The following is a 72,089-nucleotide window of genomic DNA, read 5'->3' as shown; positions in this document are numbered from 1 at the left end:
TTTGTTGAATTAATATTTTTTAATTATTATTTATTGTTTATAATTTTTATTTTATTGGACTTTTATTAGATACATTTAAAAATATAAATTTTATTTAAAAAATTAAAATTACACCAAATATAAAATATAAAAAAATCATTTATTTTTTATATTTTTTTTATTTATAGATTTTTTTATAAATATTTTACTTTTTAATTATATCTAGATTAATTGAATTTAAAAATTAAAATTTTTAATTAAAATATTAATAAAATTCACTTAAAACAAAAAAAAAATGTATTGAAAATTCAAAAATAACTTTTGCAATTCTAAGTCAAACATAGTGTTAGGCTCCGTTTGGTAAGAGTTTCGAATTATAGTTCTATGCATTGATTTGAGTATGTTGTTTGTTTTGAGCTTTCAAATGATAATTCTATACCCATTTCTCAAAACTCAATTCAATTCAAAACATAATCATTACTTTTCAAAACTCATAACCAAACACATAATTCAAAACTCTTTTCAAAACTCAATTCAAATCAATATTTTAATTTTTAAAATATTTAAATATTTTTAAAATATTTTAATTTTGTTAAGATTTTAAATATTTTAATATTTAAATATCTTATGATTTTTTTAATTTTTTTGAATATTTTTAAATATTTTAATTTCAAAATATTATGATTTTAATTTTTTTTAAATTTAAAATATTTTATAAAAATAAATTCAAACTCTATTTTATAAAAATATTTTTAAATATTTTAATTTTATTGTTATGTATTTAGTTACAATTTGAGTGCAAAGTTGTGAAAGTAGTATGGAGTTTCGAGTTATGTGTTTGGTTATGAGTTTTAAAAATAATTTGTTAATTGAGTTTTGTTTTATGTGTTTGGTTACGATTTGAGTGTAGAGTTGTTTTTAAATTTAAAATATTAACATTTTAAATTATTAAATTTTTTTGAATATTTAAATTATTTAAATTTTTACGATTTAAAATTTTTGAATATTTATTTTAATTTTTTACTTATTAAATTTTTTAGATTATTTAAATTATTTAAATATTTATGATTTAAATATTTTGAATATTTATTTTGAAAAAAAATTATTTCCTTTGTAGTATTTTCAATTAAAAAATTGATTAATGTTATTTTCTGTTAACAATAAATTTTTTTAATTGAATTTTAAAAAGAGTTTGGTTATGAGTGTTGATCAGAATTTTCAATAGTGTGAAAGTAGTGTGTTTTGTTATGAGTTATAACAATTTGAATTAAGTTTTGAAAATTCTCAAAACTCATAACCAAACAAATTTTCTTACTTCACATGTCAAATCAAACTTTCAAAACTCAATTCCATACTCAATTCAAAACTCAATTCAACAACTCATACTCTCAAATCATAACCAAACAAATTTTCTACTCTCAAATCATAATTCCACAACTCAAAATATAACTCATACTCTCAAATCATATTTACAAAACTCTACCAAACGCAACCTTAGTTTTTCAAATTAAAAAAAAAAAGATATATTATTTTTTATTGTCATAAATAAATAATTGAATATCCATAACGATTGTCCATCACCATACAAACTTTGTCTCATGACAATCCAGCACCATGCAAACTCTGTCTCATGATTGTCCATCACCATTGTTGAGGCAATAAGATTTTAGATCTACTGACACTCATTTAGATCCATCACAAGCCTTTTATAGCGACCCCGGTCTTTCTCCTTTTGGTTGTTGTATCCGGACTTAGGTTCCCTGGATTCTCTCAATGTATAATTGTGGTTGTCATCCTTTATTTTCTCTTTTTGAGTTATCGGAATGTGTTGGGCAGGTTTGTTTTAGATTGGTTGGGTTTGGAAACCAGGTGTTACTGTCCAGAATTTGGATTGGTCGCTCGAGCGAGAGTTTGGTCGCTCGAGCGAGGGTTGGGTTTTGTGTCTGGTGGCTCGAGCCAGGGTTTCTTCGCTCGAGCGAGAGTTTGCGTCTAGTTTAGACCTGAGAGCAGTGTTTCTTAGCTCGAGCGAGAGTTTCTTCGCTCGAGCGAGGCTTTCCTGTGTCTGGTCGCTCGAGCGACCAAGTCTTCGCTCGAGCGAGCCTGTCCAGTTTAAATAGGCAGCAGCGGGTTTTGATCAGTCTTTTCATCCTCTTCTAGTTTCCAAACCCTAGGTCCGACTTCTCTCTCTCTAAACTCATCTTCTTTCTAGGTTTTCATCTACTTCTAGTGTGAATCCATCTTAAGTTCTTTGTAAGAAAGATAGAGGGCGGCTTGGGCTGCATTCTAATATGAAAAATAGTGGATTTGGAGCACTTGGACTTTGGGTCATCTTCTCCATTTTTGTTCTTCGTTCAAGGTAGGGATTCTCCTTGTTTCTTTTCAATACTTCGTCTATAGATAGACATGTGGTAGTTTTTGTATTGCATAAAAATGGTATCATGTTGGATTTGTGAAAATCATTGGGACTGAACCTGGGGTTGGTTGTTGAATTTGGGTTTATTATCATTAGTTGTGGTTTGGGCTAATTGGAGTGTTAATTAGCATGTAGTTGTTGAAAGGAGAGGAAACCCTAATTTCTTTTATTTGATTTAATAAATTAATTGAGGGGTTTTGATCTTTGGGAAAATACTTAGGTATTTTGAGTCTTAATTGTGGTTATTGTTGTTTGTTGATGTTAATTGGGCCTTTTTGGTCAATATTGAGAAAGAGGAAGGAAAGACCCTAAATTATTGTTTATGACTTAATGTGCATAATTAGTTTGAAATGGCTTTGAAAAGAATGTAGCCAATTTAAATGAAGTATGGCTTTTGTCCATGGGAATGATTTTTGTGAAAACAAAGGAAGTAGAATTCATTTTGTGAAATGGGAAAGGTATTTTGAAACAAGTATAATAAAATTGGAATGTTGTATCTTGAGTATTGAACACACTTGTGTGGGGTATAGCTTTAACTACCATGTTCATGTTGTTGCTGAGTTTTGTAATCTCATGTTAGTTGGGTCTGTTAGTAGATGTATAATATGCGTGCATCTGGAGATTTTGGTCATCAGTGGAGGATGATAAGGTTGTGTTGAATTGTTGTGTATATATTACACCATTGTTGATTGAACATCATATGTAATGAAATGCTGAATTACATTATATTTGTATACCGGTTGGGGAGAAGAGAGGGGTTGTACTCCAGTGTGTGTGAGAAGATAGGGGATGGACTCCACACACTTATGTGTTCAGCGCTTATAATCAGAGGTATCATACCCTTCCAGCTAGCGCCTGGAGAACTGACGCGCTGATAATCTAAGGTACCATACCCTTCCAGCTAGCGCCTGGTAAACTGGTAGATTGTGGTGAGAAGTATATCTTTGGCTTACTACACATATAGCTAGTAGTGCAGTGTTGTTTTGTTATTGTTTCAGTGTATCTGGAAACATTGTGGATTGTATTTGTTACAGTGTTGGAGGGACGAGTTGACTCATTGATTGATTTTATGTTTGTAGTTGAGTTGTTCTCTTTTTATAGAGGTGTGCATGGATAATTGTGATATAATTGGAATTGTATTGAAATGCCAAATATGTTTTGAAAAGGCACATCTGTTGTATGTGTGGCAAATGAAAGAGTAACGGGCTTAATGAATCTATTTTTCTAAGTAGTTGTTAAGGTTATAAAGATTGGGAACGTGGGTTAAACAAAGGAAAAAGGAAGGAGAAATCGCTTATAGCGGTGAATTAAATGATTGTTTTCAAGAAAAGTTCATATATATATATTCATATATATATTTTGTATAAACTGTCACATTATTATTCTAGTATGAGAATGGGTGTTCATGATCATAGCTATCTGTAATGTTGTTATTGTTAAGGAGCATGTTGAGTTCTCTACTGGACTATATGTTCATCCCACGTTGTTGAATCTTTTTCAGGTGTTTAGCAGGGTGTGCTACAAGTTTGGATCTTCTTATTTGTTGGCCACGGGGCCTCAGTTATGTTGGCGGAATGCCATTGTTGTAAAGGGTTACACCCTTCTTCTTGTATTTTTAATGATGTAAGCCCAAGGGCAATTTATTAAGTTAGTTCATGTAATATTTACTTGCATACGAATGAGAGTATTGTTAATCACTTCTACGGATTGAATGTATGAGTTTATTTCCGCATGTTATCTTTGAAATTGAATTAAGATAAAGAATTTGGTAATGACTCCGAGTAATAAAAAGTGGGGCGTGACACCTTTTTTTTTTTTTCTACCTTTCTCTTTATGTCTCTTTGTCTCTATTTTGTTGGTAGAAAAATTAAAATTTGTAGAGGCAATTGTCAAAGGGTTCAAAGCATATTTTTTTGTCATTGAACTCGTGATTCTTCTACAATTCTACGTCATTCTAGGCCTCTCTTCCGCTATACGAAAATGTCCCACACCCCCTGCATTATTTGACCTTTCTAAAGCTATCATGAGGTATCAATTTACGTCTCTCCACCGAAACTAGCATAAAGTTTCACTTTACCTCTCCTTCTCTGAAACTATCACAAAGTACTTTACTACCTAAACTATAAAATGATACAATTAAACCCTTCAATAAATATACTAATTTACTAGTTATTCCATCTTTGGCATTTAATTTTATAAGTTCTACTCATTTACTACAAATTTCACTTTGCTAATAGTTAAATTACACCTAAACATTAATGCTAAATTTCACTATTTGAAGATAACGATATTTCACTAGTTGCAGATAATGAAATGATTATTACTATCAAGTTTTACTTAAACAATATTAAGATTTCTGTAAATACACCCAGTATATAATTAATTAGACAACAAATTAATTAAGAAAATTAAATTATTGTTAGCTAATTAAAAATATAGTCACAATCACTTGTTGCTCCATCGAAACCACTGGTGACATCTCTCTTTAACTCATCAATTTTCCATTAACTCGCTAGTTCGTCTTTGCCTTTAATTTTATATTTTTTACTTCTTTAGTAGAAATTTCACTTTTTTTAATAATTTCACCTAAATATTAAGGTTAAATTTCACTATTTCAAGAGAATGAAATTTCACTAGTTGAAATGATGGTATGTTTTATGATAACGATGACAATGATAATGAAGGTGGTGATAATAGCAATGGTGACTTCATAGCGGTGGTGGTGGTTACAGTGACAGTGATGGTGATGATAGTTGCAGCAATATTAGTAATGATTGTAGCGATTGTGAAGTTATAATGGTGTATGTTGATGCTTGTGTATAAATATTTATAAATTCAATTAGCATTAAATAATTATGTTGACTAGGAACATGCCAGGTGAGTGGATGTAATAACTCTGACCCATAATTAACGTTAATTCATGCTTAAGTGTGCCTAACAAGTAATTAAGAAGAAATCCTGAGTTAATTACATGTGCATTGCATTATTTTGTGTTTATATATGTTTAGCGTAGAAAGATATGTTCTTGTTTTCGTTTCGGTTTGCGAATTGAAGGCCTTATCGGCATCCGATTCAGAAATTGATTTGATTTATGTGTTAATTAGAATTTTTAGAAATTTATGGTAGGTTTAATTGAAATTCGATTTAGAACGATTAAATTAGAATAATTAATGTCAATTAATTAACCAACTCTTAATCAAGCCTATATAAGGCACCTATAGCCTCCACTCATCTTTTCTTTCCTTCATTCAACACACACTCTTGAGCCTACAAGCAAAAACGTGGGAGAGAGAGAGAGAGAGAGAGAGAGAGAGAGAGAGAGGAAAGGAAAATTGAGATCAAAATTGTGCTCAAAGAAGGGAAATTGCTAGGAAGAGGAAGAATTGAACTTAGAGATTCAAGAATCAAGTTTCTAGATCTCACCTTGACAAGCCTAGGTAAGAATTCAACACTTGGAATGTACAATCATGATGTGTAGGACATGAGTTCTAGAGGTTTAAGTTGATTAATGTAGGATTTGAGCTAGGAATGAAGGAAGTCAAATCATTCCATACATGCATGCATAAATTCTCATGTTTTGAGTATGATTTTCAAGAATCCCCTCATGCATGTCTTGAATTCACTTTAATTTTGGGAAGTCATCAAGCTTCAAGTTGTTTTGTAGCATTTGATCATGTTTTGAGAAGCTTAAGGCCAAAGAAATTCATGCATGTCATGTTCTTGGATCATTCATAAACTTTTAGTTGAGTTTTGCATAATTGGCAAGCCATTGGACCATGATTTCTTGAAACAATCTTTAATTCATGTTGTTTCAAGTGTTTTCATGCATTTCCTCAAGTTTTGGCCCAGAAAAATCGAGTTTGATGCTTTAAAGATTGTATAGCGACCCCGGTCTTTTCCCATTTGATTATTGTATCCGGTCTGTTCCGTAGATTCTGTCATTGTATAATTGTTGTTGTTGTTGTTCCTTATTTTCTCATTTGGAATTATAGGATGTGTTGGGCAGGTTTGTTCAGGTTGGTTGGGTTTAGAAACCTAGTGTTGTTGTCCAGAATTTTGGTTATTCGCTCGAGCGAGGAGTTTGTCGCTCGAGCGAGATGTTGTTTTGGTTCTTCGCTCGAGCCGGGGTTTGGTAGCTCGAGCGAGAGTTTGCGTCTGGGTTGGACCTGAAGCTTTTCATTCTTGGCTCGAGCGAGCTTTTCTTCGCTCGAGCGAGTTAGTTTGTTCTTCGCTCGAGCAATAGTTCCTTCGCTCGAGCGTGAGTCTGGTTTCAGACCTGAGGGTTTGAGTTCTTCGCTCGATCGAGCTTTCTTTCGCTCGAGCGAGCTTTTGGGTTGTTGGCTCGAGCAAGGCTTCCTTGGCTCGAGCGTAGATTCTCTGTGTCTGGTCGCTCGAGCGACAAAGTATTCACTCGAGCGAGCCTGTCCAGTTTAAATACACAGCAGCGGGATTTGATCAGTCTTTTTCATATTCTTTTGATTCCAAACCCTAGGTTCGACCTCTCTCTCTCCCTACTCACCTTCTCTCTTAGGTTTGATCTGTTTAGAGAGTGTTTCAACCCTAGTTGCTTTATTAAAAAGATAGAGGGAGTCAAGAGCTTTCATTTAATCTGAATATTTGGCAATTTGGAGCATTTTGGTCTTTGGGCACTCATCTCTGTCTTCACCATTTGGGTTGTTTTCTCTGAGGTAGGGATTTCCTACTCCAATTTATAGGTTATGTTCTAAGTTTTGGTATTTTAATATGTTGGGAATACTTTGGTAAATTTTGGGAAAAACCTTAGTTGAATTATTGAATTGTGGACATAGTTATTTTCAGTTTAGAAATAACTGTTTTGGGCTATCGGTGGAGGATAGTCGTGATTGTTGTAGACAATGCATGTGGATTTGGATTAACTGAAACTAATCACATTGGTTAAGTCATAAATTTTGACTATTGCATTGATAGAAATTACGTGTATTGATTGAGCATTGCATTTGCATACATTGTTTTGTGTGTGGGAGGAGATAGGGGATGTACTCCACGGTTTAGGGAAAGATAGGGGATGGACCTCTAAACCGGATTTTGTTTGGGAGGAGATAGGGGATGGACTCCATTAGCATCACTTTTATGTGTGCTTATTTATATAGAAGTGTTTTATTGATACAGCACTAAAATGTGTATCAATCTGGAAGTATGAAGTGTTTTGATTTATTTGAGCTTGAGTCTCATTTGTTTGTTGATATTGGAAGGATGTGAATACGATATATTTAATTCACTGTTGTAAGTTTGGCCAGGTTCTGAGCCATGTTAATAAAACTGGGAAGTAAAACGTATCTTAGACAATAGTGTCATGAGACTGTAAAATGAAGTAATTGATTATCCTGGTTAACCATCTGTTGAATGCTATTGCTTTATTCATTGCTTATATGTGGTTTAGTATATTTCTACTGGGCTGTGGCTCACCCTTTATGGGAACATCATTTTCAGGTTCAGGGGATAAGCTACCTCCAAGGACTTAGCTTGGAAGGACTTGGTTTCTGAAGACTATTTTTCTGTTGTTTGCTTTTATTTGTTAGTACATGTAAACACTCAAGCCTAGGGCTTTTCTTGTATTGAGTTAGAACTCGTATTTTTGTATCCAAGTGTTGGCTTGGAAAGATGTAAGCCTGTAGGGCATTTTATTCGATTATTTAGTAGTACTCTGATGAATGAATTAATAAAATGTCTTCTTTAAATGATGCATGTCAATAATATATAATGGGTTAATTTTGAGGGCGTTACAGATTGAGTTTGAGCTTGAAGATCAAATCTGGAAATTCCAGAATTTGCATCCACACTCGAGCGAGCACTCTGAGTGTGAGCACTTCCGCTTGAGCGACCTGATTCCCGCTCGAGCGTGCAATGCATGTACCTAGAAGTTCGCATGTTTTGCAGCACACCCGAGCGACAGAAGTCACGCTCGAGCGAGGGTTTGAGTCTCACGCTCGAGCGGAGATCGAGCGTCCATCGAGCGTGAAAAGCAAGCAACCAGTACTTTTTCAAAGTTTACAGTCCACTCGAGCGAGGGGAGTCACGCTCGAGCGAAGCCTCACTTTTTACATGTCCGCTCGAGTGAGGAAAACCACGCTCGAGCGTGGACTCTATTTTTAGCAAAATTCGAAAAATGTTTTCAAGTACATTCTAGCATCCTCATTCCATTCTAGGCACTCCTAGGCCATGTTTAAGACCCCATATGAGGTTAAAGGCTAGAAACACACTGAGAACAAATGAAATAAGTTATGTACAATCCGAGCGTGTGTATTCAATGTATGAATCTTCCATGTTATGTAGGTCACGCGTCTCAGGATAGATGAATTGCCCACTTCGCCGTCTATTCGGAGCTACCAGTTATTTATGAGTAATAACTTTGTAAAGTTATGTTCAATGGTAAATATTTTCTAAACGCTATGACATGTAAAAATTAGTTTATGAAATGCTATGTTTTGAATGAATGAATGATTGTCCAAAATTCTGAAAGTTATTCGTGGCATCCTTAGCATCATATGATATGCGTCCTTTTATGGGTCATGAGGTCCCTTCATGGGTCATCAGGTCCCTTTACGGGTCATCAGATCCTTTTATTGGTCATCGGAAACGTCTCTGTGCACATGAGTCATCAGAAAGCCTTCATGGCAGTCCCTTGTGGGTCATCGGATTTGTTAATACTAATGGATATGCCACGTACTATGATATGATATATGTTTAAGTTCTGAATACAAATGTAACCACACCAATGAATCTACTCTGTTATGACATCTGGTTATATACAAGACTTTGTTTCTGTATTGACATCATTCAGTAAAATCTTTACTCTGTTATTATTCACTGGACGATCGCTCACTGTTTATATTATGTATGTAGGTGAGCAGGAACGTGACCAGGCCCAGAGTTGACGACCTATGTTTCAGTTTTGTCAGCCAACCTTTGTGCCTCCCAAGGAGGTTTCGAATAAAGTCAAGTTTCGTGGTTGTTTTGTAATCATATTAGACTATGTTTATACCATGTTGTATTTGGACAAGATTTTTGATAACATGTACTTGGAGTGATGTGTAAATATTGTATTATGTCGCCACTCACAAGTCTATAAAAAGTTTTAAGTTATCTATTCCATGTATGTCTGCACAGCTCTATGGACTATATATGTTTAGTATATTTGCTTCCGCAGCCCCTACTATATGTTGTTATGTCAAGAGGCCTTTGGTAATCCAAGGATTACTGGCCGGTTACGATGCTAAACCCATAGGGGCGGGTTCAGGTCGTGACAGTGAAGGAAGAGTATTTTAGTGCCAATCTATAAGAATAAAGGAGATGTCCAGAATTGCAACAACTATAGAGGAATTAAGCAAATGTGTCATATAATGAAAGTGTGGCAGAGAGTGATGGAATGCTAATTGCGAGATATAACAGAGGTGTCAGAGAATCAATTTGGGTTTATGCCTAGCTGATCAACAATGGAAGCGATATATCTTTTGAGGAGAGTAATAAAAAAGTATAGAGAAAAGAAAAGAGACATTCATATGGTATTTATCGACCTTGAGAAAGCATATGATAGAGTGCCCCAGGATATAATATGGCAGGTGCTAGAGAAGAAAGGGGTGACAAAAGGTTACATTGATGTGATTAGGGACATGTATGAAGGAGTGGTGACCATTATTAAATAGTCTGCTGGAGAGACAAATGAATTTCCTATCACTGTAGGGACTAAGGATCTACCTTAAGTCTTTATCTTTTTGCTTTAGTTATGGATGAGTTGACAAGAAATATTCAAGATGATGTGCCATGGTGTATGCTTTTTGCAAACGATATCATGCTAGTGGATAAGACTAGAGAATAAGTTAACACGAAGTTGGAGATTTGGAGAAAAGCTCTTGAATCTAATGGATTCCGAATAAGCAGAACTAAGACAGAGTACATGGAGTGTAAATTTAGTAACAGTAACAATGAAAGCAGAGGAGAAGTGAAGATTGAAAACCAAGAACTGCCTAAGAGTGAACATTTTCGTTATTTAGGGTCGATTATCACAACAGAGGGGAGATTGATACAGATGTGGCCCATAGGATTAAGGCGGGATGGTGTAAGTGGAGAAGTGCATCTGGGGTACTGTGCGATAAACGAATACCCACTAGACTAAAAGGTAAGTTCTATAGAACGGCTATTAGACCATCGATGTTGTATGGGACGGAGTGTTGGGCAACCAAGAAAAAACATGTAGATAAGATGAGTTTGGTTGAGATAAGGATGTTAAGGTGGATATGTGGCAAGATTAGACAAGAAAGAATTAGGAATGAGTGTATTCGGGAATGGATAGGAGTAGCACCGATAGAAGATAAGTTGAGAGAGAATCGATTAAAATAGTTTGGTCATATTCAATGGAGACCAATTGAGGCAGTAGTGAAGAGATGCGATGCTGTAACGGTAGATAGAAGTGTTAGGGGGCAGGGTAGGCCTAGATTAACGTTGGCTAGCATTGTAAATAGAGATATGGATCTACTTAATTTGACTAACGAAATGGCCTTTGACAGGGCCTCATGGAGAAGAAGGATTCATGTAGCCGACCCTATTTGATGGGACTTAAGGCTTGGTTTGGTTCGGTTTGGTTATTAAATAATTATGTAATTTTATGTGAGAAATTCGTCATAATTTAAATGACTTTTATCCTACAAACTCAATTATAATTGGATTCAAATGAATTGCACAAAGGGTACTGCCTCTTACACCAACACCACCAAATTATGAAAATGACTTTTAAATAATATATAGTTTGCAAAAAATTATAAAAATTCTCATCTAGAATTATCTCGAGACATGAAGAATGAGTATGTCAACAAACATGTCATACCCGTACCAAGTAGTTACCGAATTATGAAAAAATTTTCCCACTCAATTTTAAAATTATTATTAGTTAATCAAGTCTATTGAAATTAATTAGGGTAATAAACTAGTTACAATGGCGCGCAAGTACCCAAGAAATTTTCGCCAAAAGTCACATTTTAGTTGCCCAAACCTTTTGCTGACTAAATGTTTTGGTTGCCAGCTTTGTCATTGAATGATTGTTGAGAAAGGTAATTGGCAACTAAAAAATAGTTAGTCGTTGAAAATATTTGGTGACTAAAATATTTAGCGACTGAAATTTTGTGTCCCCAAAAGATTCAATTGTTTAGCTACTAAAATTTTAGTCGCCTAAGGTATAATATTTTTAGTTTTGGCTACAAAATATTTAGTCACCAAAAGTGGTTTTTATTTTTTTATTTTTTTTGCTACTAAATCATTAGTTGCCTAAAGTCTTATTTTTTATGGCTACTAAATATTTAGTCGCTAAAAGATTTGTTTTCATTTAATTCCTTTTTTAGCTACTAACCATTTAGTCACCAAAAGATTTGTTTTCATTTAATTCTTTTTTTAGCTTCTAACTATTTAGTTGCTAAAAATATTTACTCAATTTTTGGCTACCAATTGTTTAGTCGCCAAAAACATCATTTCATGTTTCACATTTTTTTTAATTAATTTCTCCACACCCACAACCTGTATGTATTCTATGCAACCTGCACAAGGTATACAAACAAAACAATACATATATTATCACCCATTCCACAATCTGCATCCATTTCACTTCCAACCATCTAAAAATGAATAACTTTAAATATCAAATTCCATACAAATAAAGTATATTCCAATTTAAAATAATAATTCCGTACAAAACAAATAATCATATGAAAATCAAGTCCTCCGTACACAAAAATATATTTACTACTATGCCAAATTTGGCATCGTACAAATTACCATGGTAATCTGTACCACGACAAAAGGCAATCTATATATCACGGCAATAATTTTCTGTTCCGTGCCAAAAGTATTATGTACCCCGCCAAAAGTATTATGTACAAGTAATACAAATCCACACAAAAAGCAGAGGACAACAAAAAAGCGGGATTATACAAAAGTGGAAATTGTTCTCCATACACAAAAATGGAATATCCACAAGTCCATGCCAAAAGCCATCGACAAAAAAAAAAAAAAAAAAAATACACCCATTAGTTCCATATAACATTTGAGGATAATGTAACATTGTCTATGGAGAATCTGAGCTGCATTCATGGAAGAATAACACAACTCGTATATATGTTTATAGATATCCATATATGTAAGAATTCATTCGTTCACGGGCCTTTAGGTTGCAAGCAAGAAAAACTGAAAAATGTTGGCGAAATTTATATAATAACTGAATTTCACTTTCTTTATTTTTATCTCGATAACCAAATAGAGCACCTAGGGTTGCATCTTTTGAGCTTTTCCGTTTCATCATTTTTTCATCAATTTGCCAATCTTCCAGGTTCAATCAGTGTGGTAGATGTTTGCATATTGATTGATTGACTCCAACAACATAGCCCTAACACATAAGCTTAATTGTAACAATAGTGTTTAGGTTTTTCTTTCAAGAACTTCATAATTATTTCATTTCATTCACGGATATATATATATATATATATATATTTGTATATGTTTATAGAGACATACATGGTTGATTCATGGGTAGGCTTTCTTAGTTTGCAAGCAAGAAAAACTAAAATTGGTTAGATTTAGATAAAAAGATTATAGAACAACTTAATTTCACTTTCTTTCTAATCTCAAGAACCAAACATAGCACCTAGAGTTGCCATCATTGTGAATTTCTGTTTCATCATTTTTCTACCCATTTGGATAATACAACCTACCACATGGCACAATATATATATATATATATAATAAGGGAGAAGGGTTTTTGAATCCTGATGGGACTTTTATCTATGTGTCAAAATATGCACCATTCAATTAATGCAATCCAATGGTTGAAAATGTCTCACTCCTATTTGGACTTTTATCCCTTTGTCAAAATATAGACCATTAGATTGATTCAATCCAATGGCTGAAAATTCAATCCAAAATGTAATCACCCTCTCCTTCTCTCCCTCACCTACACCCCTCTCATCTCTTTCTGATTTCAAAATTTGAACACACGTCTCTCTCTCTCTCTCTCTCTCTCTCCATCGGAGCCCATTCTGGTGCTTCCTTATTGGAGCCCAACCCTTGTCGGCGACCGAACCCCAAACCCCCTATTACTCTCTTCATCTCCTCCCTTCCTCCCTTCGCCAGCCCCAAACCCGCTTCAATATTGACGAATGGAGCCACTGCGCAAGGGTGTTTTTTAATTGGGGATGAGACTGATATCTATAAAAGAATCTGGGCTTTGATTTTTCAGGTGAGCAAACCCATCTTTGGGGAAAATGGAACCTAGGCTTTGATTCAATAATGTTTATCTATACAATGTTATGCATTTATATATAGATATATGCATTTGTGTGGGCTTTCTATATATAGATATATAGCAGACAATGGGGTTCAAGAACAAAGAATTGGCTTTCTATTCTTTTCAAGTAAATTAATCTATATCATCTTATAGGTTCATTTCTTTCCCGAGTAGGCCAGTGGGGTTTGTGTTACTTTTGTTGCGTTATGTGGTGGTTCATTCCTCTGTTTAGTATCTCAGAAATTGTATGATGGAAAAAGGAATTTAAAAATTTTTGAATCTTGAAAGTTTGATGAAAAAATAAGGAAAAAGAAAAGAAGAAAACAAACGTTTATCTAATTGTTCGCTAAGAAAATGTGGAAGGAAAAAAAAAAAAAAAACCAAAGCAAATTGAAATTCTGAATATTGAAAATTTGACAATGACTTTGTTTAGGCATGCCTAATAGCCTTGATCAACCAATTTTTTTCTTAGTGCTCTAATTTATGTGTTAGGTTTTATTCTTGGCAACCCCGTTTGACAAAACTCCTTTTAGTTGTATTTATTTTCGCACTTTTATTTCAATGAGGCTATGAGTGTTTAGATGCGAATCCAATCCGAATTGTGTCTTTCAGAGAAGTTTGTGATGCTAATGCTTTCAAGATTGCCACTTCGCTGATTTTGACGGGGATCGAGCTGCCCGGTCAGCTCGCGGGGGTCCAGGGGGCAGCACCCCTTGGCGGGTCCGGGGCAGCGCCCCCGAAGCAAAATACAAAAATGCATTCCAAGTTGCCTGTCCGTTCGAGCGGACATTACCCCGCTCGAGCGGAGAATCCCTGGTTCCAGAAGTTTTGGTTGCCTGTAAAAGTACTGAGCTGTGTGATTTCACGCTCGAGCGGACCTCTGTTTTGTCACACGCATATTTTGCTGAAGACGCTCGAGCGGGATGTTGGGCGCTCGAGCGGACCGCGCGAACACAGTTTTCCGGATTTCAATAAGGATTGGGTTTTCTTCCAAATCTAGGATTACTTTTTGGTTTTCTATAAGTAGTTGGTTTTCTTCCAAAAACTAGACTACTCCTGAAATCCTCCAGATCTTCTTGATACATTCTTAAGGTTTATATCTGGGGATATTTTTAGTTTTTCTTTGATGTTTTGATTGAGTATTCAACTCATGGTTTAAAGAGAGTACATCAAAGGTTTTGTTTGTTCTACAAAAGAAAGAGTTGTTCTTCGGTGGATTCTGAAGAATTCGAGCCTGAAGCTTTGGTGGATTCTGGGTGGCTCATCGTAAAGACAATTCCAAGGTGAAGACGAGTTGGAAGAGGCACATAGAGGTTGGTTCAATTAGGCGTGGATTCGCTAGGTAATTGAGAGTATACCTGTGTAATTCTTTTAAATCTTCTTAGTGGATTGTTTTGTGGCTGTTGCCCGTGGTTTTTTTATCACAGTTGGAGGTGCCCAATTGTGGTTTTTTTCCACGTAAAATCGTTGTGTCTCTTTGTCTTGATTGTTTGATTGGGATTGTTATATTCTGCTTAAAATTGATACATAATCACAAATCAACATTTAGGGGATTTCTAGATTTTTCATTATGAAAACAAGTTCTAATTATGTTTACAAATTATGTTTGCATTCAAACAGGAAAAAATATATATATCTATATAATATGGGAAGATGGTTTTTGAAATTTTTGTCCTACGTGGCAAGAAATTGTGTTAGAGATATATTTATAACTGACGGCTCAGATCAATCCTAATAAAAATCTAAGGGCCAAATATATAACATTGTCTGCCTCCCTATATCTCCCTATATCTCCCTATATCTCTCTGCCTCAATTAAAATAGTTTATATAATCCTAAACTTATGAACACCATGCTAGCTGCTTATATAATTCTACTTGAGAACATATAATCTTATGAAAATCCATCAAAACAGAGTATTTCATTCAAAATAGTGTGCAGTAACAACACGGTTCCTTTCAAACATTCTAAACCTTTGTCCTACAATCTGTTTATAACCTGTGGAGAACCTTAGACAAGATATGGTTTCCACATTCCGTTAAACCTATTATCTATTTGCATGCCTATGTGGTTTAATATTTAGTCTATCGTGTGATTACTTAGTTTTTTTTTTTTGGCAGATCCATATTCATGTAAAAATTGATTCTGAATCTTCTTTGTCTTTTCTGTTTTTTAATCTTGCAGTTTATTTTTGACACTGCTGCAAAGTTCTGTGTTGATATTGCAACTCATCAAGAAAAGTTAGTTGCAAAAATTGTTGCTCATGGGCTTATTCTTGCTTAAGATGCTTTTGGGTAATTAGTTCAAGAGCTTAGCCCATATATTTGATTGAATAATTGTTATGCAATATGTATGCATGTGTGTGGGTGTAATCTGATACAAAAATCTTAACTACGTGTTTGGATCATGGATTTGGGAAGGAAAAGGGAAATGGAGAAAAAGAATAATTATATTTCATTCATATTTCCCTCAACTTTTCCGTTTCCCTTTCTAAATTCCTAACCAAATCTAAGATCCAAACACAACCTAAAAGTGATAGGATAATCCGTATAGCAATATCTTTAAGGTACAAGTATTTTTGTTGTCCATTGATCCAATCAAGATGTACATCTTTACTGAGGTCAAGGAGATGAATATGTTAGTTGATTTTATAGTAAAATTTCCCACCACCCTATCAAATCAGGGCAAGTAAATGTAGTGTATGATGGTAAGGTTTAGCAAAAATAGAGGTATATTCAAATTGATGACACAAACAGTGGGAGTTGGATGTTATTTTTAATAATAAACAGTAGGCAAATTTTGGATTGGAGCTTGCTTACTTATATTTTCTAATCTTTGGAATGACATAGGCCTGAGATTGAAACTTTCTAATCTTATATTTACCTGATATTAAGATCATTTGAAGCTTTCATTTGCCTGATATTAAAAATTTAAAACTTCCACGGCCTCTTTCTCTCTCTCTGATGCTTTTAATTTTATTTTTCAAGTTGTGGGCCCCCAAAGTCCATCAAGGACCAAGGTTGGGAGCTGCAAGTTTTCTCTATTCTAACTACTCTTTTCCATTAAGTCTTTCCTTTATTCCCATTCTTGGTACTGTTAAATTAAGTTCCATTTGGGTACTCTCTCTCTCTCTCATGCTTTTGTGTTTTTGTGGGTATGCTATGCTTTCTTTCATGTCTTGGGTTCTGTCAATTGATTTGGTAACAATTTCATCAATATTTTAGCAATGCCTTCATCAATTGATGAGCGGTTCTCTTTTTCCCTTAAAATGAGCTGTTTCGTCACTACATAGCCGTGCTGTGTCAACCTCTTAAGAAATTTCGGTGTTCAAGCAGTTCGCAATATCAATATCAATATTGTGGCCTAATTTTTCTTTTTTTTTTTTGAATTCAAATTTTGTTTTTTGTTGTGACAGTGCGTTGGCTGCTTCCCATGAGCAAACCAAATGGATCCAAAAGGGTTGGTTCATATTTTGCTTATGGGAGGATTTGAATAGTTGGAGCTATTTGAATAATTTTTTGTTTTTGTTTTTGTTTTTTGCAGCTGCTGTCCATAGCATTTCAATGCACCATGTTGACCCATTAAAGGTATCACAATTCTTTAATAGGATGCTTGGCTTCCATAGGGAATAAAATTGTTCCATCTGTTTTTAGTTTACGAATTTTTTTAAATTTAATATTGTCATTTCTAAGTTATTGAAAATGATTTATGATAAAAATATATATACTCATTTCTTATTGCAGAACATTTGTTTTGTTATATGGTTGCTTGGTCTAATTATTAGTTCCCTATTATTTGTCATGTGTCATTTTAGCTACCATTTAGCAAGTTTGTTTATGTAGTGTTGATTGAATTTTTTTTTCTTCAATTTCTTTATGGATAATTGAAAGAGGAGTGCAGAGAAGTTGGGCATAATTGTTTGTGTTTCTTTATAGTTTTGATTTCATTTATATGAATATGACATGTGTTGAAATCTTTGTTATTAGAATCATACAATTTGCGATTTGATTCAGTGAGTAATCAATACGAACAGGTTGTATGAATCGCAAATAGCCATGAATCGTAGGTGAATCGGTGAACCAAATCAGTAAATCGCTAAAATCGATGTTTGACTTTCCTTTTTAGTTTTTTATTGTTGGAAAAGGGTTCACACAACCCCTTTAAGGTCTTTAAGATTACTATATGCCATCTTTTGACTTTCTCCCTCCCTCTTTTGTTAGTTTTTCGTATCTCTTTATCCCCTTAACATTATATCCATAAGTTAGTGGAGCTTTGTTAGTTTTATTTGTAGATTTATTTATTTTTGCTGTTGTTGTTGTTGTTGATGAAATATATATAAAATTAAGATGAATCTTCCTTTCGAATTCTACAAACCCTTCAGCTCCTTCATCTGTGTTGGGCACACCCACCTTTTATTGTTGTAGTTTTTTGTCTTTTTTTTTTATTTTTTTTATTTTATCAGGGAATTAGTTTTAGTATGAAAGATCTTTTCTCCTAACATCAATGCACAATTTTTTGTTGAGTTGGAGTGTTGTAGAGAAATTATCAATTCATGTAAGGCTGATGTTTTTATTCTTAATGCTTTGTACATGTGACGGAGGCATCAGAATCTGGTGAGGAGAATAGTTCTAAAGGCTCCATCAATAGAGGTAATCAAGATTCCATCCCTTTTTTTGCTTCTATTTTTTATTTTTTGTACATTCAAGATGTTGTAAGTTGATGATTTAATCTTTTACTCGATTTCCATAGTTCAAAGACCAACTTCCTCATGTCACTTGGAATAAATTACAACCTATTTCCAGTTATTTTAATTAAATTTATTGTTATTCATTCCATTCTAAGGATTTCAGTATAGTTTGCAATAATTGAAGTTCAAAATAATTAGTTTTACCACTATATAATTTCTGCTACTACAATGTTCACCAAATGCTTGATAAATTGTTTCTCTATTTGATGTGTTTATTAATTCACAGGGAATGGAAGGTGAGGGAGAGATTAATCGAATGATCAAACTTTTGGTTGAGGAAAAAGTTCCCCTTTGCTAAACTTTTGAACTGGGGTGAGAACAAAGTTTTCCTTTGCTTGACTGGGTTGAGTTTATGAATTTATCTATGTTTTGGATAATGTTCTCTTTGCTAATTATTTTTATTATTATTTATAAGACCAAAAAAATTAGCAGTTTTTTTATTTTTTGTTTGCACTACTTCTAAATAGGTTGAATGCTATGAATTGGATCTCAGTTGTGAGTTTATGAAATATTTCTTTTGAGATTGTGGTTTGAAGATTTTTGAAATGATGCTCCTTGCATTGCAGTGCCAAAGATATCCATGAAGGTTATCAAAGAAAGAGCATTTTTCTTGGTCAGTAAATCTCTCTTTTTCCCTCTATATGGATGTGTCTCTGAAACATTTTTTTGATATATAGTAGTTTCTCGTGTGAACCCCACATGTGTTTGGGTGCATAAAATATTTGCTATATAGATTAAAAAACAGAGAGGGTGTGTGGGTGTGGGATGAGGGAGAGTAGAGATAGAGGGAGGCAAAAAGTGCAGATAAATGAATAAAATGGTGTGAGACAAATTGCATCTTGAAAAGTTATCTACCTATGTGTTGAATTCCATGTCTCTAAAAGATTGACATTCTCAATTTTAGAAATTAAATATATTTGCTGAATCATTAGTGCTTGATGATGGAGGGAGGCATTTATAAATATTAGTACTTGATAATGTGTTTAAGAGCTAAAATCTAATAATGTGTTTGGAACTTTCAATTAGTGCTTGATGATTTTTGCTTTTGCAACTATTATAGATAGTGCTTGATGTTTTCAGATTGGTGTAATCCATAGACATATATGCTTGATTGGAGGGTTAGCTGATTACCCAAAGAGAGGTGGTTTTGTTGATTAAGGTTTAGTTTCTTCTATTTTTTTTTTTTTTTTTTTTTTTGTTGATTTTTACTTTCTATTTTTCTCTTCCTTAGTAATTAGCAAGAGAGAAGTGTAATATGAAGAGTTTGAGACTTAAGCTTAGTAAAGTAAAATGAGTGTTGTAACTAACTAATACTACTGAGACTTGAGTGTAATATGTTCATGAGTTTGCTAATCATACATTTTATTTAACTAATTGATACATTTTTCTTTCTACATTTTGGGCTTTGATACACTTTAATTTTGCACAATGGGGGTGAGTAGCAATGCACGATTTTCCTTTCCATGCCTTTTCTTTTTAAACATTACCTATCAATAGTTGACATGAGAGATGGTTTGTTAATATTGCAATCACTGAAATTATATTCTTTTTAAATTTTAGCCGAAGTTCAAATGAGACCAACTCTCCTCAATTAGAACAAGAAAGATTGATAGCTTAGGTAAGTCTAACAGTGATGGTATAAGAAAGGAACAATTTTTCTCTGAAATTATTTTGTGAATAAATTTTTCACGTACTACATAAAAGATTGGACAAAAGAAGATTAACCCAACATTATTTTCACCATGCCTTTAGGCATGGGCATACACTAGTATATATATATGTCACAAAGCTATGGATTTGATTCGCTTTTACAAACCTCTCCCCCAACTTTTTTTCGATTAAGTTTAAGGCGTTTTCGACTCTAACTTCCAATGTACATGTGCTAATTACACCCCCATCTGTCCCCACAGGTCCTATTTGTCATGAGGAAGCTGCTCGTGACATCCATAGAATGGTTTGGGGGCTGTTTTGCATTTTTTCCCTCTAAACCCCTTTTTTGACTAAATTTAAGGCGCTTTCGACTCTAACTCCCAATGTATGTGTGCTAATTATATCTCGTCTATCCCCACAGGGCATATTTGTCATCAGGAGCCTACCCATAACATCCAAAGAGTGGTTCAAAGGCTGTTTTGCATTTTCGTCCCCCGAATGCCTTTTTTCGACTAAGTTTAAATCTTTTTTTACTCCAACTCCTAACCTACGTGTGCTAATTACATGAAGTCTGTCCCCACATGTCATATTTTTCACGAGGAAGCTGCTTGTGACATCCATAGAGTGGTTCGGGGGCTGTTTTGCATTTTCACCTCCTGAACGGCCTTTTTCGACTAAGTTTAAGGCATTTTTTACTCTAACTCCCAATGTACGTGTGCTAATTATATCCCGTCTGTCCCCAAAGGTCCTATTTGTCATGAGGAAGCTTCCCGTGACATCCATAAAGTGGTTCGGGGACTGTTTTGCATTTTCACCCTCCGAACGCCTTTTTTCGACTAAGTTTAAGGCATTTTCGACTCTAACTCGCCATGTAGGTGTGCTAATTACATCCCATCTGTCCCCACAGGGCATATTTTTCATGAGGTGCCTGCCCGTAACATCCACAGAGTGGTTCGGTGGTTGCTTTGCATTTTCACCTCTCGAATACCTTTTTTCGACTAAGTTTAAGGCATTTTTGACTCCAACTCCTAACCTACGTGTGCTAATTACATGAAGTATGTCCCCACATGTCCCATTTGTCATGAGGAAGCCACCTATGACATCCATAGAGTGGTTTGGAGGCTGTTTTTCATTTTTGCCCCCCGAACGGCCTTTTTCAATTAAGTTTAAGGCGTTTTTTAGTCTAACTCCCAATGTACGTGTGCTAATTACATCCCGTCTGTCCCCACAGGTCCTATTTGTCATGAGGAAGATGCCCGTGACATCCATAGAGTGGTTCGGGGCCTGTTTTGCATTTTAGCCCCCCGAACGCCATTTTTGACTAATTTTAAGGCGTTTTTGACTCTAACTCCCAATGTACGTGTGCTAATTATATCTCGTCTGTCCCCACATGGCATATTTGTCATGAGGAGCCTGCCCATAACATCCACAGAGTGGTTCAAAGGCTGTTTTGCATTTTCGTCCCCCGAATGCCTTTTTTCGACTAAGTTTAAATCATTTTTTACTCCAACTCCTAACCTACGTGTGCTAATTACATGAAGTCTGTCCCCACATGTCCTATTTTTCACGAGGAAGCTGCATGTGACATCTATAGAGTGGTTCGGGGGCTGCTTTGCATTTTCACCCCCTGAACGGCCTTTTTTGACTAAGTTAAGGCGTTTTTGACTCTAACTCCCAATGTACGTGTGCTAATTATATCCCGTTTGTCCCCACAGGTCCTATTTGTCATGAGGAAGCTTCCTATGACATCCATAGAGTGGTTCGGGGGCTGTTTTGCATTTTTGCCCTCCGAACGCCTTTTTTTGACTAAGTTTAAGGCATTTTCGACTCTAACTAATTACATCCTGTCTGTCCCCACATGGTGTATTTGTCATGAGGTGCCTGCCCGTAACATCCACAGAGTGGTTTGGTGGTTGCTTTGTATTTTCGCCTCCCGAATGCCTTTTTTCGACTAAGTTTAAGGCATTTTTGACTCCAACTCCTAACCTACGTGTGCTAATTACACGAAGTCTGTTCCCACATGTCCTTTTTTTCATGAGGAAGCTTCCCGTAACATCCATAGAGTGGTTTGGGGTCTGTTTTGCATTTTCGCCTTCCGAACAACCTTTTTCGACTAAGTTTAAGGCATTTTCAACTCTAACTCCCAATGTACATGTGCTAATTACTACCCGTTTGTCCCCACAAGTCCTATTTGTCACGAGGAACCTGCCCATTGGTTCAGGGGTTATTTTGCATTTTCGCCCCTCGAACACCTTTTTTTGACGAAGTTTAAGACGTTTTTGACAAAGTTATGAAATTAATTGGCACACCATTTCTAAAACCTGGGGATAAATTCCCAACGTGCAGATGTTTGTCTTACCGCTTCTACACATTCTCTTTTAATTGACCTATGGAACAATTGCTTGAGGTTTCTAGAAGGGTAGACAAGCTAGAATCATTTACAAAGGGAAGTGCATAGGCACTTTTGGTATTGTGCATCCAGAGGTATGTAAAATATTGCTCAATAAAAATTATTTTAGAAATAAAACTACTTGGATTAGTTGCTGTAAGATTCTTTTGTTTTCTTGCTGTTATAATATCCTTGAGGGGGAATAGGTTGAAAAGCATGCCTTGATCATAATGACCTATATTTTTGAGTGTGTGCAGGAAGTTTTGTTTTCCTTGTGAGATTTTAGTTTAGTGTTTTTTGAGCAAAATGGATGGGAAATAGTTCTCACATGAAGAGGGATTTCTCATTCAAGCATGTTGTCTTCTTTTTCATTTTTAAATCTTACTATGTGAATGGTGAACCTTATAAATTTGAAACTAAGGTTTCTTCTCCTCTCTAGATTCACTTCCCTTTCTCTTTCCTAAACCCGAGGAAAGGGTATATAAGCAATACCTTTGGACTTGTAATCACCTATCACCTCAAGTCCACTATTGTTGAAATGGAGATTTGAAGTATGAATGGCGAATAAATAAACATATAAGAGTTTCATGGAATTGATTAGCAAGCATTTATAATTCATTATTAAAAGAATGATTAATGTGAGAATATGTTTGATGTCTGCATGATATAATGAGATGGTTGGTGGCTGACCACTGGCCAAGGACATACCTGTTATTATATTGTAGTGAAAAAAAAGATTTCCTCCATGTTTCATGGCCTTTGAGTATGAGGTCGGGTAATAGTAAGCCAATAGAAATGTGTATTTAGTATATAAGGCCTGTGCTGAAGTTTGCATTTAATTGTTCAAGTTGTTGTACCCTTCGAGTTTAAAATGATGGTGCTTAGAAGGGATAAGTTATGGCAAAAATTTCCTTTTGTGTTTTTAGTGTCACAGTCAAAAAGAACAATTAGAAATAATAACCATAATGAAAGGGGAAAAAATTAATTACAACGAAAGAGAAAATGGTCTCCCATAGTTTCAGCTTCTATTTCTTCTTTTCCTTAATTGGTTGGTTTACATGGTGATGAAGCATGCCATTCTGATTCACTGTCTATTTATGGTTCCTCAAATAATCTGTGATATATTTATTTTTATGTATAAATAGCAGAGCAATAGCTAACTGGTAGCCTGCCTTGAGATTTGTGATTTGAACTATTTCGAGTTGAAGCCAAACATTGAAAAATAAAAGATGTAAATTATTCTACATGAAAACAAATGGAGCCTAAAACAGACATAAATTTCCTTGAAGCAAAAATACCTTTGCAATACTCTCTTCATTGCAGAAAGCAACACTGAAAGAAAAAATAGAGTTTCTAAAGAAAAGGTCTTCAGGCTAAACCAAACTTTTTTGAACATACACCTCATTAACTAGGGTTATTCTTCTTTTCTAGCCAATTTTTTGCTTGTTGTTCTTCTTCATCAGGGTAAAATACATGCAACTCATGACTAAAATATATTCACATGTCCATATAGTCATGAGGAAGCTTCCATGTCCTATTTGTCATGAGGAAGCTGCCCGTGACATCCATAGAGTGGTTCGGGGCCTGTTTTGCATTTTCACCCCTCGAACGCCTTTTTTTGACTAAGTTTAAGGCATTTTTGACTCCAACTCCCAACCTACGTATGCTAGCTACATGTCGTCTGTCCCCACAGGTCCTATGTGTCACGAGGAAGCTTCCCGTCACATTCACAAAAGTGATTCGGTGACTATTTTGCATTTTTGCCCCCCGAATGCCTTTTTCTGACTAAGTTTAAGGCATTTTTTACTCCAACTCCCAACCTACGTGTGCTAATTACATCCCGTCTATCCCCATAGGTCCTATATGTCACGAGAAAGCTATCCACGACATCAATAGAGTGGTTCGGGGGCTGTTTTGCATTTTCACCCCCCGAACGCTTTTTTTTTTTTTACTAAGTTTAAGGCATTTTTTATTCCAACTCTCAACCTACGTGTGCTAATTACATCCCGTCTGTCCCCACAGGTTCTATGTGTCACAAGGAAGCTACCCCTGACATCCATAGAGTGGTTTGGTGGTTGTTTTACATTTTTGCCTCTCAAACGCCATTTTCGACTAAGTTGGATTATTTATGTTAGAATTTTTTTTTAATTTTTTTTTCAATTAACTTAAATGAATGTTTGTGAAACCCAAGCTTGTTGTGCTAATCTACTCTATGTGAAACCCAACCATTTAGGTACTATGTTCAACTGTTTCATAATTGATAAACTGCCAGTGAGTATTCCTAATCAATTTAGGGAAAGTGAATATTTCATAGAAAACATATGCTGACCTTTTTCCACATCAAAATGAAGACCTTTAGAGTATCCAAACACCGGGTCCTCTGCTGCTAAGTCTCCTAATATTACACATCAAAACCTATTCAAACTATGGAAACAAAATTTCAAATTAAGCAAAACCCATAAGCAATAGTGAAGATGATATACACAAACCATTTATTCATAAACAAGACATGTCTCACTTGACAATACCCCAAACTTTGAATTGGGTATGCAAATGAAGATTTTTCAGATAAATTCTTTGATGCTGATGCTTTTTACTGTTAAGAACATGAATTTCATAAACACAGCCAAAGCATATTAACATGAAAGTGAGAACTCAAACCTTCCTATTGGCTTGAATTCAAAACAATAATGTCAATATCATCATGACACATGGGAACGTGTTCCCCGTGGTGCACCCAAGTTTTATAAGAACACGCGATTCCTCTTCGAATTGAGTGCAACCATACAACTTGTCGACTAAATTTTGTGTCATTTAAGCAATTGACACACGGACAACAAATGTCATCCTGTGGGCCTAAATTCTTCGTAGCAAATTCAATAAATGACTTGACACCTTGTTCATACTCTCTACTTTTCAACCTATCTTTTATCATCGTCCAACCCTTGTCCATCTTTCGAACCCTACAAACCAAGCAAAAATACAACATGGGAATGGACAACACATAGAAAAATATTCAATAATGGAAAATCCACAGTATGCAAGATTTGTGGATTGTAGAAGGTCCCCATTTATCCCATTCTCTATTTTATAAGCTTTTTCTGAACTGTAGGCCAAATCCTATTAGTGAACTTGGAACCAACATCATACTAAAATGAATATATGAGCACTAAATAAATCTTCTATCATAGAGGTGCCAATGTAAATTGGTATGTTCAATACTTTTTTTCTCACAACATAATTAAAAGAAAAGGACAAAGTGCTAAAATAAGAGAGAAAGTAAAGCATGAATAGGGAATTTCATTACAACGAATAATAAGTCATGATTATCAAAATGATCTAATTTTTTTTTATAAATAATATACACAAAATTACACAATATTTTTTATAAAAAAAATTATTCAAATTATAAAACTAGACCCATAATAGACCGGCCATACAAAGGTCTCAAATTTTCTTAAATTCATATTTGAATTCCGAAGACATAAAAAATAACTTTGTAGAGAATGAATTCAATAGAGAGGTTGTTACTGCAATGTTGAATTTAGAATAGGCAAGACTTAAGAGTAACATAGGCCATTTGACATACCATGAACCAAACAGTTTGTATAAGAACCTTGTCAGACTACTACTGCTGCTCATAACAGTATACAGAGCACCTAGCAGCTTCAAGAACGCAACAACAACTCTTAAGTATTTAATGTGCCACTTTTTAGTACCAAAACTGGACTGCAAATGCACTAAATTAATAAGCCTCCATCAAATATGAGCCACAAAAAAAATCATTAACTAAGCAAGTGGAAACAGGTACAGAAACCAGATTACAACTAAAAATAACATGGGTCAAGGTAACGAGATAAGAGATAATGACCAATAATGTAAATGATGGTACCATAGATTATGTTGAACTGCAAAATGGATAAGTAAGCATTCGATCCTAACTCGTTGGGAATCTCGGGACATGACGAACTCATATTGTTGGTCTTCAAATGTATTAGAAAATGATAAGCATAACAAATTGACAAAGCAGCAGAGTAGTGGTAATTTTAGCTAGAAATATTTCTTTATTTAAAAGGTAGCAACCAACCACAATCACCAGTGCTTCTCGATGTCAACAAATAAAAGTTTCACTATTCAAATTATTCATGTTACTCTTTATATATATAACCTCCATAAAGTTTATTATATCAAGTCCTAATCACACTAAACAAAAAAAGTCTTAATTTCACAATAAAATCAACTCTCTTTGTTTCCTACATGGTTTGATTGTTATAGCAATAATAAACCCTAAACATCATCCAATCAAGGTTTGAAGTTACTTTGCTTACAAATAATGTCATTTATACTTCAATCCAAACTAAAGAAAAAAATGTCTACTTTTTTTGACGTAGTCTAGTGTAGGGATTTATTTTTAAGGGTTTAGGAAACTTTTTTAAGAATAAAAGCAGGCCAGGTTTATCAATTTACTTTACAAAATCATATTCATTTGGACAGTCAAGGATGTTGTTAGGGTTCAAGAAATTACCAATGAAAGTTACTTGGGAAAATTTTGGCTCGAGTAACTAATTTGGGAGCAAGCTAAAAACTTGGAAATCTGGATTGTGATAAAGAGTTTGGAGGAGGTCTTTTTTTTTTTGAAGAATTCAGGTCTTCAAATTTCATTCTTTTACTCTCTTTCTTTCTTCTTGGGGCTTCATTTTGAGCCTCATGTCTCTGTTGATTGAATCGCCAACCCAATTCTTTGGAATTACCAGTAAATCAAGCTTGTCGCTGATAACAAAGAATATACATTTCGTCTATCTCGAATGAATCTCTGAGTACAATATATATAACCTAAATGAAATAAACCCTAATAATCTAATAGACGAAACTACCCTAAATGACTAATATAAAATGCAATAATCTTCGCACCCCCCCTCAAACTAAGGATGTAAGCGCAGAAAGCATCGAAAGTTTGCCAAGAAGACAACGAAAACGAGCAATAGTGTGAGCCTTTGTAAAAAAATGGGCCAACTAAAGAGAGGACAGAACAAAATGGAGAGTAATAGTGCTAGCCTAAAGATGCTGTCGAACAAAGTGACAATCGATTTCAACATGCTTGGTCCGCTCATGGAAGACTGAATTATGAGCAATCTGAACAGCACTCTGATTATCATAATACAACGGAGTCGGATTAGAAAGAGAGACACCCATATCAGAGAACAGCAAGCGAAGCCAAACGATCTCGGAAGTAGCATGAGCCATGGCACGATACTCAGCCTCAGCGGTGGAACGAGCAACAATAGACTGTTTCTTACTTTGTCAAGATATGAGAGAATCACCGAGGAAAACACAAAGATCAGAAGTGGATTTGCGATCAGAGATGTCACTGGCCCAATCAGCGTTAGCATAGGAACGAAGAGTCAAGTCCGAAGAGGCAGATAACAATAGACATTACAACAAAGTGCCCTGAAGGTAGCGCAGAGTACGGAGTAAGGCAGCCCAGTGTGTGGAACGAGGAACAGAAACAAACTAACTGAGAATGTGCACATCATAGGAGATATCCGGACGAGTAATGGTGAGACAAACAAGGTATCCAACCAACTCACGATACAAAGTGGAATCCTCAAGAGAAACGCCATCAGAAGCAGAAAACTTAGTATGCAACTCAAGATGAGTGTCGACAATCTTATCATCAGTGAGATTGGCACGAGAAAGAACATCACGGGTATATTTAGTCTGAAAGAGAAGATACCCAGTAGGAGAAGTGGCAACCTCAATACCAAGAAAATACCGAAGAGACCCCAAATCTTTCATCTCGAACTCCTAAAACAACTGATGCTTAACCTCCTCAATAGTACTACAATCAGAGCCACTGATGATCATATCATCCACATATAAGAGAAGAAGAACTAGGCCAACAAAAGTGCACCGAACAAATAGAGCACAATCATGATGACTAGGGCAAAACCCAAGCTGAAGTACAACAGAGTGAAATCGCTCATACCAAGCACAAGGAGGCTGCTTGAGACCATAGAGAGCACGGCGAAGACGACAAACCACACCAAGAGGGTGAGAAAGACCCGGTGGAGGGCGCATATACACTTTTTCAGCAAGATGCCCATTCAGAAAGGCATTTTTGACATCGAGTTGAGACAAAGGCCAGTGATGGGCAACAGCAACAGAGATAAGAGTGCAAACAGTAGTCATCTTGGCAATGGGGGCAAAAGTCTCATCGTAATCAATCCCATACTCCTGAGAAAAGCCCTGGGCAACCAAACGAGCCTTGTATTGTTCCAAAGAACCATCAGAAAGGGTTTTGACCTTATAGACCCATTTTTAGCCTACAACATTCTTGTCAGCAGGTAATGGAACCAAATCCCAAGTCTGAGTGTTAGCCAAAGCAATTAATTCGTCATTCATGGCAGAAATCCAATTGGGATCGTGACAAGCTTCCTTGTAGGACCAAGGCTCAAAATAAGTATGAAGACAAGAAAGAAAAGACTGATAAGAAAGGGAAAAACATGTATTACCAAAATCATACCAGTTCGAAAGACGACGATCACGCATGGGAAAGTGATGTGTAGGAGGAGTGGGATCCAAAGAAACAGCTAGAGGGACAGTAGAGCCAGAGACAAGTGAGCTTGGAAGTGCTTTGTGACGCTGATAAACAAGAAGAGGAGTAGGGGAAGCGGGAGCTAGAGAGGGAGTAGCTGGCGAGATATTAGATGTACTAAGAAGAGGCAAGGTAGAGATCTCAAGATCAGAAACAAACTCATCAGAAGAAACATCAGAAGGAAATGGGTCAACATGAACCAATTCATCCTTGGTAATAGGGACAGGGGTGGAAGGTATAGTGTAGTAGGGTAGTTTTTCCAAAAAGGTGACATGCCTAGACACATAAAGTTTTTTGGTGACAGGATCATAGCACTGATAACCTTTCTGATTAATGTCATACCCTAAAAAGACACATAGGACACAACAAGAACTAAGATTAGAGCGCTCCCATTTAGGAAGGAGCACAAAGCATGTAGAACCGAAAGCACGAAGAAGAGAATACTTGGGAGTAACACCAAGAAGACGCTCAATTCTTTGGAATTACCAGTAAATCAAGCTTGTTGCTGATAACAAAGAACATATATTTCGTATATCTCGAATGAATCTCTGAGTACAATATATATAACCTAAATGAAATAAACCCTAATAATCTAATAGACGAAACTACCCTAAATGACTAATATAAGATACAATAATCTTCACAGTCGCCTATCAAAGGGAAGGTGCATCCAATAACTCTTTAGAAGTATTGATTTACCATGATTCTTAGTCTATCTTATCACTCATGTATGCTCATATGCATGCATTGTTGGGCGGAGGAATGAGAGACACCATTAGTGACAGAGGGAGAGGGAGACTGGCCAACCTTTTGTTGTCGCTAGAACGTGGGCCTTGACGGCGACTGCTATTTTTAGGCCCACAGTCATACAAGATACAAGATATCGCCACCGTATGAGCAACAACATTCTTGTTCCATCTTCCAAACTCCACTTGACACTCCACCAAATCAAAATACAATTTTTATGTGAAATCATAACAAAATTCAAAATCAAAATCAAATTTTTAGTGAAAATGAAGTGAGGAGGACCTGCATAATTGACTTGCAGAGATCACTACTATCCTTATCTTATTTCTTTTTATGAATTAATCCCCGATCGATCTCACACGCCTAATCATACATTCGAGAAGAACGTATGATTGGGTTTTGTGTTTCTCAAACTCTACAAAGCTTGATGATTTTTGCTCAAGCAAGAAAAGCACAAAACAAAGAAAGTCCAAATCATAAATCTGTTTTACCATAAATCTTTTCTTAAAAAATAAATTAATGAATGCACTTATGAATCAATGCTTCTGAATGATTCTTGTTCACTAAATTGAAATACATCAGCTTGTTCATTGATTTTGATTTTTGACATCAAAATTTTTTCTTTGTAAAACCCTAGAGCTAAGTGTGAGAAATAGGGAAATAGAGTGAAGGGAGAGAGAGAGAGAGAGAGAGAGAGGGAGAGAGAGAGAAACCTGTGATTTACGGCAGTGGCGGTGGCGATGTGCGACGGTGGTGACCAACGGTGGGCAGCGACGGTGGGGTGGTGAACGGGGGTGAGGTTTGGTGGTGACTGTTCTCTATGTGTGTGTGAGAGAGAGAGAGATCAGAGAAAAAAGTGTTTGTGTGAAACAGAGAGGAGGCGCGCAAGCAACAATAAAAATTTTCAACCTTTAGCGACTAAATTATTATTTGTTGGAAAATATTAATCAATAACGACTAAACTTTTGTAGCCGAAAGTAAAATTTGGCTACTAAATTTTTTCATCCTCGGCAAAAATTGGACATACAACAACTAAATTTTTTTAGTCACCAAAAATTTATATTTGCTGACAAAATTATTTGGTCGGCAAAGAGTAACCCAAAAATAAGCTTGTTATTTGGTGACTAAACTTCCTTTTGTCGGCAAATAATTGTATACGACGACTAAAACAAGAATCAGTATCTTAAATCTGGACTTAAGCCAACTAAATTTTTTTTAATCGCCTATTTACATCATATTTAGTGACTAAATTATTTTTTAGTTGCCAATAAATAATATATCTCGAGTCAAATAATATAGTAGCTAAACCTTGAACCAACGTCGACTAATAAATTTTTTAGTTGCCAAAAATGTAACTTTTGGTGACTAAATTCCTTTTGGTTGCCAAATTTAGTCGCCAAAAGTGTAATTTGAGGAAATGACTTACGTCCATTGTGAACACTTACACATTTTTCTGTTGTTAAAAATTTTTAGAAACAAACTTATGTGTCATTCCTTTTTGTGTTGACTTACGCTTTTTTGTGAAATCAGTTACTCTATTTGTGAAAACTTACGCATTTTGTGTTGTTATTAGTTCTTGAAAAAAACTTACGCCTTTTTATATTGACGTACGCTTTTTTGTGAAATTGCTTACTCGCTTTGTGAAAACTTACGCCTTTTGTGTTGTTATTAGTTCTTAAAAAAAAATATGCCTTTTTGTGTTGACTTACGTTTTTTTGTGAAGTCACTTACACTCTTTGTAAAAACTTACGCCTTTTGTGTTGTTGTCAATTCTTAAGAAAAAATTATGCCATTTTGTGTTGACTTACGTTTTTTTGTGAAGTCACTTACGCTCTTTGTAAAAACTTACGCCTTTTGTGTTGTTGTCAGTTCTTGAAAAAAACTTACGCCTTTTTGTGTTGATTTACGCTTTTTTTGTGAAATCACTCACGCTTTTTGTGAAAACTTACACCTTTTGTGTTGTTGTCAGTTCTTGAAAAAAACTTACGCTTGTTTGTGTTGACTTTACACTTTTTTGTGAAATCACTAATGCTCTTTAAAAAAACTTATGCCTTTTTGTGTTGACTTACGCTTTGTTGTGAAATCACTTAAGCTCTTTGTGAAAACTTATGCCTTCACTTACTCTCTTTGTGAAAACTTACGCCTTTTATATTGTTGTCAGTTCTTGAAAAAAAACTTGCGCCTTTTTGTGTTGACTTACTCTTTTTTGTGAAATCACTTATGCTCTTTGTGAAATCTTACGCCTTTTGTGTTGTTGTTAGTTCTTGAAAATAACTTACGCCTTTTTCTGTTGACTTATGTTTTTTTGTGAAATCACTTACTCTCCTTGTGAAAACTTATGCCTTTTGTGTTGTTCCAAATATTTTGTGAAAAGGCTTACACGTTTTTGTGAAAATTTACACATTTTTTCTGAAAATACTTACACGTATATAATATAATACATTATTTTATTAATTTTATCTGTAAGGTGACCTGCTTAGCAGGTCACCAATATATAAGTTTTAACACAAATTTGTATAACTAGTAACACAAACTTGTATAACCAAAAACATAAAAATGTATAAGTACCTTGCATATGGTATGCTAGGCATACCAAAGAATGACCCTAACTGTTATTATGTTTATATATAATAAAAATCTTGTTATATTTTTATGGCACATGTTTAGAAAATTTTAAAAAATATTATATATTCTTTAATGCACTCAATTTTATAATGATGTAGAACTCTTTATAATCACCTTAACATAAGCCTTAAGTACATAAATTAATAAAATTTCATATAAGGTAATGCATGGGGTTCTCATTTGCTCAAGAGTTTAGCCTAAACGAGCATTTAAGTTGTCTATTCTTAAACCACTGACGAGTTGTGGTTCACTTCAGTGGAGTCATACAATCTTTTCCTGAAATGTTGTTAGTTTTGGGGTGAGCAATTGCCCAGTAAGAAATACGATATACAGGATATATAAATAATCAAGATGCATATGATCATGTCATCCACTTGTTACTATGAAATCCATATTTGCTCTTTTAGAAACTAATGATGCTCAATACATGATTACCATTTAAAATTCTCCTCCACAACAATGGGGTGGTAAATACGCTATGATGTTCAAAGTAAAAGCCGCAAAACCATATATACATACATATATAGATTTATATACCGAAAATATTTCCACATTTGACGACTCTAAAAATAGCAAGACAATGGGCACCAAAAAGCTTTCCCTTCCACATTAGCCGACTCTTGAAACGGCAACTCGTGGACATCCAAAATCATGTTTTTCCACATTTGCCAACTCTAAAAACGGCGGACTCGTTGACACCCAAAAACCTTTTCCCACATTCGTCCGGTGATAAGCTCACAACAAGGCAATTGGACACCTTGACTCCCCGTGCGGGTACCAAATACAACACACAACTCATTTTCCAAAATCCGACTCAACTATCCAGATTCATATGCTATTTACCCCCTTTGACATTTTCCAAACATCCACAAGATTGTAGAATCACATGAGAAAATTATAATGCACATGATGCATGAGTTTTTAAATCCAATTTACCTAAGGTTTATTCAATTCACAAACAACATTTAATAATATCAACAATAAAAGATTTCTCCAACCTCTCAATTTCACAATCTCAACATTCATCTATCTCAATACATATATTCAAGAAAGTTCAATAACCTCTTGTCTCAACACCATTTATATAATCATCCACCCAGTTTCAAGATTTGAGAGTCAATTGAGCCAAACTCCATTATTTAATCAAGTTTAAAAATTAGGGCTTTTGAGAAAATTGGGGTTTTCCCATCTTTTACACTTAAAGGGTCAATTTTCATCATCAACAACAATAATCAACAAGAACATTCATAATATTTCCCAAAACATTAGGTATAAACATCCTTTTTGTTTATCAAACCCACTTTATATTACAAAATCATCTCATACATCACTATAACTAAAAAAATACCACATATATATATATATATATATATCTCAGATCATAGATATATCAAGTTAAAAGTAATCCTACCTCAAGAATGAAGACAAAGAGATAAAGATCCAACTAGAAACTTCGAAGAAATGAGAAACAATCAGTAAAAATCTTGAATCAAGCTTGCTCTTCAATAGATAAGGGGAAAAGTTAGAATAGATAGTCAAAAAATTTGAACAAATAGTTAAAAAATTTGAACAGATAGTTAAAAATTTGAACAGACAATTAAATAATTTGAACAGATAGTCAAAAAAAGTTAACAGATAAAAATTAATAGATAAGCTAAGGAGTAAAATTAGAAACTAAATGTCTTTCAAAATAAACAAAAAGACTTCTCACCAAATTGTTTCTCACTAACAAAAAAATATTCACTGGACTTAACGCCTTATATCCTTCTTAGCATAGACTTTTCAACAATTATCTCTTTTTTTATTTGGATTTTACATGTAAGCATTATTATCATTTGGAGAAAAAATTATCTATAAGGAAAAAATTTGTACAGAAGTCCCTTCTCTCTTCTCTCACCAGTTATGACACCATAAGCTTAAGTTGTTAGGAAAAGAGAAAACTTCTTTGATATCATATTAGCCCTGTTTGGTAGAGCTGTGGGAAAGTGCTTATAGTTTATACCTTAACAGCTTATAGCTTATAACTATGAACATAAGTTGATTTCTGACTTATAAATTAAGCTTCTCCTGCCCCACTCAAAGAATAAGTTGATTTCTGACTTACAAAAAGCTATAAGTTGTATTGTTAAGCTAAACCAAACACATCAAAATAGCTTAAATTAAGCTGAAAGCTGAAATAAGCTAAAATTAAGCTGTACCAAACAGGGCCATTAAATTATTAACACAGACTTTTAAAATAAAAGAATAACTTTATTATTTATATTATATTCTCAACACGTCTCCTAACAAGCAAATTTTTTTTGTTGCATATGCCTACTTGGGAAAATTTTCTTTATGCAACGATCCATTCTCTCTTACCCTAAGCAAATTTTTTTAATTGCACATGTCTATTTGGAAATTTTTTCTTTTTTTCAACTATCCTTTCTCTCTTTCCGACTTGCTACTTCATCTCTTCTAATAAGCAAAATTTTTTACACCAATTAAACAGGAAGACCTCTTATATATTTTTATGTTGTTATACAGATGGGTCGTGTAGAGATATTTGGTAAATTCTTTTGTTACGGGTTAAGAAAGAATTTTTCGAAGAATTGCAAAAGATGTTTGTAACGATGAATTCTAAACTCGACAAATAACAACCAATCAATTTTGTAAGATTGAGGAGAGAGCTCACAGTGAAAATCATGATGGTGATTAGTCCTTCGGCAATGGCTTTATCTAATTTTTTTATATAAATATTTTTTAAACTAATTTTATAAAAATAAATTATTCGAATTATTCAAGTAAACCTAGTGGAGGAAAACCAACTAATTTTGCAAGATTGAGGATAGTTCTCACAGTGAAAATCAAAATAATAACAGCTAAACAAAGACAAAGGTCTCATGAGCATTCAATTGCTCATCAAATAACCACACTAGTTTTCGGGTGATTTTATTTGCACTTAAATAATAATTAAGTATATTTACTAATAAGGTCAATACACATTAAATTATAATATAAATTTACTAATAAGGACAATACATTATACGTATTCTTTATATTCATCTTTCTTTATCTTCTTCTCCAATTTTCAATTATTTTCTCTTCATCTTCTTTCTCACTCTAAAACTCCAATCCACTTCACTAAACTAACCATTATCATCAATATCATTATTATATAGATATTTTATTTTTGTCCTTTCACTACAAGAAATTTCACTTTTGGCGACTAATATATTTGCTCACCAATAGTTCTTTGGGGAAGACAATCAGCGACTAAAATTTTTTTGGTAGCCAAAAGTGACCTATCGGCGACTAAAACTTTAATCGCCATATATTTTTTAAAAATAATTAAATATATATATTTTTTACTTTTAGCGACTAAATTATTTAGTAGCTAATTGAGCATGTATGTTTGACAACTAATTATTTGGTAGCCAAAAGTTTCACTTTTTGAGAATTGGCGACTAAAAATTTAGTAGCCAAAAGTTTCCTTTTTACAATTGGCGATTAAAAGTTTAGTAGCCAAAAGTTTCGCTTTTTGACAAATGAAATTTTGGTAACCAAAAGCCAACTTGTGATATTTGTTTAGTCGCCTAAAGGTTTCATTTAGTTTTTATAATTTGTTTTGTAATATTTTTTGCGTCACCTATGACCTGTGCATATACGAAATTATTCACCCATCCATTCATTCATTTAATTCTCAACCATTCAATAAAAATATTTCCCCACAACCTGTAGCATTCAATTTTCAACCATATACAAAACTTAACTATTAACCATACATATCGAAGAAAATAAGAATCCATAAACATAGTATAATCCAACAAATACATATACTATCCAGACCAACAATTAAAATCCAAATTAAAAAAAAAAAAAATCTTAATAACAAAACATACCAGATGTACATGTTTTCCATAAAAAAAAAAATATAATGTAAATTACACCCATGCAAACATCATCAATCTGGCCCAAAAACATCACTGTATCCATGCCAACCTCATCAATCTGTAACAAAACCAGTGAGGTAACTAATAAAAAATGTAGAGCCTGATTTTTGTTTAAACAGAATATGGTTCAGTTTATTTAACAATATGCAGAAGGAAAAAATTAGATAACTAACTCAGTTGAATTTAGATGAATAACACAACAAATATATCAATCGATATAGTAAGACTAAATAAAGAAAAATCAGTGAATGATTCTTTTTAGCTTAACAGATTGTTATTTCAAAGATTTCAACTAAAATAGGCAAATAACGATTTATGAGGATATACACACAATATCAGTTATACAACAACAAATATACCAACTTATGAACTTATAACTTAGGTGAATAACAGAATGTGTTCTAGTTGATTTACAAATGAGTTCAAGCAACCACAGTCAATAAAATCAAATATATCAGTTAATGATGAAACACAAGATGAGCTATTAGTGACGAGCTAACTGAAAATGCAATGAATGAATATTGACTAAACAATTTGTGAGTTATAGAAAGAAATAAGCACTAGTTTCAACTGAAGGGGTGTTTGGGAACCCAAAGTTGAGGCTAAAATAGCCTCAAATACAAAAAAAGCCAAATAGCCTACTAAACTAATAATTTATATTTATAAAAAAAAAAAACAAAAAACAATGCAGCCTGCAGTCAGCAGTGGGTAGGGTCAGCCTAGTCCCACAGGCCGAAATGACACTTTTGCCCCTATAGGCCAATTTTGGAAAAAGTAAAGTTAGGGACAAATTTGTCATTTCAACTTCAAACATCATTTCAAACACATTTTTCAATACAACAATTCAAATAAAAATCCATCCTATCTTCCCAAACATAAAAACTAAAATAACCTACTAAAATAGCCAAAAAGCCAATCAATCAAGTCAGAGAAGGTAATGGAAATTTTAGCTCAAGATATCAAATACTTAATAAAGTGACTAACAATTTTCAAATCACAATATACCCAAGGAACAGAGTGTCATATTAAACACATATGGTTTAAGATCAAAGATTTCAAAGGAAAAAAGAGAAAAAAGTTTAAGCCTCCGTTTGGGAAGTGGGTTGGCTTTTTGACTTTTTGGCTTTTTTGGCTATTTTAGCCTGGGCTAAAAAGTTTGGTTTGGGAAGGGCTTTTTGGCTTTTTGGCTTTTTTGATTTTTTTTGTGAGAGAAGAGTGTAATGATTATGGGTTGGATGTGATGTTTTGTTTGTTGTGGCTAAAATAGCCTGTTTTGTCTTTTGTGGCTATTTTAGCCCCAACCCAACTTGCCAAACACCACCTAAGAATACTTGGATCAGATATTTGTCACCCTAGATACGATCTCATTGAACCCTAGAGAAAGAAAGAACATAGAGAAACCATCATATATAGAGTTTCAAATTAAAGCTCAAATGAAGTTGAATCTGGTGTTAATTTGTGCAAGAGCCTTGCATACATTATGGGTATAATTTCCATCCATAGAGAAGAGGAAGAAAATGAAAAGGCACCACCAGCTAAAATAGAAGTTTGGATTCACAATTTGCGTGTGCGTTTCCGTTTACTCTTGTCTTACAGAATATAAAAGTTCACTTGACAAAGGATATTAAAATCATACCACAGTTACAAACCAGATCCATTTTATAGTCTGGGAAACTCAATATCCAAACGATTATAACTTTTTGATGCAAAAGCTTTTTAAAATTTATTTTACCAAATCAATCTACACATTTCTAATCCCACATAAATACAATTGTATACTGTGGGCGGAATAGGGAAAATAAACACAACAATAAGTCAAACTACCAGAGTTACAAAAAATTATCACCATCTACCTTTACGACTCTAGATGAGATCATGTGTACATATGCAGATGCAATGATCTAAAATGGGTCATTTTTTAAAGAAGCAACAACTTAACAGGCATATTTGAAGGGGCAGAAAGTAAAAGATAACAAAAATTCACTACTAGAAAAATAATTTTTTACGTCTATCTTTATGCGACTGATTATTGGACCGTCACCAAAAAAAAAAAAAAAAACAACTATTTGCAACAAGCAAAAACTTGTGAGCCTACTATTGGGAACCCACTCAGCCCAATTTACCTGTGAGCCGAAGCAAGAACTCTTATTTCCCCCGAATCTGATTGTGTAAAACTTGCCCTAGACTCAAACCAAACCAAATCTGATTTCGCTCTAGACTCACAAATCTGATTTCCCATGGTGGAAGTGTGCTGGGTTCTCCTCATCCATTCTCATTTCCCCCAAATCTGATTTCGCTCGATCGTGTCTGATTAAGAGAATCGGATTTCCCCCTCTCGATTTCTCTCTATAGATCACCATGGTCTTCTGAAGAAGAGATCTCCAACGGTATGAACTCTCTCTCTCTCTCTCTCTCTCTCTCTCTCTCTCTCAGTGAGTCTCTTCAAATCATCATTCGTATTTCAACTTCTTCATCTCTCTACTTCGATCACTTGTTTCTTATCATCTGAACTCACTGTAATTCGATCACTTTTTCGTCAATCTATTGATTTTTCCACCAGGTAGTCTGATTCTGGAAACAAGCTTTGGTTCGAATCAATCCTTCCTCATCTGCTACAGGTACAAGCTTAACCATTCAATTCTTAATTGACGAGTTTTACGTTTTATAGAATTGAGAAATCCGCAATTCTGTCAATACTATAGCCTCTTTCAATTTTAAGAATTTTACTGTAATTTGTAAGTATTTCAGTCCTATAGAATTGCTGATTTCTATAGCCTCTGTTGAACTCACTGTAATTAATCCCACAAGCAAACAGGGCTTCATATTTCACCTTGGTCATTGTATTTACTTCCTACTGCACTTGCAGTCAAGCTCGAATGTGAATTCTCATTTTTGCTTCTCAAAACTTGAGATTAACAATCTAAACAATGACAACTGCTTTTAGGAAGTGAGATAATTCTATGTACGATGAACATAACAAATTAGGGCAAAAACATTGTTCCATGAAAAGGAAAAACATCTCTCTCTCTCTCTCTCTCTCTCTCTCTCAAGATGTTAGATTGAAGGAATCAGCAATTCTATAGAAGTCTGATTTCACCTCTGGCCATACTGACTCTGGTGCCTGTGCATTCAGAGTGAACTTTATTTCCTCAGTTAGCTAAGTAATCTGTTAGTTTAGTTTTTAACTAGAAAGTTTACTACTTATTACTTAACCTAGAGCACCTTAACAAAATATAGAAAGAGCCAGTGGGGATTGGGACAAATCAGTTAAGTTGGGTTCATACACCTCTGCTATTTTGATATTTCCTTGATTCTAGTGAGGTAAACATATGTCTGGTTTATGCTCAATCTGATTGGGATTTTCTCAACTTATAGCAGATGCATTTTACCTCTTTCGACTTTATGGATGTTTTTCTAACGATATTATACATGGCTTACTTTTGTTGTGTTTTCTTTCTTTGTCAATCCTATAGCTAAGATAAGCAGTGGTATAACAGTGTGCAAGCTCTACATTTAGGTTAATTAAATTCTGAGTTTGTTTTGTTTAGAATTGGGGATATCAATCTCAAATGTGCAATCAATTGGATATGATTATGGGACATGCCTCACATTCTCAAATGTTGTGGGGAAATTTTTGTTTTCTGCTTGTAAGTTGCATGAGGACTGCACATGCATCTTTTTACATTGGATTGAGTTTTATGAATGAATTTTCTCAGATGATTTAATTGAAATTATTTAGGAGCATTACATATCTGCTCGGTTAAATTGCAGTTAAGTAGCTTGCCTTTACCATCCATCCTAATGCCTTAATGGTTACCCTTAATAGACTTTTAGTGCAAGAAAATTACCCTTAATGCAAACAAACAAAGAGCAAAATTGATTTCCATGTACTTCCAGAGCCTTCTCTGCTTCTCTTTCTATCCAAATAATTGCATGATCAGATGTGGCATTGCATGATAAGACAATATGTTCAAATCTTCCATCTACTGGTATGGCAGTTTTAACCTCTGGAGGATATCTCCCACATCTGTGTGCATGAAGCAATGGAGGTCTTAGTTTCAGAGCAAGCACAACTATTTTTGCTAGCAAATTACAAACAAACCTCTTAAGATGAAAAAAGAAGGGGAAAAAAAAGCTTCTTAAGCACTGAAATTACACAACAATTGACTTTGAGTACAGGAAACCTATTTATGATAGAGGATTTTTTCGGTCATTGAACATTCTTAAGCAAATAATAGGAAATTTTCCAAAATACAAAATTAAGAGGTATTGGCCACTACCAGCATTTGATCTGGATTTTTATGGCAATACTGAGAAAAGGAATTGCCACAAGGAATTCTTCTACATACTAGGCATAACTCAAATTGTATAATGATCATTATCACTAACCTAGACAGAAGAAAAATACTTATCACTAATATAAATTCCAAATTTGATCACGTAAAATATTGCCTCTCAAATTCTTGTACGGTAGTTAGAATTTACGAACTTGTTTTTATTTACCATTAGTCCTGACATTTGTGATGTTTGTTGAGATTTGCCTTGTTTGCAATTGCTTTGATAGGGCTAAGAACTCTTTTAGTTTTTCATGGCCTTTCCTATCAAAACTCTAATTTGGGGCACTTTCTTTAATTTTCATGGAAGATCTTGGAAAGTCTCTTAATTTGTTTTGGAAGTTTCTTAAATCAACTTTTTGGTAAGTTTCCATTTTCAGAAAGTTTAAATAAGAGAAGTTTCTTAAATTATTTTTGGAAAGTTAAACTATGCAGGTTTCCTAGTCTATCATTGCATTCTTATGATGTGTTATTTCCCTCTTTGGGCTTATTTTATGTTTATCTGTAGAAACAATAGATACCATACAAAGTAGAGGCCAATATTTGGTTGGGCAAAAATGGGTGCCTAACATCTTCCCACTTTGTACCTTAGCCCTTGAGTCTACGTGACAATGACGATTAGGCATTATCTCCATTTTTAACCAAGTGGAAACTCTTTTCTGATTTGAGCCTCTAGTTCTCTGTGAGTTACGTTGGTTTGCATAGGATGTCAAGAGGGGGACAATATGAATTAAAATTGTCCTTCTCACAATTTTATATCAGTATGTCTCTTTCCATGGGATTGAAATAGGGTATGGCTGACAAACTGACACTCTAGGAACTGAAGTGAAAGTAAGTGGAAATCAATTACATTACATTAAAAATTACCCTTAATAGACTTTTAATAAAACTAAATTGTAAAATTTTTTTAGCATTATTTCAGAAAAAAAAAAGTATCCAAAAAAAAAAAGAAAAGAAACATATATATATATATATAAATGGGCTCGTATTATGGAAGGGGGGGAGGGGGGTGCTATGGCTATGGCTATGGCTATGTTGGGAGAGGTCGTGGCAGGGGGGGCATGTCAACTCGTGATTCCTAAGATAGTATGTGGTAGTTTCCAAATGTTTGGGTAGAAATTAAAGCTTGATTTAGGACTGTGCTTGTAATGTTTGTGCCTCTTACTATTCATCGGCCGAAAAATAAAATTAGGATTTGTGGTATTTTTTTACATGTCTTAAATCTCTTTGCTCTTAATCAACATTAATTTTTGTTTGTTTGTTTGTTTGTTTGTCTTTTTTCTTCTTTCTGGATATGCAGCTTGTCGTACAGAAGAATTGATGTAATAATATTAGTATCCCAATAAGGTAAGGTTGGTTCATATGATAAGCAGAAATTTGAAGTGAAATTTTACTATTATACAGTTAGCAAAAAACTGAGAGGTGAACAGGTTGAGATATACCTTGGCATTGGCTTTGCAATATAGTTGGAACCAAAATAGTTGGAACAAGATTTTGATTGGTTTTGTTTGTTTCTTATTTTTATTGTTTGTTTTATTATTATTTTAAAATTTTGTTTTGAACTGTGAAAAAGTGCGACGGAAATCAGTGGCAACCTACGCACAACCTAGGAGTGTGCCCCTCACTCCCAAGTCAGTGGATTTTGAATGGCTTAATAGAACAATTTTGATGGTCCTATGCATTTTCGGCACAGTTTAGATGGTACCAAGCATTGTGTGCCAATCAATTAGTGTTGACTAATATAGATGCTTAGTTTGTTATTTCATTTTATCAAGGCCTATATGTTCAGTTTATTTAAATAAATTTGTTTCTTTTTCTTACACTATATATATATATATATATATGATATTCCATGTCAGCTTCAAGTTTTTTTATTCTAGTATTTTTGTTTATAGTGATCATATATATATATATATATATATATTTTTTTTTTCTTACCATTATATTTTTCGGATTTTGTTTTACATGATCAAATTATATCTTATTGTGGTCTCTCTTGGTGCTATTCTAATAATCTGAGCATAGCAGTAGTTTCCTGGCTCACTGTTGTATTTTTTGTTTTCTTTCTCAAACCTGAAAAAAAAGTGAACATATTTGTCTTTAATTCTATCTTTATTGGTCTTACTAGAGAGCCATGTTAATATTCTCATCTTTAGTACATTGAATTTATTAATATGTTGTTCATTAATTTTCCATTTCATTACCCAAAAAGAAAGATAATTTTGTTAAGGGAAGAAATGGAAAATAATGTATGAATGTTGAGATTTTTGCAAATATGTCTTTACATTTATTGTATATAATATTTGAATATATATATATGATTGTTGGTATTTTTTTTTTGTTTTTGCGATGGTAAGAAGATGGTCGCTAATACATTGTAGGCATTTTTTAAACTCTTTTGCGACGACAAAATATCAGTCGCTATAAGTAGGTTGGCGGTCGCAAATAGTTTGTGACTGTTGTTTTGCGATCGCAAAAAGTATTTGCTACCCCCATATTCGCGACCCTCATTTGCAGTCACATGGGCCGTCGCAAAAAGTCTTTTGCGACTGTTTTTGTATTATTTGCGACGGCTTGTAGCGGTGGCAAAAAGTACTTTTTTTAGTAGTGATTGTTGGGTAAATTTGACAGATAAGATACCTTCAGGAGTACATCTGCGGCCAAAATTATGTAAGCCCACGTAATTTTCCTTAACAATACCATTATTGTAGACCAACAGAGTTGGAAGATTACGATCCGGATAGTTAGGAATACAATCAGTGGATGCTATCTTAACATATTTCGTTGCTGGGTATTTGGTTGCCAGTTCTTCCAAGCATTGCAGAAGAATCCCACATTTTGCGTATCTAACAAAAATTGAAGCAGAGATCAATACACGCATGAATAAGCATTTATGAATGCATCCACATCCAAAGACATGTATAGTGGACAGAATTGAGCTAAGCACCTAAGAAGAAACAACAATCAATTCCATAATGCTATGTTTAGATCTTGAATTTATCAACAGAAAAAAAAAAAAAAAAAAATTTAGCTTCTTTGTCTTTCCCTTTTCCTTCCCAAATAGCTCTACCACAAATCCATATCAAAGCATAACTCAAGTAATGCAACAATGGAAGTCTAAAATTTTTCAAAAAATAATTATTACCTACCCATCCTTGTACAAAATCACTACTACCCAAACATCTGGAGAAGCTTGGGAGACCTTGCGTTCAAAATCTGATCCAGAAATGGGAATCACTGATCTAGGGCTGAGCAAGGAATCCGTGAAATCCGTAATCCGATCCAGTCCAGTCCAATCCGATAGGTTTGGATTAGTTTTTTGAATCCGCGGTTCGGTTCCGGATTGAAGAATTAAAAATCCGTAGTCCACGGATTGGTTCCGGATTGAACCCCGCGGTTCCGGATTGGAACCGATCCGGACCGTATACAAATAGGCTATATTTTTATTGTATATCCTCCCCCATAGTATCTTCTTTTATTCTATATAAAATCTAAACTCAAACCTAAAACCGTATAATATCTTATTTTATTACTTTTGTTTGTATTTTCTTATGGTTGTTTAAATTCAAGAACAATATGTCACTATTATAGAAAAACATGTTGCTATTATGGAAATGATATAGCGCTATATTTATATTTTTATGAAATTAAAGTGTTATATATATATTTTTTTGTTATTTAATTATGTGAATCCGTGGTCCTAAACCGATCCAATCCGTATTTAAATGGATTGGTTCGGATTGGTTCCATGATTTAAACGGATTGGATTGGTTTTAATTTTTCAGGAACCGTAGATAACGGATTGATCCTGGTTTTACCCCAATCCGGACCATGCTCACCCCTACACTGATCTATACCTCTGAACCTTAGTTGCTTCTCTTTCTGTACACAGATTCCAACGCTTCACCCAAAAAAATTTCAGAGAGAGAGAGAGAGGAAGACAAAGGGGAAGGGAAAAAAGAAGAGGAAGAAGAAATACCAATTGTTCGCCGTGTGCGATGTGGTACTGCCGCTGGTTAGAGATGGGTGCTTGTGTGCAACGGTGGCTGGTCGGAGATGGGTGCTCCTTGCGACGGTGGCAGACAGCTCTCTACGGAATGAGAGAAACAGAGAGATGAGTGAGGAGAGAGAAGAGTATGAGCGTGAGATATTTTATATGAATGGTTATTGGCAACTAAAATTTTTTAGTCGCTGAAAGTATTTTATAAATCCCTCCAACATATTTGAAATGTCTCCCTCAAAAAATTTTAGTTCTTTGGCAACTAAATTTTTTTTTGTTGCTGAAAATAAACTTTTGGTGACCAAACTTTTGGTCGCCAAAGCTAAAAAATAATTTTTTATTTTCCATTCGGCGACTAAATAGTTTTAGTAGCCAAAACTCAATATACGGCAACTAAAATTCTTTTTTGTCGCTGGCAACCAAGTTTTGGTCGCCAAAGGTAAAAAAATAATTTTTTATTTTCCATTCGGTGACTAAATGGTTTTAGTAGCCTAAACTCAATATACGGTGACTAAAATTCTTTTTTGTTGCTAATTCTGGCATTTTTAGTAACTAAATTTTTTTTAGTCGCCAATAACCAATATACCTTGACTTCAAAAAATTAGTAGCTAAATATTTTACTTTTGCCGACTAGAAAAATTTTTGGTCACCAATTCTGCAACTTTTGGCGACTAAATTTTTTTTAGTTGTCAATTTTGGTCGCCGAATGTGCATTTTGTTGTAGTTTTTTGAGTGCTGTTGATGAATTTTTACAAGAGAATCTTGCTTACAAATTTGTGAATTTCCGGAGGAACCCCTTCCACCCAAGCATGGAAATTATTCACATGGAGTGCTTTGCAAGCCAAACCAACCATATTGCCAGTCCTCAACACATGGGTGCATTTTGCAGCTGAAAAACCAGACAAATTTTCTCGCACATAGCAGCCAATAGCCCAACATGAGAGAGGTGAAGATTAGTTGATTGAATTGCTTTAATCACATTGAGAGAGTCACCTTCTAAAATAATGTTAATAAGCCCTAGGGTTTTTGAAAGGGTTTTTTTAAGTAGTGTAATTTAGAGTTTTTGATTTGTTTATTATTTGGATGTATCTTGAAGGGTAATTTAAGGAAAAAATATATGATATATTGAGTGTAAATTATAACCCTAAATAATTAAAAAGAATGTACTAACAAATTATGCGTACTTAATAATTTTTTGGGTGAAAATAAAAACCTCCTAATCTGTGGTGCAATGCGTTGGTCGGGAAAAATCTTATTCAAATTGGGAGCCATGGCCTTGGGCCTACATTCCTTTGTTTATTTCTTTTTTGTGTAGTTGTTGTATTTTCAGTTATTATTGAGTTAGTGGTCAATTTGATATAATATTTTTTATATTTGTAATTAATCTCTTATATTGACTTTAAAAAAATGCTTCAAGTTATAATGTTAACACATTATGTTTATAGTTGAATAGAGAATGACAAGAATAATTTATTGACATGCGCAAAGCACTACTTAAAGCAAATTGTGATGTGGCTCTTCGTTCGAAGTCTTCTAAAGGGACCATTGCAGTTTTGCTTCGTGATGATCGTGGTTGCCTTGTGGATGGTTTGGTTAGAGAGGTTTCAATTTCTTCAGTAATCCAAGGGGAAACTTTAGCCGTTCGACTTGTGTGTCTTATGGTTAGCTCCTTGAACCTATCCTCGGTGGAGATTGAAGGGGATAACAAGAGGCTTATTCATTTTTGTGTGATGCTCCTCCTTGGGAGTTTTGCACTGTTATTGTTGATATTAGGTCTTTTGCTAGGCAATTTCAGTTGTCCTTTTCTTGGTGTTCTAGGAATGCCAATAGATAACCCAAGCTTTTTTAGGTGGCTATCTTCCTTGTAATTAGGTTTCTGCCGCCCTGTAGCTTTGTTGGCAGTTCTGTCTAAATCTTAATAGAGTGGTAGCTTCTTTCGTTCAAACCAAAAAAAAAAAAAAAAAAAAAGTACTGCTTGACTCAAATTACTTCACCTACGTTCACAGCATGGAGAAGAACGATTCAATCAATTCTTAACATTAAACAGTTGAGCAAAGAGGGCAAGAAAATCATACCTAAATGTTTATCTACCCCCAATAGACTTGACTTTGATTATTCAAATTTGGACAATTATATGCCCCACACACCATACCCACTTTTTGAATATGTCCATACATTATATATAAAAGATTGGGGAAACTACACAAAAGTGTAGTTTTCCAACCCAAAAAAATAAAAATAAAAAATACATTAAATTAATGAAAAATTTTATTAACATTAACAATTAAATTTACAAATTTTTTCATTAATTTGTAAATATTTTGTCCAATTCCAACTTAAGTGTAATTTTCCCTAAAAGATTTGCAATCATAAAATTGCAATTTCTTTCTCAATTTTCCACCCAAATTGCAATTTGACATTGTACCCAGAGCATACTCTAAGGTAGTACTTCCTTCCTTAATTCCAAAATTTTGAGGAAAATCACTGCTTAAGTACTTCTGTCACTTTCAGGGCACATCAATTGAGAACGATTTCCACATTTCGACATATACATCCAAATGTGCAGAAAATAATGGAATAGACAAGTCATGAGTGATTATTTTGTAATCTTGAAACATTAGTCTATAGTATTCGTCATTTGATACTTGTCAAGTTATTTTTAAAAAATTTAATAATAAATATTAAGTCTTATTATTTTAACGAATAAGTATCAAATAAAAACATTATATGAATTTGACCCAGAAGCAAAAATAATCTTTCCTAAATCATATAAATAATTGTATAGGATCAATAATTTGCCTTTGCCATGTATAAAAGGCAACGAGTCTTAATGAAACATTTTTTGTTTGTGCAATACCATGACTTAAGACTTCAGGTGTCCTATTTGCCATTCTTTTATCCAAACACGTGCTTTTATTGAAAAGTTGACTCTTTAGACTATTTTTGTCGTTAAGTACCTGTATTCTGAAGTTGTTTACCAAAGGCTAACCTGAGTAAGGCTTGAATTGCCCATAAATTCTTTTTTTTCCAAGTTACTTAATTTGTTAAAATTAGACTTTATTAATATTTTTTGGTAATCATTAGTAATATAAAATCAAATAATTTATCTAATGTTAGTGAGATGGAGAACAGAGAGATAAGAATTGCAAAATCTGTTAAGGAAAATCGATAATTCCCCACAAGTAAATCAATCAATGGGAATAAAAATTAATACAGAAAAATTAAATCAAAAGCAACACAAGAATTTTACGTGGTTCCCTCAATGTGAGGTACGTCCACGGGATCGAAATTCGATTCCACTATCAACCAAAAAGTTTCCAAACGATTACAAACGAGATACAAATGGTCTCACAAAATCACCCTTAGGTGAATTTCAAATAATCACAAATAAATAAAAGGAAAGACCTCACCAAAAAGACGAACAAAAATCTTCGAAACAAATTTGTAGAAGATCCAAAATAATAGACCAAACCACCTTTAAATCAAATTAGCCAAAGATACACAAAAATAATGTCCAAAGCAGCCAAGCCTTGAAACCAATGAATTCTTCCAACACACTCACCGAATTGAATTTATATGAAGACAAAACTGCTACCCTCTACTTCGGAAGAAACAATATCAATATCAATATATATATATATATACATATATTGTGAATCTAGGATTTTTTTTTTATCAAAACTCCAGTTGTTACCAAATTAAATTGGGTCTCTACAAATTAGATATAATATATATAAAATATATTATACCCAAACCAAACCAAATTAAAATTCTTTTAACAAACCAATTGGGTCTCAAACTCCAATAAGGAGATATACCCAACAATTCTCCCCCTACCGACTTAGGTGGAGACATCAACCATACCCGTCAAAGTTTGACACTTTAAATGTTTGTCTCTCGACAAAGTATTTGTCAACATATCTGAAATATTATCATCTGTGTGAACCTTTTCGAGTTGTAACAATTTCGAATTTAATGGATCACGAATCCAATGGTATCTCACATCAATGTGTTTTGATCTCGAATGAAACGTAGAATTTTTACTCAAGTGAATAACACTTTGACTATCACAATAAAACACATATTTTTCTTGCTTCAAACCCAACTCTTGCAAAAATTTCTTCAACCATAACTCTTCTTTGCAAGCTTTCGTAATGGCAATAAATTTAGCTTCGGTAGTTGAGAGAGCAACACATTTTTGTAATTTAGATTGTCATGCCACAACTCCCCCTACAAAAGTCATTAAATACCTTGAAGTAGATTTTCTAGAGTCAACATCACCGGCCATGTCAGAATCCGTGAACCCATCAAGCATCGGTTTACCATCCCCAAAACACAAACACACCTTCGAAATCCCTCGAAGATATCTTAAAATCCATTTTACCGCTGCCCAATGTTCTTTACCCAGATTAGAGAGAAACCGATTCACCACACCAACTGCGTGAGCAATATCCGGCCTTGTATAAACCATGTCATACATTAAAGAACCAACTGCTGAAGCATAAGGAATTTTCTGCATCTTTTCCTTGTCTTTCTTACTTGTAGGACATTGATTCGAACTAAGCTTGAAGTGACTCGTAAGTGGACAACCAACTGGCTTTGCTTTATCCATGTTGAACTTCTCAAGAACTTTCTCAATGTAGATTTCTTGAGACAACCAAATCAGCCCCTCTTTGCGATCACGAACAATTTTCATATCAAATATTTGCTTTGCCGGTCCCAAATCTTTCATAGCAAAAGACTTGCTCAACTCCAATTTCAACCTGTTTATCACGGTTGAATCTTGACCCACAATTAACATGTCATCAACATGAAGTAAAAGAATAATAAATTTACCATCCGGGAAACTTTTCACAAACACACAATGGTCTGAAGTGGTTTTAGAAAAACCATTATTCATCATGAAAGAGTCAAATTTTTTTGTACCATTGTCGCGGGACTTGCTTTAGGCCATACAAACTTTTCTTCAATTTGCAAACAAATTTCTCTTTCCTTTTTTCCACAAAACCTTCCGATTGCTCCATGTAAATTTCTTCTTCAAGGTCACCATGAAGAAATGCATTCTTCACATCAAGTTATTCAACTTCAAGGTTCATACTTGCAACTATGCCAAGTACAACTCAAATAGAAGACATCTTCACAACTGGCGAAAAAATCTCATCAAAGTTAATACGTTTCTTTTGCCCAAAGTCTTTCACAACAAGACGTGTTTTGTACCTCAGATTCTTGCCATCATTCTTCAATTTGAAGACCCACTTATTTTTCATAATTTTCCTCCCCTTAGGTAACTTCACTAAATCATAGGTGTGATTTTCAAGTAAAGAATTCATCTCCTCTTCTATGGCCTTTTTCCAATCATCTTTTTTTGCATGCCCAATTGCTTCTTGGTAGCTCTCGGGCTCCCCTTAATCTGAAATCAACACAAATTCATTGAGAGGATACTTTCTTGAAGGTTGTCGGTCCCTTGTAGATTTTCTCAACTCAAGTTGTGGTGGTGGTTCTTGAGTTGGATGCTCTTCCTCAATTTTGGGCTCAACTTCATTAGGATAAGAATCATTCTCCACATCTTCGATAGGTGGCTGCACATTTCCTCCATTTTCATCATCAACTAAAGATGAAGGAGATGGATCCATGTCAATGAGATTACTAGTTTTTGGCTCCGGTTGATCACCTTTGCCGAAGCCTTCAATTGTTTGGTGTTCAAGAAACACAACATCATGGCTTCGAATGACTTTCTTATCGACCGGATCCCACAATCTATACCCGAATTCATCATGCCCATTGCCAAGAAAAATACATTGTCTTGACTTACTATCAAGCTTGGACCTCTCATCCTTTGGAATGTGAACAAAAGCTTGGCAATCAAACACTCTCAAGTGCTCATAAGACACATCTTTACCGGTCCAAACTCTTTCTAGAACATCAGCATTCAAAGGATAGGAAGGAGACAAATTGATCACATCAACCGCTGTCTTCATTGTCTCACCCTAAAAGAATCTTGGCAATTTAGCTTGTGAAAGCAAACACCTTGTTCTTTCCACAATGGTGCGGTTCATCCTCTCGGCAACGCCATTTTGTTAGGGAGTCTTCTTAACTATCTTTTGGTGCCGAATACCTTGGCTGCGACGATACTTATCAAATGGCCCAATGTATTCACCATCATTGTCTGATCGGATGCACTTCAATTTCTGCCCTGTTTCTCTTTCAATCATGGCCTGAAAATGCTTAAATACTTCTAGAACTTGATCTTTAGTTTTAGTATAAAGGCCCAAATTTTCCTTGAATAATAATCAATAAAAGTAACAAAATAAAGTGCAGCACTATGTGTTCTAACTTTTAAAGGACCACAAACATCCGAATGAATCAACTCCAAAACATTTTCTTTTCTAAAAGCAATATTTTTATGAAAAGAAATTCTATGTTGTTTACCCGCCAAACAATGAACACAATTTTGAGATGTGTACCTTTCAAACCGGGTAGAAGCTCTTTTTTGAACAAAACTTGTTGCCCCTTTTCACTCATATGACCAAGCCGCTTGTGCCACAATTCAGTAAAAGTATCATCTTCAAGTGCATTGATAACACCTTTACAAATTTTTCCTTGCATCGAATAAAGTGTATGAGTCTTTTTGTACTTAGCCACCACCAAAGAACCTTTTGTGAGCTTCTATATTCCATCACCAAATTTGTTGTTGAAACCTTCATCATCTAGTTTCCCGGTAGAGATCAAATTGAGGCGAATGTCCGGAACATGCCTCACATCTTTAAGTAGCAACTTGCAGCCCAAATTTGTTTCCAAGCAAACATCACCCATGCCAATAATCTTGGACAATCTTTCATTACACATTCGAACATAACCATAATTTCCTTTGGTGTAGGTAGTGAAGAAATCTACTCAAGAAGTTACATGAAAAGAAGCACCATAATCAATCACCCAATTGCTTTCTTGGTCCACAAAATTGATACAATCATCTTCACAAACGACCATGAGATCACCATTGGTAGTAATAGCTGTTGTGTCTCCTTGCTTCTTATCCACACTTTTGTCATGTCTTTTTTCCTTGTGCTTGAGTTTTCAGCATTCTCGCTTCATGTGCCCTTTCTCATGGCAATAATAGCACTCAATGTCTTTCTTTGAAAAGAACCATCTCTTGATTTGTTACGGCTTTGATCACGACCATGAGGAGTCTTACTCCTCCTTGTTTTGCTTCAGCCTCTCACAACAAATGCTTCCGATGAGAGGAATCCGCTGATTTTCTTCTAATTTCTTCATTCAACAAGCTATTAGTGACTTAGCTCATTGTGACAACTTCATCGGGCGCCGAATTACTAATTGTCACAACCAAAGTCTCCCAATTTTCAGGCAAAGAAGTAAGTAGTATCAAAGCCTGCAACTCATCATCAAAAACAATTTTCATAGAACCAAGTTGGTTAACAATACTCTTTATTTCATTTAGATGTTCAACTTACGAAACAGAAAATCTTTATTTGTGGCTGATTTCCTATAAGACCTAATTTTTTTCCATAAATCATGTGCTGAAGTTTCAGTAGCAACATGATAAAACACACTGTCATCAATCCATTGACGGATAACACCAATGGCTTTTCAATTAAGCCTCTTCCATTCATCATCTTGCATACCCTCGGGTTTGCCACTATCACCCTCAATTGGCCCATACAAATCTTTACAAAATAATAGGTCCTCCATTTTAGTTTTTCAAGTTACCTAATTGCTTCTATTGAAGTTAGACATACGACCCACATTCCCTTCTATTGATTTACATAAATAAATAAATCCAAATAAATCGTAAGCTCTGATACCAGTTGTTAAGGAAAATCGATGATTCCCCACAAGTAAATCAATTAATGGGAATAAAAACTAATGCAGAAAAATTAAATCAAGAGCAACACAAGAATTTTACGTGGTTCCCTTAATGTGAGGTACGTCCACGGGATCGAAATCCAATTCCACTATCAACCAAAAAGTTTTCAAACGATTACAAACGAGACATGAATGGTCTCACAAAATCACTCTTAGATGAATTTCAAATAATCACAAATAAATAAAAGGAAAGACCTCCCCGAAAAGATGAACAAAAATCTTCGAAACAAATTTGTAGAACCAAAATAATAGACCAAACCACCTTCAAATCAAATCAGCCGAAGATACACAAAAATAATGTCCAAAGCAGCCAAACTTTTTTTTTTTTTTTTGATCGGCCCGAAGCAGCCAAACCTTGAAACCAATGAATTCTTCCAACACACTCACGAATTGAATTTATATGATGACAAAACTGCTACCCTCTGCTTCGGAAGAAACAATATCAATATCAATATCAATATATATATATATATATATTTTTTGTGAATCTAGAGTTTTTTTTTTATCAAAACTATAGTTGTCACCAAATTAAATTGGGTCTCCACAAATTAGATATAATAAATATAAAATATATTATACCCAAACCAAATCAAATTAAAATTCTTTTAACAAACCAATTGGGTCTCAAACTTTAATAAGGAGGTATATCCAACAAAATCGACTAGATATTGCGGTGGTCTTTATGATTTCTTAGAGCATCTCCACGAAGTTAGTTAAATTTTTAGTCAAACTTTAGCTAAAAAATTGATTTATATTTTAGTTAGTCATCTTTTCAAATACACTTTACAACAAATTCTTTATTCTTTCTCTATTTTATTTAAATATTTTTTTTCAATTGTCACAGTTTTTTGAAATAAGCTTTTGTTTATGATAATATTTTTTAAACAATCATATTTTTTTCAGCAAATATATTAAAGAAAATATTTAGCAAAGTTAGAAGACAAGTTTCAAGTATTACACTGTTAAATGTATATATATATATTTTTAAACAAGCATTTCCTACGATGAAGTATTACAAAAAATAGCATTAAAACAACAAAATGAAATGCTATATTTAGAGCCAAAAATGTTTATCAATCATATGAAAATTATTAGGTAATTCTACCGTATCCTCTGATGTTACTTATAAGTTGTTCCTCATAAATAAAAAATTACAAAATATATTAAATGAGTAATTTTTATTTTTTAATTACTTAACAAATGTGAGTCAATGCTATCCCATCAATAAACATTTTTACTAATCATTGAAAAAATTATTAAAAAATTAAAAAGTCAAAAAATATTTTAAAAAAGCATTTACATTTATCATTCAAAATTTTTCATATAATTAAAAAAAGTCTTTTGAAAACATATTAATTTTCTTATTTTGCTAAAAAACCTAAAAATTCAAGAAATCTCTAAAAAAAATAAAAATCCAAACAATACTTTTTGATATGATATTCGAGATTAATAAATAATTATTCATAAATGATGGCACTTCAAAGAAAAAAATGTAATATTTGATATGATATTCCAGATTAATAAATAATTATTCATAAATGATGGCACTTCAAAGAAAAAAATGTAATATTTAATTATTTTAATTAATTGTTGAGCATTTGATTGCTAGCTAATTTTGACCATGGAGTTTTTTTTTTTTTTTGATCGAGGACGATGGAGTTTGATGGACTACATTTTGGGTGTGTGTTTGCTATAAAATAGCTATTCAATGAATTCAGTAATTATGATCTAACGATCTAAATAATTTTAACATTATTTGACAATTAATAATTTATGTTTATATTTAATATTTTATATACTTTTTATATACAATTCGGGTTTTGCGTTAGTTGGATTGTTTAGTGTCTTTGTCTAAGTCAATCCCAAATACAATTTTAATTTCTAAATTTCTATCAAAATCCTGCATTAAATTCAAAAATATGTTACACAAATCTTAAAAATTTAAAACTAGACTCAAGTTGCTTTGGTCGAGTCCATCACCAAGCCATTGCTTCTTCTTTTCTTTTTGGGCAAATTACACTAATGGTCCCAATAGTTTGGAGCTTATGTCATTTTACTCCATGATTTTTCAATTGTGACACATTTAGCCCTAAATTTTGAATTTTGTTCCAAATAAGGACAATTGAAGATACCATTACTCAGTTTTAAGGGCAAAGTCGTCAATTTGATAAAATATAAACTAGTTTGATAAAAATAAATGTCAAAAAAGTAATTTTGAATTTTTTAAATTATTTCCACCCATCAAAGATAAAATTGTATAAAATTGATAAATCTTTTACGCATTTATTTATTTATTTTTACCAAATTAATTTTTATTATATGTTTGGATAATGATCATGTAATGGATGGTTGTTTTTATTTTCATTAATTTAGTTTCTATTTTTTCAAAACTCAAATATGGCGACAACTTTGATATCATTATTAAACCAATCCATTAAATCAAAAAATTCAAAACTAAAAAAATTTCATATATTAAATATATTGATTACATATTAAAAACCTAATAATCACACATTACATGATCATCATCCAAACATATAATAAAAATTAATTTGATAAAATAAATAAATAAATAAATGCGTAAAATATTTATCAATTTTACATAAAATGATCTTTAGTGGGTAGAAATAATTTTTAAAAATTCAAAAATATTTTCTTGACATTTATTTTTGTCAAATTAGTTTATATTTTATCAAATTGACGACTTTACCCTTGAAATTGAGCAATGGTATCTTCAATTGTCCTTATTTGGAACAAGATTTAAAATTCAGGGTCAAATGTGTCACAATTGAAAAGTTAGGGACCAAACTGACATGAGCCTCAAACTATAGAGACTGTTAGTGTAATTTGCCCTTTCTTTTTTTTCCTTTTTTTTTATCAATGAAAGAGAAAATTTTATTGATGAAAACCAACAAACAAGCAAATAGCACGTCAATAAAGTGAAAAAGGCGAGTGCAAGACTAGATCATAGCAAGATCACATGATTCTAATTGAGTTGGTACTAAAGAACAAGCCCAATCATATGCAAACAAATCACCACGACTTAGAGAGAAACCAACCAAATGACAAAACAGAGGGCAACTCTAAGCCTTTAGATACAATCCAATACACAAGACAAGCTGCAATAGCACTATGCAGGTCCAGACAATCACACATCAGTCCTAAGGGCCATACGTGCACCAGTCAATGCTTCTTCTAACTCATTAGCTCTTGGTCTTGATCTTGATCTTGATCTTGATCTTGATCTTGATGGTCTTTAATCCTTTCAAACAGAACATAAAATCATCATTAATATGAGTAGATGACCTTGTGAAAGAAATGGAAGCAACATGGGGGAAAAAAAAATTTAATTAAACATGGAAACATGGGTGGCTGAACCATAAAGCCAATAAGACCCTTGCTATAAGCCTTAATTTTTTATGGTCCTAATTTTTTGAAAGCGTATACATTAAGGGATAGATTCTATGGATCAAATTTATTTATAAAAATATCATATTTTAACTTTTAGTGATAAATTTGTTATTGTAAAAATATTTATGAAACATAATACAATTTAACTAGTTACACCTCTCACATCATATTTTAATGCAAACCAATACAAATAAACTAAAATTAAGCAAAACTCACAAACAAAAGCCAAAATGTCCTAATTATTTATCACTTTAATAAATTTATTAGTATCATTACGAGTATCAAATAATCATTTCACAAACATAAAATATGTATAAAGTTTCAAAATTTTCTCATTATTAAAATAAGAGGCAAATACGTATTAAAATAAAATCACTTAAAATTTAATTTATGAGTAAATAAATCCAATTGATAGGACTTGTTAATAATTATCCCATATATTAAGGCCCTATATAACTTTAACTTTTTTTCCCCGGAAAATGAGGCCATACTGGTTCACATGGAAAAACAGACCCAAGAAGACCCACATTTTTTTGAAAATCTACGGGTGATTAAGATTCCATATAATTCTTACATTTGTTTTCTATAAATTACATCTCTTGAATTTTTTTTTAAAAAAAAACATGCTTAGTTTCACACTTCTGACATAATTACATTAACCTTTTTAAGACTTTAATTTACAAAACTATAGCGATTTCGGTTTTGACCCGACCCTTGTAGTATTCCGGACTCGGGTCTCGTGGTTTAATATTATCATTTGTGCCTTTTTCCTCCTTTCACTCCTTTGAGTTTGAGTATTGGAATGTCTTGGGCGTGTTTGGAATAGGTTGGTTGCTTGTTGGTCTAAATTGTAGTTGCCCAGATTTTGGCTTCATCGCTTGAGCGAAACTTCTTCCGGTTGAGCGAGTTTTGTGATCTCCCAATACTTTTGCATGCCTATAGAGATACTAGGAGAGTGTTTTCATTCGCTCGAGCGAGGACTCTTGCGCTTGGGCGATGGTCTTCTGTCTGTAAAACTTCTAGAAGTTTGTATTCTGCGCTCGAGCAACGCTTCTTGGGCTCGAACGAGGGCACTTATTGTGTCTGGTCGCTTGAGCGACAACTTTTGCACTCCAGCGAGTTTCGCATATATCAGTTCGCAGCAACACCTTTTTACATCACTTTTTGATATCTTTTCACTCACAAACCCTAGACCAGCTCCCTCTCTCTCTTAAATTCGACTTCTCTTTATAAATACACCTAGATCTAAGGATCTCTCTACCCCATTCCCTTTGATAAAAAGATAGAGCATTTCGGGAGCTTCCATTTGGTCCGAATAAAGTCGAGTTTGGACATCTTTGAGATTTCTCTACTTCTCCTTTGGGCTTCTACACTTGAGGTAGGGACTCTGTACACCTTAATATGGGTTTTAACTTGGTTATAGGTTGTTGTATGAAAATGGTGAGATTTGGGGGTGTTTTGAGCAAACCTAGAGTTTGGGTTCAAGTTTAAAAGAGGGGTTTCTATGTGTTTGTTGTATAAATGATTATGGGGTTTGGATATGAGGTTATCTTGTGTCAAAATAGTTGATTTTGGCCTTAGGGTTAATATTTGGAAAATAGGGAGCTTGCCCTAAAATATCTTGAATAATTATTTTGTTTAAATAATGAAATTCGTATGAAAAATGTGAAATTGGGAGGATGTATACATAAATGGTGTTATTGGATTTGCTTAATCACTCACCTATGGAAATTTGATGATTTATCTATTATAGAGATTGTATATCTGTTTAGAGATAACTGCTTTGGACTATTGGTGGAGGATAGTCATGATTGTTGTAGACATTGCATGTGGATTAGGTGAATTGAAACCAATCCTTTAACCATTATCATTGAATATGATTATGAATGATATACATTGTATATGTATGATATTTGAGAGGAGAAAGAGGATGTACTCCATGTTTTAAGGAGGAGAAAGGGGATGGACTTCATTGAACTAAGTTGGCCTGTGTGTCTAGAGTGAAAGTCCCAAAAACCATTTGTATACATAAGTGCCGATTCCCGCGGACGAAATTTCCGTAAAATGACAAATAGAAGTAAATGTATTTGTATGATGATTTTATCTGTTGGGAACTTGTGAGGTGTAACCTCTGTTGGTGGGTTGAATGCAGTGGATGTATCTATTGAATTAAAATGAATGAATTGAGATGCAAGTTTGGCATAACATGGTTTGGAAAGAGTTATAAAGATTTTGTTGTAGGACATTGAACATTTACATCACACTTATATCTTGTTAATTCTCATATATTGTATTAGTATGTTTTTACTGAGCTTTGGCTTACCCTACTTGGGAACCATTTTCAGGTGTCGGAGACATGCCTCCGCCGAGACTATAGTTTGGGGAGACTAGGAGCAAGAGCTTCCTTTTGTTTTGTTTATTTTGTATAGCCAAGGGCTAAGTTGTATCAAGTTAGACTATTCATTTTGTTGTGACCAAGCAATGTCTTGGAAAGATGTAAGCCCGTAGGGCATTTATTTTGTTGATTATTAACTGGTATTACATGCTATAGATTCAGGATGAATATTTATGAATGTATATTGCATGTATTATCTTTTGTAATACAAACTCGAATGGAAGATTATTACTCTCTTTATGAGTTGGTTTTATTATATTGTTTTGGGGGCGTTACAATAACACTTGAGCTCTTTTTTACCAATACTTTGTTAGTTATATAAATAAATAAATAAATAAATAAACAATGTCATTATCTTTTTCCTATTAAAATGTATAGTTATATTTGTTTATTTCAGTGTTTGCTCACTATTGATATTAGTTTATGTTGTTTTAACCATACTAAAAAAGTCCCATAAAAAAAATTAAAACAATACAAAATACGTACGTTTATACAAGTTTGTGTAATTAGTTACACAAATTTGTGTTATAACTTATACATTGGTGACCTGCTAAGCAAGTGCAACTGAGTGTAATTAGTTACACAAATTTGTGTTAAAACAGATGCAAATGCAGCAGATATAAAGGAATGGGATGCACCCGTATCAATCAACACATTGGCAACCGAGTTGCAAAACAAAAAGGTACCTCTCACAACAGATGGAGCTGGTACTAGATCCTGCGCGGTAACAGCATACACACGCCCTGAAAGTCTCTGATCTACCTGCTCACCCCTCGGAGCAAAAGATTGCTGTATAGACTAAGACGATGAGGCTCCCTAACTGGCCCTTGAGGCTTGAACAGATTGAGCTGGCTGAAAACTCTACCTCGACCCAGATGCACCAGATGTGCTACTCAACTGCTGGCAAACCTCTTTAGGTGCCCCGTCTGACCACACTGGTAACAAAAGTGGCTGACCTCTGCCCTGAGTCTAGTTCTGAGGTCGAGCCGAAGATAAAGCTGCTCTCTGCCCACCTCCCCTCTGCGGGCAAGCTGGAGACTTGTGGCCCACCTGACCATACTTGTAACAAGTAACGTCTCCCTGAGTGCCACTTCCAGAGCCTGAACTCGGCACTGGAAAGGTAGATCTCACGAAAGCACCCTGGGACTGCTGAGGGTTAGAACCCCTCTGCCTCCTATCATCCCCCTGGCCATCCTGACTCCTCTTGGAGCCCCTCAACCTCTTCTCCTCCTCATGCTCAATAATCTCCATATGGGCCGCAGCATCAACAAGGCGCCCATACTCCCATGTCATGGCCCCAACAACTCTCATCTTGAGCCCGAGCCTTAACTTCTTCTCAAATTCCAGACAACGACGTTCCTCAGACGCCACAAGCTCAGGTGCAAACCTGGATAAACTAGTAAATATGGCCTCAAACTCGGCCATCGATGTACTCAGCTGCTTGAGCTGACAGAACTGATCCCTCAACTTCTCCTTGACAGCAGGAGACAGAAACTTCTCCTGAAAGGCACCAACGAAAGCCTCCCAAGTCCCACCAGTATGGCCCCGAACAAATTTCCACCACTGACCCGCGTCTCCCTTAAGCTGGAAAGACGCCAAGGTCACCTTCAAAGCCCCGTCTTCGATGCCAAGCATCTCAAACGTCTTTGTCATCTGCTCAAGCCACTCATCAGCCTTAAGTGGCTCCTTAGGATCCCCTAGAAACTCGTCCGGGTTAGATCTGAAAAACTCCCTCTTCAGAAAAGAAGGCCCTACCTCAGTCACATGAGCCTGGAGTTGATTCTCAGCCCTGAGAATGTCCATGGATTCCCTCAATGCTCCTGCCATCTCGCGGGCTAAGGCGCCCATGGCCTGCTGACCTACTGGCTCGGCTACATTGGCCTGACCAACACCCTCCTGCTGCGCCGGAATCTCATCCGGTATAGGCATCTCATGCGTCCTAGGCCTACCTCGCCTACCACCACGTCCTCGACCTGACATCCTAATAAAGGTAACGAAAACATTAGCACATTCACAAATGCGCCGAAGCTATCTCACTCGCGTCCTAAAGCATTGGACAACAGTAATTCATTCCACGTAAGCACATAATCACATAAGCACTTACAAATTTCATTTCCGGATAATGACAGTCCCGAGGCGTTTCTAGAGTTCCGATTAGAAACATCATTGATCAAGTGCTTTTCCAACAGGACTCCCAGAAACCCAAGGATCCAATCAACATCCTAGAAACTACATTCCATACCCGTATAGCCGCATAAACATGTTATCACATAAGTACATAACATCACACCTAAGTCTCTAACAAGCGAGACAAACCCATTGTGGTACTAACCACTTCTCACGTACCCAAAGTATTCAAACCCGGTACGCTCTGATACCAAGTTGTCACGCCCTCAAAATAATACATATAAACCCACATTCCTGACATGCATAGACATAAGAGAATAACGCATATTTCCATTCATCAGAGTATTCATTACAAAAGTATTACATGTTGACAACAAAAGTAAATGCCCAACAGGCTTACAACTTTCCAAGCCAACACTTGGTTACAAAAAGAGAGTACTAACTCAATTACATATTAAGCCCTTGGCTTGGATTTACATGTAATACCAAAAAGAGAACAACAAAATATCTATCAGCCTCAAACCTTCCAAGCTACGTCCTTGGAGGTGGCATATCACTTGAACCTGAAAATGATGCCCCATATAGGGTGAGCCAAAGCCTAGTAGAGATATACTAAACCAGATATGAGCAATAACTAAAACATTAGCATTTGATAGATGGTTAACACATATAAACCACCTTACAGTACTATTCAATCCAACATCAAGTACATCCATTTTTCATTTCAATTTCCTTCACTTATACAGTTTCGATTTATATTCATGGTTCAGAACCTGGCCAAATCCATCCCCTATCTCCTCCCAAACAGGTTTGAGAGTCCATCCCCTATCTCCTCTCAAACCATGGAGTCCATCCCCTATCTCTTCCCAAACAATATACATATACAATGTATTCAAACACTTATCATATACAATGATCAATTAATACACAAATTCGATGTATTATTCCAACCGTCATAATCAATGATGCAACTAGATGATTAGTTTTAGTTTTCCCTAATCAACATACAGTGTCTACAACAATCAAGACTATCCTCCACCGATAGCCCAAAGTAGTTATCTCTAAACAGATAATCAATTTATCAAACAGATAAAATAACAACATTTTTATAGGTGAGTGATTAATTTATCCAACTACACCAATCAACTTCATAATTCCCCAATTTCACAATTTCCAACTCAATTTCATATTTCCCAAATTAATTATCCAAATTAATTATTCAACATAATTAAGGCATTTCCCTTTTTTTCACAAAGTTGCCCCCAAGGCTCAAATTTCATTCATATTACACACAAACAACCCCAATTTCAAGTCTCTCACACATTTTTGACTCAAACATGGAAAAACCCCTCTTTTATAAATTACAAAGCAAACCCTAACTTTCCCAAAATTACTAAACAACACCATCTAATCAAAATGACTAAAATTTATGTCAAAACTCATAGAATAGAGTAGGTTATCCCTACCTCGAAATGAAGAGACCAAAAGAGAAGATGATGAAAACTCAAAGTGCTCCAAATCCACAAATTTTCAGATTAAAGTGAAGCCCCCGCCATCCTCTATCTTTCTTACAAAGAGATTAGGGTAGAAACACTCTAGAAGTAGATAAAACCCTAGAGAGAAGGTGTGTATAGAGAGAGAGGGAGCCGGATCTAGGGTTTGAACCAAAAGAGATGCAGAAAAAGTGAAGAAAGAGAAGCTGCTGTGAATTGAAATATACGAGGTTCGCTTGAGCGAAGGAGTGGTCGCTCGAGCGACCAGGCACAAAGAAACCTCGCTCGAGCGCACAAAGCCTCGCTCGAGCCAACAATACGAAGATTTAGGTCTACAACCCAGAAGCACGCTCGAGCGAAGAAAAGCTCGCTCGAGCGAAGAACCCCAAAACATATAGCTCACTCGCTCGAGCGAAGGAAAGCTCGCTTGAGCCAAGAAACACAACCTTCAGGTCAAAAAGAGACGCAGACGCACGCTCGAGCGCAAGACTTCTTGCTCGAGCCACCAGACACAAAACTCAAATCTCGCTCGAGCGAAGGAACTAAAACAAAAAGCTCGCTCGAGCGAGGTTTTTCCTCGCTCGAGCGAAGACACCAAAATCTGGGCAGCAACCAGTTGTTCCCAAACACAACCAACTTATTACAAACCTGTCCATCACATCCTAAAACTCATAAACAAAGCATAAACAAAGAATTAAAGGACATAAATAAGATAAAAACAACAACCAACTCCACGGAACCTAAGTCCGGAATACAACAATCAATGGAGAGAAAACCGGGATCGCCATATTCAAAAAAAGGGTAAATTTGTTCCTAAAAATTTAGAACAACACAAAATGTGCAAGTTTTCACAAAATACGTAAGTTTTCACAATTCACATAAGTGATTTTACAAAAATGCGTAAGTTTTCACAAAAATAGATAAGTTTGCTCCTAAAAATTTAAAACACCACAAATATGCATAAGTTTTCACGAATCAAAGTGATTTTACAAAAATGTGTAAGTGAACACAAAAATAGGTAAGTTGATAAGAAAAATTAAGTTTTCACAAAATGCGTAAATTTTTACAAATCACGTAAATGATTTCACAAAAATGCTTAAGTTTTCACAAAAATGGGTAAATTTGTTACTAAAAATCTAGAACAACACAAATATACGTAAGTTTTCACAAATCACATAAGTGATTTCACAAAAATACGTAAGTGAACACAAAAATAGATAAGTTTGTTAAGAAAAATTAAGTTTTCATAAAATGAGTAAATTTTCACAAATCACATAAATAATTTCACAAAAATGTGTAAGTGAACAGCTCCCTAAAATCTATTATAAAAGTACTGCTCGACTCAAATTGACTCAAATTATGTCACCTACGTTCACGGCATGCAGTTGGGAAGAACCATTCAATCAATTCTCAACTTTAATCCGTCGTGCAAAGAGGGCAAGAAAATCATACCTGAATGTTTATGCTGCCCCCCAATAGACTTGACTTTTTTTCTTTTTTTTTTGAGGTATCCATAGACTTGACTTTGATTATTCAAATTTGGACAATTATATGCCACACACCAACACCCACTTTTTGAATATGTATCATACATTATACATAAAAGATTGGGGAAACTACACATCAGTGTAGTTTTTCAAAAAAAAAAAAAAAAATCAAAAAATTAATGATTTTTTTTTATAAATATTAATAATTAAATTTATAAATTTTTTCATTAATTTGTAAATGTTTTCTCCAATTTCCACTTATGTGTAATTTTTCCTAAAAAATTTGCAATCATAAAATTGCAATTTCTTTCTCAATTTTTCACTCAAATTGCAATGTGACATTGTAACAAGAGCATACTCTAAGATAGTACTTCCTTCCTTAATTCCAAATTTGAGGAAAATTACTACTTACGTGCTTCTGTCACTTTCAGGGTACATGAATTCGAGAAATTTTTGTATGTCAATAGGATACCACGTGACAGTACCTTTCACCAATACATGAATTGAGAACAATTTGCACATTTCAACATATATAAATTAATTATAAAAAACAGAAGGCATATATTATTTGTCTACTTTTTTTCCTTCCCAAATTACCCTTACTATATTATATTAATATTAAATTTAAAATAATAATAATAATAATAATAATAATAAAAGGATGTGATCGAAACTGTCATCAAGCCAAACCACATATCTTGTTATGAAACGAAACTAAAGGTCTGTTGAAATCAAAGAACACCAAGTAAAAAGAAGGGATAATTAATATTTTTTAATGCTCACTGTCTCGCTCGCAGATCAAGTAACAATCTATTCTGGCAAACTTGAATGACTTACGGCACACTGATAAGCATAATTTCGTTTCACAATTTTTGAGTTGTAATAACTATTGAATCTTTTATTAACTTTAACTTTTGTATATGCGAGATTGAACGTTCAAAATTTGTGAGATTTGTCAATTATTTTATTTTCAAATCAAATAAAAATTGCGTTAGTTTCTGACATTTATGTAATACCGTTTAATAACAATCACAGTTTATTATTTACATAAAACATTAAATATATTTATGTTTATTTTTTATGAAAATGAAAACAAAAATATATTTGATATTCACATGTTTTAAAAGTTTATTTTGAAAATAAGTGAAGGAAGTGTCTGGTGGGAAATGTTGACCGAAGGTGATTATCGATAGTCACATATTATGGTCAGTTGTTAATCGGCTGCCGAAAGTGGTGGCCGATGGTCGGAGATGGTAATCGACTTTCAAAAATGGTGGCCAAGGATGGATTTTGGCAAGGAGAGGTGGCCAAAGGTGGTTTCCATTAGTAGGAGGAGGTGGCCGGAGGCAGGGCCGGCCTTGAACATTCAGAGGCCCAAAGCGAAGCGTTAATTTGGGGACCTATTGTGATGACCCCAACGACTAAATTATTATTTTTATATATTACTGGGTGGTCATGATACTAAATCTATAGGGGCAAGTTTGGGTCGTGACGTCTATATTTTTACATATCACTTAAAAAGATAAAATCAATTTAAAATAGTTATTAGAAAATTTTAAAATGATAAAATTTACTATTATTGTTTTATATTTTAACCATTTACACAAGAAAGAAAGAAATAGTACACAAAAAATAGAGTAATAAATTAATTGAGCGCCGTATCACTTAAACATTATGTTTTTGCATTTGTAGTTGTAAAATTGAATTAAGAGCTCTTGATTAATATTCTTTTATACTTTCCAGAAAGTATGATTAAATAAATATTTCATTCTATAATTCAATAAGCAACAGTCAATTCAATTATAGAGATTTCAATTTTTAAGTAAAATGAACAAATAATTGAAGTAAAATTTTGAAATGATATAAAATTTAAAGTCATCTACAGAGAATATTAAGACTAAAGAAGTTGAATATCAAAATTGTGAATTGGGTAGGAGACAAGTTTGGTAAAGAGAAATCAATTAGTTAGAGCCCTCCACAAACACTATTACATCTAAAGGCACAGAAAATAATGGAATACACTCTAAATCATGAGTGATTATATTATAGTTTTGGAGCATTACTCTATATTATTCATCATTTAATATTTGTCAAGTTTTTTTTTTTAAATATAACAAAAAGTATTGAGTCTCATTATTTTAAGTATCAAGTAAAAACATAACATGAATTTACCCAGAAGCAAAAATAATTTTTCCTAAATCATATAAATAATTGTGTAGGACCAATGATTTGCCTTTGCCATGTATAAAAGGCAAGGAATCTTAATGAAACACTTTCGTTTGTCCAATACCAAGACTTTAGGTGTCCTATTTTCCATTCTTTTTCTTGGGTGATAGGAATTCTAGTTATGTATATATTATGGATTTGGAAGAAAAATGAAAAGTTGGGAAAAAATAAATCAAATACCTACGTTGCAACACCATCACAAGGCCATTGTCTTTTTTTTTTTCCATTTTTTTTTTATTATTATCAACAAAAGAAAAAAATTTATTGATGAAGACCAGCATATAAACAAATAGAACATCACTAAAGTGAAAAAAGGCGAGTGCACAACTACATCATAGTAAAACCACACGATCCCAATTAGGTTAATACTGAAAAGCAAACCTAATCATATGGATGCACATCACAACGAGTTGGTGAGAAACCAAATAAAAAACAACCAAATGACAAAACAGAGAACAACTCTAAGCCTTTACATACAATCCAACACACAAGACAAGCTGCACACTGCTGGAAAATCCACTTTTAGCGGCGTTTAAAAAACGCCGCTAAAAGTACTAAAAACGTCGCTAATTCTTTTTGTGACGTTTAGTACCAAACCCAATGACGCGGCCGTCGCTATAACTTTATGGCGTTTAAAAAACGTCGTTATATTAGTATAGGTGGCGTTTTTAAAAACGCTGCCAAATGTCCTACCCTAACTGTATTGTGACGTCACTCTGACATTTAGTGACGTTTTTGAAAACGCCGTCATAGACATTTATACATTTTAAAAATCTAGCCATTTGGATGGGATATAGTGACGTTTTTTAAACGCCGCCATAGCCTTTTTTTTAATTTTTAGATTGTGTTCATTTTATATGGTTGAACAAAAAAAAATACTTGTCAAACAATTATTAAGAACTAATAATTAATGTTTATTAAAATAATAAATAAACTAAGCTTGAAAACAAAATTAAAAATAAAAAACAATGCATTGCATACCTAAGAATAGAAACAATTCAGACTTTAAATACATCAATTAAAATCAAAATGGTCTAGAAGTGTAATTTGCCCAAAAAAATTAAAAAGGAATAGAAAGCACACTAATATGGCTTATAATATTAAAAATACCACTTGTCTTCCAACTATATCCAAAGATGAGCCTAAACTATATGCAACAGATGATACATTTGGAACCATACAGTACGCTATAATCCAATTAAACAAGATAAAAAGAATTAGAGGGGGGAAAAAAGTAAAAGAACAAGAACAAATAAAAAAAGCTTCATCATATTCCCTCCAATGGCTTTTTCCCTCTCCTCTCACATAAATTCTACATGTAGTAATTTTTCCAGAACAAGACTTGTTTGTCAGGACTGTAAACTCATGCTGTGGTGATGTTACAAAGCAACAAGAAATTCTACATTTAAGACAAATATAAAAACCAGCTTACTTGCGGGCCAATATTTAATCTTCACAAAGCTCTTTTTTTATATATATAACGTTCTTTCTAAAATTTTGATAATGTAAAAATACTTTTAGTAAAAAAGCTTCACATCTTGAGAGAAAGAGAATAACACACAACTCACCTCCTGCTTCCATCTTCCTCTCTGAGCTTCTTCTTCAGCATCATCTTTGCCTCCCTCAGGATTAATTACTTCCATCCCCTCATAGCCAAGCATTCTGGATGCAAGAAGAAGAAAATAGGCATTCATTGAATCATTACAGACTAAGATTCTTGATACAAAACATTAATTGCTTAATAACCTACATGACGAAGATTAGAATGATGTCCTACATCGATTTCCATACAAAGAGATAAGACTTCAAATGCACATGACATTCAAACCACCAATAACAGCCTCGTGTGAGTTACTAACAAGTTTACATGATGAAATAAAATTTTGAATGGTGTTGATCAAGTCTCCAAAAGTGAGCATATGACGCATAAAGAATCAATTTATTGTATTATGATGAAATGCAGGAAGAAAAAGCTATGTCCTTCATCTTCCCCCTTATACGGGCAGCAGAAAAAGATGAATGACCAACTGGAGCTATCAATTCACTATTTTTCTCCTTTTTACATGTCCTTAGGCTTCTTTAGTACACTTTTGCTGAAGTATGAGATCATTAAGCATTTTCTAAATCAATTAACAATATATAACCCGCAGAAGACACACAAGAAGTTTTGGTTCTCTCAAATAATGTTCTATTTTTTGAAATATTTCCTTCTGTTTCACATTCCAATTTTGTAATATTCTTATTTTCATTTCAATGATGTTTCTGCTAATTTTTTCAATGGCAACTATAAAGAAAATGGAATAATAATAATCAAAACTCTACTAAAAATGTTAATCAAGGAAAGCCCTTTCAAGTGGATCAGCATATTATACATGTAATAAAGACCACTAGTTTTGGCCAAGAAAATGTGTCATATACGAACCAAATTCAATGGATGATAACTCTAAAATATCACATTTATCAATTTCTTTTTCAGAATAGTTGCAAGTACTAACATGATCAATAGCTCTGAAGATCTCCTAGGTTCCTTCTATCAAATGTTAGAAGACAGGACAGTAATTATGTGATTTCAGAATAACTTGAATCTCAAATGAATGAATGCTAGAACTGAAATTACAGCAAAATCAAGCGCATGAAAAAAGAAAACAATCTAGATTTATATTCTTTAATATTTTTTTCCCAATTTTCTCAGCAACCAAACAAAGATAAGGATATGAAACAGATCATATACAACTCATCAGTGAAAAACAATTACTGAAACAGAGCACATACAACTCATCAATCACTGAGAGAGAGAGAGAGAGAGAGAGAGAGAGAGAGAGAGAGAGAGACGGGAAGGAGGAGCTTCAGATAGAGAGAGAGACAGTGGAGCTCACCTTGGTAGACGATGGTGCAAATGGTGGAGACCAATCTGAATCTCTGAATCTCTACGATGAAATCACTGAGATGAAATCGCTCTGAATCTCTGTGATGAAATCACTGAGATGACTCTCTGAATCGCTCTGATAAGGGTTTAGAGAGGGTTGAGAGAGATAGAGAGAAAGAGAGACAGTGGAGCTCACCTTCGTTGGTTCTTGCTACCTCGCTCTGAGAATAAACAAGCGGTGGAGCTTCGAAATCGCTCTGAGATTTATTAGAGAGAGAGAGAGAGCACTCCAGATTTGGGTCTTAGTTGAGTCTCAGATTCAAAATTAGGGTTTGAAAAGAGGGGGACACCAAGTGCGTGAGGCACAACACATTTGGAGGCGTTTCTCATATTATGAAATGGCGTCATTTTGTTAAACAAATAGGTGACGTTTTATAAAACGTCATTAAATATAAAAAAAGTGACGTTTAAAAATGCGTCGTTAAAAAAATGCCGCCTAAACCCTTTTTCCCTGTAGTGGCAATAGCAATATGCAGGTCCCGGCAGTCAATCACACATCAGTCCTAAGAGCCAATGCTGCTTCTAACTCATTAGCTCTTGGTCTTGATCTTGATGATCTTTAATCCTTCCAAACAGAACATGAAATCATTAATATGAATACATAATCATCAATATGAGTAGATGACCTTCTGAAAAAAATGGAAGCAACATGAAAAAAAAATAATTTAAAATTAAACATGGAAACATGGGTGGCTTAACCATAAAGCCAATAAAATCCTTGATATAAGCGTTAATTTTTTATGGTACTAATTTTTTGAAAGCCTATACATTACGAGATAGATTCTATGGATCAAATTTATTTATAAAAATATCCTATTTTAACTTTTAGAGATAAATTTATTACTGTAAAAGTAGTTTTAAAAAAAAATACAATTTAACTAGTTACGCCTCTCACATCATATTTTAATGCAAACCAACACAAATAAGCTAAAACTAAGCAAAACTTACAAATAAAAGTCAGAATGTCCTAATCATTTATCACTTTGATAAATTTATTAGTATCATTACACGTACCAAATAGTCATTTCATAAACACAAAATATAGCAATTCCGGGTTTTCCCTTTTATGTACAGTATTCTGAACTTGAGTTCCGTAGTTGAGCATTGTTGTCTATATCTTGTTTTCCATCCTTCAATCCTTTGTATTTGAGTTATAGGATGTTTTGGGCAGGATTGTTACAGGTTGGGTGTGATTGGGAGCGAATGGTTGCTGCCCAGAATTTTGGTTCTTCGCTCGAGCGAGGCTTTTGTCGCTCGAGCGAGCTACGAGTTTTAGTTCCTTCGCTAGAGCCAGGGTTCCTTCGCTCGAGCGAGAGTTGAGTTTTGTGTCTGGTGGCTCGAGCGAGAAGTCTTGCGCTCGAGCGTGCGTCTGCGTCTCATTTGGACCTGAGAGTTGCATTTCTTGGCTCGAGCGAGCTTTCCTTCGCTCGAGCGAGCGAGCTGTATGTTTTGGATTTCTTCGCTCGAGCGAGCATTCTTGCACTCGAGCGTGCTTCTGGGTTGCAGACCTGAAGCTTCGAATTGTTGGCTCGAGCGAGGCTTTCTACGCTCGAGCGAGGTATCTTTGTGTTTGGTCGCTCGAACGACCACTCCTTCGCTCGAGCGAGCCTCTGTTATATCAGCACACAACAGCAGCTTCCTTTTCAATTTTTCGTCCTCTCTTTTCATACAAACCCTAGACCAGCTGCATCTTCTCTCACTAAATACCTTCTCTCTAGGGATTGATCTACTTATAGTGTGTTTCTACCCTAACCTCTTTGTAAGAAAGATAGAGGGTGACTTGCGCTTCCTTTTAATCTGAAAATTTGTGGGTTTGGAGCACTTTGGATTTTCACCATCTTCTCCATTTGGTCTCTCCATTTCAAGGTAGGGATAACCTACTCCATCTTATGAGTTTTGACATAAGTTTTATGCATTTTGATTAGTTGGTGTAGTTTGGTAATTTTGGAAAAAGTTAGGGTTTGATTTGTAATTTATAAAAGAGAGGTTTTGTGTTTTAAAAGCTCCATGGGTATTTAAAGCCTTGGGAATGTGGGCGTGAGAGTTAAATTGGTGGAATTTGGTCTTAGGATCATTATTTGAGAAAAAGGGAATATGCCCTAATTATGTTCTAATAAATTAATTTGGAGAAATGTGGAATTGAGTTGAAATCCATGAAATTGAGGAATTATGGGATGGAATGGTGTAGTTGGATTAATTTATCACTCACCTATGAAAATGTTGGGAATATATCCGTTTGATGCATTTATTATCTGTTTAGAAATAACTGTTTTGGGCTATCGGTGGAGGATAGTCTTGATTGTTGTAGACATTGTATGTTGATTAGGAAAAATTGAAACTAATCACGTTGAATAGGTCATTGAATATGACGGTTGAATTAATACAACAAACATGTGTATTGATTAATTAGTGTATATGACAAGTGTTAAATACATTGTATATGCATATTGTTTGGGAGGAGATAGGGGATGTACTCCATGGTTTGAGAGAAGATAGGGGATGGACTCTCAAACCTGTTTGGGAGAAGATAGGGGATGGACTCCATTGATACAGCAAATATGTGTATCACTTGAAGTGTTAATACAACAAATGTGTGTATTAAATTAAAATATTGGAAGTGTTTTTAATGTGAGTTGTAGACTCATTTGAATTGTGAATAAAGGAAATGTTTTAATATGGGATGTATTCCCATTTAATTGTTTGGCCAGGTTCTGAGCCATGTTTATGAAATGATTTGGATAAGTAAAGGTAAGTGGAATATAACATGGACATGATTGTCATGGAACGGTATTGTGATGTAATTTGGTTTATAAGTGTTAACCATCTACCAAATGCTATTGTTTTAGTCATTGCTCACATTTGGTTTAGTATATCTCTACTGGGCTATGGCTCACCCTATATGAAACATCATTTTCAGGTTCAGGTGACATGCTACCTCCAAGGACATAGCTTGGGAGGTTCTGGGAGTTGAAGACTCTTTTTGATTACTTTGTTATTTGGGTATTACATGTAAATTCAAGCCAAGGGCTTAATATGTATTTGAGTTAGTACTCTCTTTTTGTAACCAAGTGTTGGCTTGGAAAGTTGTAAGCCCGTAGGGCATTTACTTTTATTGTCAACATGTAATATCTTTTGTAAGAATACTCTGATAAATAGAAATATGCCTTATTCTCTTATGTCTATGCATGTCAAGAATGTGGGTTATATGTATTATTTTGAGGGCGTTACACAAAATATATGTATAAAGTTTCAAAACTTTCTCATTATTAAAATAAGAGGCAAATACGTAAAAATAATAAATAAATAAATAAATCACTTTAGATTTATGAGTAAATAAATCCGATCAATAAGACTTATTACTAATTATCCCATATATTAAGGCCCTATATAACTTCAACATTCTTTTCCCCCAAAAATAAGGCCATGCTGGT

At 34.3% G+C, this 72,089-nt stretch overlaps 2 long non-coding RNA genes across 3 annotated transcripts; both read left to right on the top strand.

Annotated features, from left to right (window-relative positions):
• Positions 1-18,154: 18,154 nt before the first annotated feature.
• On the top strand, positions 18,155-20,159 carry LOC114279447 (uncharacterized). 2 transcript variants are annotated; one of them, XR_014331758.1, is made up of 3 exons: positions 18,155-18,345; positions 18,670-18,755; positions 19,524-20,159. It is a non-coding gene; the product is annotated as an uncharacterized LOC114279447 (long non-coding RNA). The 2 variants fall into 2 exon arrangements; XR_014331759.1 differs by having other exon boundaries at positions 18,980-20,159.
• An 18,132-nt stretch (positions 20,160-38,291) lies between these two features.
• On the top strand, positions 38,292-42,387 carry LOC114279531 (uncharacterized). Its single transcript, XR_003635328.2, has 3 exons — positions 38,292-38,765; positions 38,939-38,996; positions 42,013-42,387. It is a non-coding gene; the product is annotated as an uncharacterized LOC114279531 (long non-coding RNA).
• Positions 42,388-72,089: the final 29,702 nt, after the last annotated feature.

This window comes from Camellia sinensis, chromosome 6 (genome assembly GCF_055761805.1).
Source record: "Camellia sinensis isolate YWXY chromosome 6, ASM5576180v1, whole genome shotgun sequence".
Taxonomy (NCBI): domain Eukaryota; kingdom Viridiplantae; phylum Streptophyta; class Magnoliopsida; order Ericales; family Theaceae; genus Camellia; species Camellia sinensis.
Note: the sequence above shows the minus strand (reverse complement) of the source record. Positions and strands in the feature narration are given on the sequence as shown.